At 37.9% G+C, this 72,089-nt stretch overlaps 1 protein-coding gene and 3 non-coding genes across 4 annotated transcripts; 2 read left to right on the top strand and 2 right to left on the bottom strand.

The window, feature by feature from the left end:
* The first annotated feature begins 4,703 nt into the window (after positions 1-4,703).
* Positions 4,704-4,811, top strand: LOC130959554 (small nucleolar RNA R71). Its single transcript, XR_009078627.1, has one exon. It is a non-coding gene; the product is annotated as a small nucleolar RNA R71 (small nucleolar RNA).
* Positions 4,812-13,114: 8,303 nt separating this feature from the next.
* On the top strand, positions 13,115-13,222 carry LOC130959555 (small nucleolar RNA R71). The gene has a single exon (XR_009078628.1). It is a non-coding gene; the product is annotated as a small nucleolar RNA R71 (small nucleolar RNA).
* A 20,709-nt stretch (positions 13,223-33,931) lies between these two features.
* On the bottom strand, positions 33,932-36,409 carry LOC130957893 (transcription factor ICE1-like). Its single transcript, XM_057884734.1, has 4 exons — positions 36,153-36,409; positions 35,876-36,001; positions 35,142-35,312; positions 33,932-34,260 (listed from the first exon to the last, which is right to left on the bottom strand). The coding sequence occupies exons 1-4, from the start codon at positions 36,231-36,233 to the stop codon at positions 34,135-34,137; spliced, it is 504 nt and encodes a 167-aa protein (XP_057740717.1). The 5' UTR covers positions 36,234-36,409; the 3' UTR covers positions 33,932-34,134.
* A 17,917-nt stretch (positions 36,410-54,326) lies between these two features.
* Positions 54,327-54,434, bottom strand: LOC130959462 (small nucleolar RNA R71). The gene has a single exon (XR_009078540.1). It is a non-coding gene; the product is annotated as a small nucleolar RNA R71 (small nucleolar RNA).
* Positions 54,435-72,089: the final 17,655 nt, after the last annotated feature.

The raw sequence follows: 72,089 nt of genomic DNA on the forward strand, positions 1-72,089 counted from the left end.
TTTAACTAAAAACTAATAAAAATATACTAAAAACTAACTAGATCATACTAAAAATATACTAAAAACAATGCCAAAAAGCGTACAAATTATCCGCTCATCACAACACCAAACTTAAATTGTTGCTTGTCCCCAAGCAACTGAAGATCAAATAAGATAAAAAGAAGAGAATATGCAATGAACTCCAAAAACATCTATGAAGATCAGTATTAATTAGATGAGCGGGGCTTTTAGCTTTTTGCATCTGAACAGTTTTGGCATCTCACTTTATCCTTTGGAACTCAGAATGATTGGCTTCTTTAGGAACTCAGAATCCAGATAGTGTTATTGATTCTCCTAGTTAAGTATGATGATTCTTGAACACAGCTACTTATTGAGTCTTGGCCGTGTCCCAAAGCACTCTGTCTTCCATTATTACCACCGGATACATACATGCCACAGACACATAATTGGGTGAACCTTTTCAGATTGTGACTCAGCTTTGCTAGAGTCCCCAATTAGAGGTGTCCAGGGTTCTTAAGCACACTCTTTTTGCCTTGGATCACAACTTTATTTCTTTCTTTTTCTTTCTTTTTCTCCCCTTTTTTTTCGTTTTTTTTTGTATTCACTGCTTTTTCTTGCTTCAAGAATCATTTTTATGATTTTTCAGATCCTCAGTAACATGTCTCCTTTTTCATCATTCTTTCAAGAGCCAACAATTTTAACATTCATGAACAACAAATTCAAAAGACATATGCACTGTTCAAGCATACATTCAGAAAACAAAAAGTATTGTCACCACATCAAACTAATTAAGCTAGTTTTAAAGATGAATTTGAAATCCTGTACTTCTTGTTCTTTTGTGATTAAAAACAGTTTTCATTTAAGAAAGGTGATGGATTCATAGGACATTCATAACTTTAAGGCATAGACACTAAGACACTAATGATCACAAGACACAAACATAGATAAACATAAGCATGAAAATTTCGAAAAACAGAAAAACAAAGAACAAGGAAATTAAAGAACGGGTCCACCTTAGTGATGGCGGCTTGTTCTTCCTCTTGAAGGTCTTATGGAGTGCTTGAGCTCCTCAATATCTCTTCCTTGTCTTTGTTGCTCCTCTCTCATGATTCTTTGATCTTCTCTAATTTCATGGAGGAGAATGGAGTGTTCTTGGTGCTCCACCCTTAGTTGTCCCATGTTGGAACTCAATTGTCCTAGGGAGGTGTTAATTTGCTCCCAATAGTCTTGTGGAGGAAAGTGCATCCCTTGAGGTATCTCAGGGATCTCATGATGAGAGGGGTCTCTTGTTTGCTCTATCCTTTTCTTGGTGATGGGCTTGTCCTCATCAATGGGGATGTCTCCCTCTATGTCAACTCCAACTGAATAACAGAGGTGACAAATGAGGTGAGGAAAGGCTAACCTTGCCAAGGTAGAGGACTTGTCCGCCACCCTATAGAGTTCTTGGGCTATAACCTCATGAACTTCCACTTCTTCTCCAATCATGATGCTATGGATCATGATGGCCCGGTCTAGAGTAACTTCGGACCGGTTGCTAGTGGGAATGATTGAGCGTTGGATAAACTCCAACCATCCTCTAGCCACGGGTTTGAGGTCATGCCTTCTCAATTGAACCGGCTTCCCTCTTGAATCTCTCTTCCATTGTGCGCCCTCTTCACATATGACTGTGAGGACTTGGTCCAACCTTTGATCAAAGTTGACCCTTCTAGTGTAAGGATGTTCATCCCCTTGCATCATGGGCAAATTGAACGCCAACCTTACACTTTCCGGACTAAAATCCAAGTATTTCCCCCGAACCATAGTAAGATAATTCTTTGGATCCGGGTTCACACTTTGATCATGGTTCTTGGTGATCCATGCGTTGGCATAGAACTCTTGAACCATCAAGATTCCGACTTGTTGAATGGGGTTGGTAAGCACTTCCCAACCTCTTCTTCGGATCTCATGGCGGATCTCCGGATATTCACCCTTTTTGAGTGAAAAGGGGACCTCGGGGATCACCTTCTTCAAGGCCACAACTTCATAGAAGTGGTCTTGATGCACCCTTGAGATGAATCTATCCATCTCCCATGACTCGGAGGTGGAAGCTTTTGCCTTCCCTTTCCTATTTCTAGAGGTTTCTCCGGCCTTGGATGCCATAAATGGTTATGGAAAAACAAAAAGCAATGCTTTTACCACACCAAACTTAAAAGGTTTGCTCGTCCTCGAGCAAAAGAAGAAAGAGGAGAGGAGAAGAAGAAGAAATGAGGAAGAAGAGAGTGGCTTATGTATTCGGCCAAGGAGGGGGAGAAGTGGTGTTTAGGTTGTGTGAAAATGAAGGGGTGAAGAAGGGTTTATAGGAGAGGGGGGCTCATGGTTCGGTCATGTATGGGTGGGTTTGGGAGGGAAAGTGGTTTGAATTTGAATGGTGAGGTAGGTGGGGTTTTATGAAGGATGGATGTGGGTGGTGAAGAGAAAGATGGGATTTGATAGGTGAAGGGTTTTGGGGGAAGAGGTGTTGAGGTGATTGGTGAGTGGGGGAAGAAGAAGAGAGAGTGTGGTGGGTTGGTGGGGATCCTGTGGGGTCCACAGATCCTGAGGTGTCAAGGAAAAGTCATTCCTGCACCAAATGGCCTCCAAAATCACGTTTTGAGCCATTTCTGGCGTTAAACGCCGGGCTGATGCCCATTCCTGGCGTTTAACGCCAGGTTCTTGCCCTTTTCTGGCGTTTAACGCCAGTCTGGTGCCCCTTTCTGGCGTTAAACGCCCAGAATGGTGCCAGACTGGGCGTTAAACGCCCAACTGCTAGCCTCACAGGCGTTTAAACGCCAGTGGGTTCTTCCTCCAGGGTGTGCTGTTTTTCTTCCTGTTTTTCATTCTGTTTTTGCTTTTTCAATTGATTTTGTGACTTCTTATGATCATCAACCTACAAAAAATATAAAATAACAAAAGAAAATATATAAAATATAATCATTGGGTTGCCTCCCAATAAGCGCTTCTTTAATGTCAGTAGCTTGACAGAGGGCTCTCATGGAGCCTCACAGATACTCAGAGCAATGTTGGAACCTCCCAACACCAAACTTAGAGTTTGAATGTGGGGGTTCAACACCAAACTTAGAGTTTGGTTGTGGCCTCCCAACACCAAACTTAGAGTTTGACTGTGGGGGCTCTGTTTGACTCTGAATTGAGAGAAGCTCTTCATGCTTCCTCTCCATGGTGACAGAGGGATATCCTTGAGCCTTAAACACAAAGGATTCTTCATTCACTTGAATGATCAGTTCACCTCCATCAACATCAATCACAGCCTTTGCTGTGGCTAGGAAGGGTCTGCCAAGGATGATGGATTCATCCATGCACTTCCCAGTCTCTAGGACTATGAAATCAGTAGGGATGTAATGGTCTTCAACTTTTACCAAAACATTCTCTACAAGTCCATGAGCTTGTTTTCTTGAGTTGTCTGCCATCTCTAGTGAGATTCTTGCAGCTTGTACCTCAAAGACCCCTAGCTTCTCCATTACAGAGAGAGGCATGAGGTTTACACTTGACCCTAAGTCACACAGAGCCTTCTTGAAGGTCATGGTGCCTATGGTGCAAGGTATGGAAAACTTCCCAGGATCTTGTCTCTTTTGAGGTAATTTCTGCCTAGACAAGTCATCCAGTTCTTTGGTGAGCAAAGGAGGTTCATCCCCACAAATCTCATTTCCAAATAACTTGTCATTTAGCTTCATGATTGCTCCAAGGTATTTAGCAACTTGCTCTTCAGTGATATACTCATCCTCTTCAGAGGAAGAATACTCATCAGAGCTCATGAATGGGAGAAGTAAATCCAATGGAATCTCTATGGTCTCATTTTGAGCCTCAGATTCCCATGGTTCCTCATTAGGGAATTCATTGGAGGTTGGTACACGCCCATTGAGGTCTTCCTCAGTGGCGTTCACTTCCTCTCCCTCCTCTCCAGATTCGGCCATGGTTATGGCTTTGCACTCTCCTTTTGGATTTTCTTCTGTATTGCTTGGAAGAGTACTTGGAGGGAGTTCAGTAATTTTCTTGCTCAGCTGTCCCACTTGTGCCTCCAAATTCCTAATGGAGGATCTTGTTTCAGTCATGAAACTTTGAGTGGTTTTTATTAGATCAGAGACCATGGTTGCTAAGTCAGAGGGGTTCTGCTTAGAATTCTCTGTCTGTTGCTGAGAAGATGATGGAAAAGGCTTGCCATTGCTAAACCTGTTTCTTCCACCATTATTGTTGAAACCTTGTTGAGGTCTCTCTTGATTCTTCCATGAGAAATTTGGGTGATTTCTCCATGAAGAATTATAGGTGTTTCCATAGGGTTCTCCTAGGTAATTCACCTCTTCCATTGAAGGGTTCTCAGGATCATAAGCTTCTTCTTCAGTTGAAGCATCCTTAGTACTGCTTGGTGCATTTTGCATTCCAGACAGACTTTGAGAAATCAAATTGACTTGTTGAGTCAATATCTTGTTCTGAGCCAGAATGGCATTCAGAGCATCAATCTCAAGAACTCCTTTCTTCTGACTTGTCCCATTGTTCACAGGATTCCTTTCAGAAGTGTACATGAATTGGTTATTTGCAACCATTTCAATTAGTTCTTGAGCTTCTGTAGGCGTCTTCTTCAGATGAAGAGATCCTCCAGCAGAGCTATCCAAAGACATCTTGGATAGTTCAGAGAGACCATCATAGAAAATACCTATGATGCTCCATTCAGAAAGCATGTCAGAAGGACATTTTCTGATCAATTGTTTGTATCTTTCCCAAGCTTCATAGAGGGATTCTCCATCCTTCTGTCTGAAGGTTTGGACTTCCACTCTAAGCTTACTCAATTTTTGAGGTGGAAAGAACTTTGCCAAGAAGGCATTGACTAGCTTTTCCCAAGAGTCCAGGCTTTCTTTAGGTTGAGAGTCCAACCATGTCCTAGCTCTGTCTCTTACAGCAAAAGGGAATAGCATCAGTCTGTAGACCTCAGGGTCAACCCCATTAGTCTTGACAGTGTCACAGATTTGTAAGAATTCAGCTAAGAACTGATGAGGATCTTCCAATGGAAGTCCATGGGACTTGCAATTCTGTTGCATTAGAGAAACTAATTGAGGCTTAAGCTCAAAGTTGTTTGCTCCAATGGCAGGGATAGAGATGCTTCTCCCATAGAAGTCGGGAGTAGGTGCAGTAAAGTCACCCAGCACCTTCCTTGCATTGTTGGCATTGTTGTTGTTTTTGGCTGCCATGTCTTCTTCTTCTTTGAAGATTTCTGTTAGGTCCTTTACAGAGAGTTGTGCCTTAGCTTCTCTTAGCTTTCGCTTCAAGGTCCTTTCAGGTTCAGGGTCAGCTTCAACAAGAATGCCTTTGTCTTTGTTCCTGCTCATATGAAAGAGAAGAGAACAAGAAAATGTGGAATCCTCTATGTCACAGTATAGAGATTCCTTGAGGTGTCAGAGGAACAGAAAAATAGAAAGAAGAGGTAGAAGAATTCGAACTTAATTAGATAGAGTTCGAATTGTGCATTAAGAAGGAGTGGTACTCCATAAATAGAAGGATGTGGGAAGGGAGGAAGAAATTTTCGAAAATCAAGTGAAATATTTTGAAAACATTTTTGAAAAAAAATAATTAATTCTCGAAAATCAAGAGTGAGAAAGAGATCAAGAAATTTTTGAAAAAGATTTTGAAATTAGAAATCAAAAAGATATGATTTGAAAACTATTTTGAAAAAGATGTGATTAAAAAGATATGATTGAAAAGTTATGGTTTTTAAAAAGATATGATTGAAAAGATATGATTTTGAAAACAATTTTAACAAGATTTGATTTTAAAAATTAATGACTTGCCTAACAAGAAAAGATATGATTCAAACATTAAACCTTTCTCAACAGAAAAGGCAACATACTTGAGATGTTCAATCAAATCATTAATTGTTAGTAAGTATCTTAGAAAAAGGAAAGAAATTGATTTTGAAAACATTTGATTGAAAAGATTTGATTTGAAAAAGATTTGATTTTGAAAAACTTTGAAAACCTTGAAAAAAATTGATTTTGAAAACAAAATCCTCCCCCTTGTGCCATCCTGGCATTAAACGCCCAGAATGGTATCCATTCTGGCGTTTAACGCCCAAAATGCTACCTTTTTGGGCGTTAAACGCCCAACCAGGTACCCTGGCTGGCGTTTAAACGCCAGTCTGTCCTTCTTCACTGGGCGTTTTGAATGCCCAGCTTTTTCTGTGTAATTCCTCTGCTGCATGTTTTGAATCTTCAGTTCCCTGTACTATTGACTTGAAAATAGAACCAAGATCAAATAAACAAGGTATGCAAGACACCAAACTTAAAATTAGACACTAGACTCAAACAAGAAACATAAAATATTTTTGGTTTTTTATGATTTTTATTATTTTTTTGTGCTTTTTCGAAAATCATATGAAAATAGAAAATAAAGGTTTTAGAATTCTTAATTTGGATTCCAGGAATCATTGCAATGTTAGTCCAAGACTCCGGTCCAGGAATTAGACATGGCTTCACAGCCAGCCAAGCTTTCAAAGAAAGCTTCGGTCCAAAACACTAGACATGGCCAATGGCCAGCCAAGCCTTAGCAGATCATTGCTCCAATAGCAAGATTGATAGAAATCAACAAGCTCTTGTGATGATCAGTTGAAACCTCGGTCCAATAAGATTAGACATGGCTTCTCAGCCAGCCAGATTTCAGCAGATCATCATGAAACTCTAGAATTCATTCTTAATAACTCTGAAGAAAAATACCTAATCTAAGCAACAAGATGAACCGTCAGTTGTCCATACACAAGAACAATCCCCGGCAACGGCGCCAAAAACTTGGTGCACGAAATTGTGATCACTACTTTTACACAAAACAATCCCCGATAATGGCTCCAAAGACTTGGTGCTCAATACCATGGCATAAACACAACTTCGCACAACTAACCAGCAAGTGCACTGGGTCGTCCAAGTAATAAACCTTACGCGAGTAAGGGTCGATCCCACGGAGATTGTTGGTATGAAGCAAGCTATGGTCACCTTGTAAATCTCAGTCAGGCAGACTCAAATGGGTATAGATGATGAACGAATAAAGCATAAAGATAAAGATAAAGATACTTATGTATATCATTGGTGAGAGCTTCAGATAAGCGTATGAAGATGCCTTCCCTTCCGTCTCTCTGCTTTCCTACAGTCTTCATCCAATCCTTCTTACTCCTTTCCATGGCAAGCTCATGTAGGGTTTCACCGTTGTCAGTGGCTACCTCCCATCCTCTCAGTGAAAACATCGCCTATGCTCTGTCACAGCATGGGTAATCAGCTGTCGGTTCTCGGTCAGGCCGGAATAAAATTCATCGATTCTTTTGCGTCTGTCACTAACGCCCCGCCTGCTAGGAGTTTGAAGCACGTCACAGTCATTCAATCATTGAATCCTACTCAGAATACCACAGACAAGGTTAGACCTTCCGGATTCTCTTGAATGCCGCCATCAGTTCTCGCCTATACCACGAAGACTCTGATCTCACGGAATGGCTGGCTCGTTTGTCAGGCGAGCACTCGGTTGTCAGGCGATCAACCATGCATCGTGTATCAGGAATCCAAGAGATATTCACTAAGCCTCGTATGCTTGTAGAACAAGAGTGGTTGTCAGTCACTTTGTTCATAAGTGAGAATGGTGATGAGTGTCACGGATCATCACATTCATCAAGTTGAAGAACAAGTGATATCTTGGACAAAGAACAAGCGGAATTAAATAGAAGAACAATAGTAATTGCATTAATACTCGAGGTACAGCAGAGCTCCACACCTTAATCTATGGTGTGTAGAAACTCCACCATTGAAAATACATAAGAACAAGGTCTAGGCGTGGCCGTGAGGCCAGCCTCCCAGTGATCGAAAGATTCAAAGATCTCCAGATGAAAATACAATAGTAAAAGGTCCTACTTATAGAAAACTAGTAGCCTAAGGTGTACAAAAATAAGTAAATGACATAAAAATCCACTTCTGGGCCCACTTGGTGTGTGCTTGGGCTGAGCAATGAAGCATTTTCGTGTAGAGACTCTCCTTGGAGTTAAACGCCAGCTTTGGTGCCAGTTTGGGCGTTTAACTCCCATTTAGGTGCCAGTTCCGGCGTTTAACGCTGGAATTTCTGTAGGTGACTTTGAACGCCGGTTTGGGCCATCAAATCTTGGGCAAAGTATGAACTATCATATATTTCTGGAAAGCCCAGGATGTCTACTTTCCAACGCCGTTGAGAGCGCGCCAATTGGGCTTCTGTAGCTCCAGAAAATCCACTTCGAATGCAGGGAGGTCAGAATCCAACAGCATCTGCAGTCCTTTTCAGTCTCTGAATCAGATTTTTGCTCAGATCCCTCGATTTCAGCCAGAAAATACCTGAAATCACAGAAAAACACACAAACTCATAGTAAAGTCCAGAAAAGTGAATTTTAACTAAAAACTAATAAAAATATACTAAAAACTAACTAGATCATACTAAAAATATACTAAAAACAATGCCAAAAAGCGTACAAATTATCCGCTCATCACAACACCAAACTTAAATTGTTGCTTGTCCCCAAGCAACTGAAGATCAAATAAGATAAAAAGAAGTGAATATGCAATGAACTCCAAAAACATCTATGAAGATCAGTATTAATTAGATGAGCGGGGCTTTTAGCTTTTTGCCTCTGAACAGTTTTGGCATCTCACTTTATCCTTTGGAACTCAGAATGATTGGCTTCTTTAGGAACTCAGAATCCAGATAGTGTTATTGATTCTCCTAGTTAAGTATGATGATTCTTGAACACAGCTACTTATTGAGTCTTGGCCGTGGCCCAAAGCACTCTGTCTTCCATTATTACCACCGGATACATACATGCCACAGACACATAATTGGGTGAACCTTTTCAGATTGTGACTCAGCTTTGCTAGAGTCCCCAATTAGAGGTGTCTAGGGTTCTTAAGCACACTCTTTTTGCCTTGGATCACAACTTTATTTCTTTCTTTTTCTTTCTTTTTCTCCCCTTTTTTTTCGTTTTTTTTTGTATTCACTGCTTTTTCTTGCTTCAAGAATCATTTTTATGATTTTTCAGATCCTCAGTAACATGTCTCCTTTTTCATCATTCTTTCAAGAGCCAACAATTTTAACATTCATGAACAACAAATTCAAAAGACATATGCACTGTTCAAGCATACATTCAGAAAACAAAAAGTATTGTCACCACATCAAACTAATTAAGCTAGTTTTAAAGATGAATTTGAAATCCTGTACTTCTTGTTCTTTTGTGATTAAAAACAGTTTTCATTTAAGAAAGGTGATGGATTCATAGGACATTCATAACTTTAAGGCATAGACACTAAGACACTAATGATCACAAGACACAAACATAGATAAACATAAGCATGAAAATTTCGAAAAACAGAAAAACAAAGAACAAGGAAATTAAAGAACGGGTCCACCTTAGTGATGGCGGCTTGTTCTTCCTCTTGAAGGTCTTATGGAGTGCTTGAGCTCCTCAATATCTCTTCCTTGTCTTTGTTGCTCCTCTCTCATGATTCTTTGATCTTCTCTAATTTCATGGAGGAGAATGGAGTGTTCTTGGTGCTCCACCCTTAGTTGTCCCATGTTGGAACTCAATTGTCCTAGGGAGGTGTTAATTTGCTCCCAATAGTCTTGTGGAGGAAAGTGCATCCCTTGAGGTATCTCAGGGATCTCATGATGAGAGGGGTCTCTTGTTTGCTCCATCCTTTTCTTGGTGATGGGCTTGTCCTCATCAATGGGGATGTCTCCCTCTATGTCAACTCCAACTGAATAACAGAGGTGACAAATGAGGTGAGGAAAGGCTAACCTTGCCAAGGTAGAGGACTTGTCCGCCACCCTATAGAGTTCTTGGGCTATAACCTCATGAACTTCCACTTCTTCTCCAATCATGATGCTATGGATCATGATGGCCCGGTCTAGAGTAACTTCGGACCGGTTGCTAGTGGGAATGATTGAGCGTTGGATAAACTCCAACCATCCTCTAGCCACGGGTTTGAGGTCATGCCTTCTCAATTGAACCGGCTTCCCTCTTGAATCTCTCTTCCATTGTGCGCCCTCTTCACATATGACTGTGAGGACTTGGTCCAACCTTTTATCAAAGTTGACCCTTCCAGTGTAAGGATGTTCATCCCCTTGCATCATGGGCAAATTGAACGCCAACCTTACACTTTCCGGACTAAAATTCAAGTATTTCCCCTGAACCATAGTAAGATAATTCTTTGGATCCGGGTTCACACTTTGATCATGGTTCTTGGTGATCCATGCGTTGGCATAGAACTCTTGAACCATCAAGATTCCGACTTGTTGAATGGGGTTGGTAAGCACTTCCCAACCTCTTCTTCGGATCTCATGGCGGATCTCCGGATATTCACCCTTTTTGAGTGAAAAGGGGACCTCGGGGATCACCTTCTTCAAGGCCACAACTTCATAGAAGTGGTCTTGATGCACCCTTGAGATGAATCTATCCATCTCCCATGACTCGGAGGTGGAAGCTTTTGCCTTCCCTTTCCTCTTTCTAGAGGTTTCTCCGGCCTTGGATGCCATAAATGGTTATGGAAAAACAAAAAGCAATGCTTTTACCACACCAAACTTAAAAGGTTTGCTCGTCCTCGAGCAAAAGAAGAAAGAGGAGAGGAGAAGAAGAAGAAATGAGGAAGAAGAGAGTGGCTTATGTATTCGGCCAAGGAGGGGGAGAAGTGGTGTTTAGGTTGTGTGAAAATGAAGGGGTGAAGAAGGGTTTATATAGGAGAGGGGGGCTCATGGTTCGGTCATGTATGGGTGGGTTTGGGAGGGAAAGTGGTTTGAATTTGAATGGTGAGGTAGGTGGGGTTTTATGAAGGATGGATGTGGGTGGTGAAGAGAAAGATGGGATTTGATAGGTGAAGGGTTTTTGGGGAAGAGGTGTTGAGGTGATTGGTGAGTGGGGGAAGAAGAAGAGAGAGTGTGGTGGGTTGGTGGGGATCCTGTGGGGTCCACAGATCCTGAGGTGTCAAGGAAAAGTCATCCCTGCACCAAATGGCCTCCAAAATCACGTTTTGAGCCATTTCTGGCGTTAAACGCCGGGCTGATGCCCATTCCTGGCGTTTAACGCCAGGTTCTTGCCCTTTTCTGGCGTTTAACGCCAGTCTGGTGCCCCTTTCTGGCGTTAAACGCCCAGAATGGTGCCAGACTGGGCGTTAAACGCCCAACTGCTAGCCTCACTTGCGTTTAAACGCCAGTGGGTTCTTCCTCCAGGGTGTGCTGTTTTTCTTCCTGTTTTTCATTCTGTTTTTGCTTTTTCAATTGATTTTGTGACTTCTTATGATCATCAACCTACAAAAAACATAAAATAACAAAAGAAAATATAAAATATAATCATTAGGTTGCCTCCCAACAAGCGCTTCTTTAATGTCAGTAGCTTGACAGAGGGCTCTCATGGAGCCTCACAGATACTCAGAGCAATGTTGGAACCTCCCAACACCAAACTTAGAGTTTGAATGTGGGGGTTCAACACCAAACTTAGAGTTTGGTTGTGGCCTCCCAACACCAAACTTAGAGTTTGACTGTGGGGGCTCTGTTTGACTCTGAATTGAGAGAAGCTCTTCATGCTTCCTCTCCATGGTGACAGAGGGATATCCTTGAGCCTTAAACACAAAGGATTCTTCATTCACTTGAATGATCAGTTCACCTCCATCAACATCAATCACAGCCTTTGCTGTGGCTAGGAAGGGTCTGCCAAGGATGATGGATTCATCCATGCACTTCCCAGTCTCTAGGACTATGAAATCAGTAGGGATGTAATGGTCTTCAACTTTTACCAAAACATTCTCTACAAGTCCATGAGCTTGTTTTCTTGAGTTGTCTGCCATCTCTAGTAAGATTCTTGCAGCTTGTACCTCAAAGACCCCTAGCTTCTCCATTACAGAGAGAGGCATGAGGTTTACACTTGACCCTAAGTCACACAGAGCCTTCTTGAAGGTCATGGTGCCTATGGTGCAAGGTATGGAAAACTTCCCAGGATCTTGTCTCTTTTGAGGTAATTTCTGCCTAGACAAGTCATCCAGTTCTTTGGTGAGCAAAGGAGGTTCATCCCCACAAATCTCATTTCCAAATAACTTGTCATTTAGCTTCATGATTGCTCCAAGGTATTTAGCAACTTGCTCTTCAGTGATATACTCATCCTCTTCAGAGGAAGAATACTCATCAGAGCTCATGAATGGCAGAAGTAAATCCAATGGAATCTCTATGGTCTCATTTTGAGCCTCAGATTCCCATGGTTCCTCATTAGGGAACTCATTGGAGGTTGGTACACGCCCATTGAGGTCTTCCTCAGTGGCGTTCACTTCCTCTCCCTCCTCTCCAGATTCGGCCATGGTTATGGCTTTGCACTCTCCTTTTGGATTTTCTTCTGTATTGCTTGGAAGAGTACTTGGAGGGAGTTCAGTAATTTTCTTGCTCAGCTGTCCCACTTGTGCCTCCAAATTCCTAATGGAGGATCTTGTTTCAGTCATGAAACTTTGAGTGGTTTTGATTAGATCAGAGACCATGGTTGCTAAGTCAGAGGGGTTCTGCTTAGAATTCTCTGTCTGTTGCTGAGAAGATGATGGAAAAGGCTTGCCATTGCTAAACCTGTTTCTTCCACCATTATTGTTGAAACCTTGTTGAGGTCTCTCTTGATTCTTCCATGAGAAATTTGGGTGATTTCTCCATGAAGAATATAGGTGTTTCCATAGGGTTCTCCTAGGTAATTCACCTCTTCCATTGAAGGGTTCTCAGGATCATAAGCTTCTTCTTCAGTTGAAGCATCCTTAGTACTGCTTGGTGCATTTTGCATTCCAGACAGACTTTAAGAAATCAAATTGACTTGTTGAGTCAATATCTTGTTCTGAGCCAGAATGGCATTCAGAGCATCAATCTCAAGAACTCCTTTCTTCTGACTTGTCCCATTGTTCACAGGATTCCTTTCAGAAGTGTACATGAATTGGTTATTTGCAACCATTTCAATTAGTTCTTGAGCTTCTGTAGGCGTCTTCTTCAGATGAAGAGATCCTCCAGCAGAGCTATCCAAAGACATCTTGGATAGTTCAGAGAGACCATCATAGAAAATACCTATGATGCTCCATTCAGAAAGCATGTCAGAAGGACATTTTCTGATCAATTGTTTGTATCTTTCCCAAGCTTCATAGAGGGATTCTCCATCCTTCTGTCTGAAGGTTTGGACTTCCACTCTAAGCTTACTCAATTTTTGAGGTGGAAAGAACTTTGCCAAGAAGGCATTGACTAGCTTTTCCCAAGAGTCCAGGCTTTCTTTAGGTTGAGAGTCCAACCATGTCCTAGCTCTGTCTCTTACAGCAAAAGGGAATAGCATCAGTCTGTAGACCTCAGGGTCAACCCCATTAGTCTTAACAGTGTCACAGATTTGCAAGAATTCAGCTAAGAACTGATGAGGATCTTCCAATGGAAGTCCATGGGACTTGCAATTCTGTTGCATTAGAGAAACTAATTGAGGCTTAAGCTCAAAGTTGTTTGCTCCAATGTCAGGGATAGAGATGCTTCTCCCATAGAAGTCGGGAGTAGGTGCAGTAAAGTCACCCAGCACCTTCCTTGCATTGTTGGCATTGTTGTTGTTTTCGGCTGCCATGTCTTCTTCTTCTTTGAAGATTTCTGTTAGGTCCTTTACAGAGAGTTGTGCCTTAGCTTCTCTTAGCTTTCGCTTCAAGGTCCTTTCAGGTTCAGGGTCAGCTTCAACAAGAATGCCTTTGTCTTTGTTCCTGCTCATATGAAAGAGAAGAGAACAAGAAAATGTGGAATCCTCTATGTCACAGTATAGAGATTCCTTGAGGTGTCAGAGGAACAGAAAAATAGAAAGAAGAGGTAGAAGAATTCGAACTTAATTAGATAGAGTTCGAATTGTGCATTAAGAAGGAGTGGTACTCCATAAATAGAAGGATGTGGGAAGGGAGGAAGAAATTTTCGAAAATCAAGTGAAATATTTTGAAAACATTTTTGAAAAAAATTAATTAATTCTCGAAAATCAAGAGTGAGAAAGAGATCAAGAAATTTTTGAAAAAGATTTTGAAATTAGAAATCAAAAAGATATGATTTGAAAACTATTTTGAAAAAGATGTGATTAAAAAGATATGATTGAAAAGTTATGGTTTTTAAAAAGATATGATTGAAAAGATATGATTTTGAAAACAATTTTAACAAGATTTGATTTTAAAAATTAATGACTTGCCTAACAAGAAAAGATATGATTCAAACATTAAACCTTTCTCAACAGAAAAGGCAACATACTTGAGATGTTCAATCAAATCATTAATTGTTAGTAAGTATCTTAGAAAAAGGAAAGAAATTGATTTTGAAAACATTTGATTGAAAAGATTTGATTTGAAAAAGATTTGATTTTGAAAAACTTTGAAAACCTTGAAAAAAATTGATTTTGAAAACAAAATCCTCCCCCTTGTGCCATCCTGGCGTTAAACGCCCAGAATGGTATCCATTCTGGCGTTTAACGCCCAAAATGCTACCTTTTTGGGCGTTAAACGCCCAACCAGGTACCCTGGCTGGCGTTTAAATGCCAGTCTGTCCTTCTTCACTGGGCGTTTTGAACGCCCAGCTTTTTCTGTGTAATTTCTCTGCTGCATGTTTTGAATCTTCAGTTCCCTGTACTATTGACTTGAAAATAGAACCAAGATCAAATAAACAAGGCATGCAAGACACCAAACTTAAAATTAGACACTAGACTCAAACAAGAAACATAAAATATTTTTGGTTTTTTATGATTTTTATTATTTTTTTGTGCTTTTTCGAAAATCATATGAAAATAGAAAATAAAGGTTTTAGAATTCTTAATTTGGATTCCAGGAATCATTGCAATGTTAGTCCAAGACTCCGGTCCAGGAATTAGACATGGCTTCACAGCCAGCCAAGCTTTCAAAGAAAGCTTCGGTCCAAAACACTAGACATGGCCAATGGCCAACCAAGCCTTAGCAGATCATTGCTCCAATAGCAAGATTGATAGAAATCAACAAGCTCTTGTGATGATCAGTTGAAACCTCGGTCCAATAAGATTAGACATGGCTTCTCAGCCAGCCAGATTTCAGCAGATCATCATGAAACTCTAGAATTCATTCTTAAGAACTCTGAAGAAAAATACCTAATCTAAGCAACAAGATGAACCGTCAGTTGTCCATACACAAGAACAATCCCCGGCAACGGCGCCAAAAACTTGGTGCACGAAATTGTGATCACTACTTTTACACAAAACAATCCCCGATAATGGCTCCAAAGACTTGGTGCTCAATACCATGGCATAAACACAACTTCGCACAACTAACCAGCAAGTGCACTGGGTCGTCCAAGTAATAAACCTTACGCGAGTAAGGGTCGATCCCACGGAGATTGTTGGTATGAAGCAAGCTATGGTCACCTTGTAAATCTCAGTCAGGCAGACTCAAATGGGTATAGATGATGAACGAATAAAGCATAAAGATAAAGATAAAGATACTTATGTATATCATTGGTGAGAGCTTCAGATAAGCGTATGAAGATGCCTTCCCTTCCGTCTCTCTGCTTTCCTACAGTCTTCATCCAATCCTTCTTACTCCTTTCCATGGCAAGCTCATGTAGGGTTTCACCGTTGTCAGTGGCTACCTCCCATCCTCTCAGTGAAAACGTCGCCTATGCTCTGTCACAGCATGGGTAATCAGCTGTCGGTTCTCGGTCAGGCCGGAATAAAATCCATCGATTCTTTTGCGTCTGTCACTAACGCCCCGCCTGCTAGGAGTTTGAAGCACGTCACAGTCATTCAATCATTGAATCCTACTCAGAATACCACAGACAAGGTTAGACCTTCCGGATTCTCTTGAATGCCGCCATCAGTTCTCGCCTATACCACGAAGACTCTGATCTCACGGAATGGCTGGCTCGTTTGTCAGGCGAGCACTCGGTTGTCAGGCGATCAACCATGCATCGTGTATCAGGAATCCAAGAGATATTCACTAAGCCTCGTATGCTTGTAGAACAAGAGTGGTTGTCAGTCACTTTGTTCATAAGTGAGAATGGTGATGAGTGTCACGGATCATCACATTCATCAAGTTGAAGAACAAGTGATATCTTGGACAAAGAACAAGCGGAATTAAATAGAAGAACAATAGTAATTGCATTAATACTCGAGGTACAGCAGAGCTCCACACCTTAATCTATGGTGTGTAGAAACTCCACCGTTGAAAATACATAAGAACAAGGTCTAGGCATGGCCGTGAGGCCAGCCTCCCAGTGATCGAAAGATTCAAAGATCTCTAGATGAAAATACAATAGTAAAAGGTCCTACTTATAGAAAACTAGTAGCCTAAGGTGTACAAAGATGAGTAAATGACATAAAAATCCACTTCCGGGCCCACTTGGTGTGTGCTTGGGCTGAGCAATGAAGCATTTTCGTGTAGAGACTCTCCTTGGAGTTAAACGCCAGCTTTGGTGCCAGTTTGGGCATTTAACTCCCATTTAGGTGCCAGTTCCGGCGTTTAACGCTGGAATTTCTGTAGGTGACTTTGAACGCCGGTTTGGGCCATCAAATCTTGGGCAAAGTATGAACTATCATATATTGCTGGAAAGCCCAGGATGTCTACTTTCCAACGCCGTTGAGAGCGCGCCAATTGGGCTTCTGTAGCTCCAGAAAATCCACTTCGAATGCAGGGAGGTCAGAATCCAACAGCATCTGCAGTCCTTTTCAGTCTCTGAATCAGATTTTTGCTCAGATCCCTCGATTTCAGCCAGAAAATACCTGAAATCACAGAAAAACACACAAACTCATAGTAAAGTCCAGAAAAGTGAATTTTAACTAAAAACTAATAAAAATATACTAAAAACTAACTAGATCATACTAAAAATATACTAAAAACAATGCCAAAAAGCGTACAAATTATCCGCTCATCATGGTCCCAAAAGAATTTCGGATCAGACACTTTAGTCCTTAACTAAAATTAATTACTCGATTGGTCCCTAACAATTAACTTCATCAGTCACTTAGGTCCTTTACTCCGTCAACTCTAATGGAAGACAAAATGGTCCCTGACAACTCTAATGAGGGACAAAATAGTCCCTGACCCCTCTGTTCGAAAATGGCACTATTCTCTCCTAATTTTCATCATATCTCGCATAACTCTAATAGTCTAACACTGCAACTTCAAGCTATATAATGCACACTTTGCAACTTCAATGTTCATAAGACAAAAAAAAAATCTTCAACTTGTTCTCAACCAATTCATTACTCAGGAAACTAATGACTATATCTCTCAAATACTTGTTGTCTTTGATGGATCCCAGCCATGAATCTAGACAGCAAGTCCGATTTATAAAGACCCGTCGTCATCGTCGTCACTCCTCCTATTTTCTATCATCTCCATGGCCACATTGTCCACCACTTCGATTGCTTTCTTCGGCTTTTTCTCGGAACCAATGTTCACTAATCGCTTCAGTTTTCATATGAGCGGCAGCTACGACATTGCTCGTTGTACTGAAGGCTTGGATACAAGGTCAAAACTATCTGCTAGCTTGGACTCTGGGAGAGAAGGAATGAAGCACTCGAGATTTATTACAAATGAGAATTTGTATATGATGTCAAAGGAGAATCTTCTCATGATTTTCTAATGTCCAACAATCTATATTGCTTGCTGGAGAGTGGAGAAAGGCGTGCCCTTGGGTTAGTTGTGGAACTTGGTCTTAAGAATATAGTGGATGTTATTGAGGTTAGAGGGGATGCTCCTATCGAGGACGTGGAAGTGGATGCTTCTGGTGGGTAAAGTGCAGAGGAGGTGGATGTATCAGTCACAGAGATTTGGAAAGTGTGTGGCCCATAACATGTTGAGGTAGGTGCATCACGCGTGGTAGTTACACCATGACTTGATCTTGGAGATGAAGAGGAAGAAGGAGAAGAAGATTGTGAAGAAGGAGAGTATGAATGTGAGGGTTATGCAAGATATGATGGAAATTAGGGGAGAATGACATCATTTCTGAACAGAGGGGCAGGGACCATTTTGTCTTCTTTTAGAGTTGTCAGAGACTATTTTGTTCCCCGTCATAGTTGACGGAGCAAAGGACCCAAATAACTGACGGAGTTAATTGTTAAAGATCCATCGAGTAACTAATTTTAGTTGGGGGATTAAAGTGTCTGGTCCAAAATTCTTTGGAAACCAAAATAGGTAAATACTCTTTATTTTTTTATATAACTCTCCATGACTCTATGTTTATATCTTCTAATTTTATTATTTCTCTTTTTTATATTTTCAATTGTAAATTTTAATTCAATCAATTATAGTTTAAGTATTAATCTAATTTTTTATTCTCTTCATGATTTTATATATTTTATTTTATTCTCAATTTATTAATCTTTATTTTTTTTATCTTTCGTTCTATTATAGGTTATTATGTTGCATATAAATTTTTAAAATAAATTGATCATCAATTTACTAATTTAGAATGTATTTTTTATTTTTATAAATAGTAATAGAAAAATACCGAGTTATAGAGGTAAATACCTTCTTTATATAACTTGTTTGAATCTAAGTGACTCATTTTTTGCATCTGATAAGAAGTTGATTTGTTTAGCTAAATTTTATTCACATGAATTCTCTCCTACCTAATTTTTGGCACTTAATAGTCAACTTGAGAATTTTATATTGGATATACGTTTTGATGATCAATTCTCAAATATAAATGGAATTAGTGGACTATCTCAAAAATTAGTTGAGACAAAAAAGTATATTGTTTATCCATTGGTGTTTCTCTTGTTAAAATTAACTTTGATTCTACTTGTGGCAACGGTATCAGTTGAAAGAACATTTTCTACTATGAATATCATAAAGAGTCGATTTTGTAATCGACTCGGAGACGAATGTTATAATTGAATAATTGCTTAGTTACATATATAAAAAGAAAAACATTTAATTAAATTAATAATAAAACAATTGTTCGACATTTTTAAAATATGAAAACAAAAAGAGAAGTGTCTTCAAGATTTTAAAAAAAGAAAGTTAATGATTAATACAATATTTTTTTATATTCAAATAACTAATGTGTATTTTTATTTTTTTAATTTTGGATCAAAATATTTTTTAATAGTAATGTGTATTATTTTTATATTGAACTAAACTGGTCAATTCAACTAAAAAATCAAATTCTTATTCGGTTTAATTTGATGTCATGACCATTTAATGAAAAAAATTGGTCAAACTCACTTAAATCGATCAAAATTTGTGCAAATTACAGTTAAATCGGACCAATCAACCCACAGGTTAACTGCACCTCAACAATGCCTAAACATGACTCCACCACTGGGCCAATTAACTTCTTTTATTTAGTGTGTTTATAATTTTATATGTTAAATGCCTAGTGCAATTTAAAGAAAAAAAATTTTGTTATACATATTTATTCATATAATATTGTTCATACCCTGACCCAACGCTAAGGTCCAGGTCCATATGACAAGATCCAACCCACTAATTGGACTCCTCAATACACCGACCTCCTCTCAAAGAAGTCGGTGCTCTCTACGACTTGCTCTAAGGAAGTCGGGAGCAAAGATTAGCTGGCAGATAATAACTGTCCCTAAAATCTCTCAACCCACCTCTAGGAGCCATATCGTAACCTCCCTAAGATAAAGGGACGGTTATCCACCTTAAAAGGTAGAACTACTCTAACGGTGGTTATTGATTCACCACTATAAATACACTGACACCCCTCAGGTATCTCTAAGTCCCAATACTCTCTAGACCTGCTCACACTCTCGCTAACTTAGGTATCGGAGTGTCTTTGCAGGTACCACCCCCCATTCTCTCACACTCACAAGTCGGAAGGAGTCTCTAAAGGCACAAACCCGCTCAAAGGCTTCCTCCCTCATACGATTGGGCCAACCTAACGATTCCAGCCCATTAACCTCCGGTTACCCAACGTAACATTGGCGCCGTTGCCGGGGACCCGAGGGATCAACCCATAATGGCGGACAACTCACCAAAAGATGGTCATACAGCGTCTGATTCCGAGCAAGAAAATCTAAATATCGAAAATAATGACGCAGACCTGACCCTTCATCAAGGAACCAGCGATCAGCATAGAGAAGGCACCTCTAGGCTCAAAAAGCCAAAAGTAAACTCCTTGGAAGGACGAGAATCCGAAAAGGAAGGGCCACCCCATGCGACCGAACTAATGGGGCTGGTCCACGGCCACCAAGGTCGTCTGGAGCAACTGGAATAGGAACTAGAACGACAGCGAGAGGCAGAATGAAACCTCCGGGAGGAAATAGAATGACGAAAAGAGTTGGAAGAAAAACTCTTAAAACTTGAATCCTCCCTCAAAAGCCGGAACTCCCGTGGCGACCGAGAAGAGTCGCCCCTGGGAGGAGAGGACCCGTTCAGTGAGGACATAATGAGGGCAAAAGTTCCAAGAAACTTCAAAAGCCCTGATATGAACCTCTATGACGGAACCACAGACCAGAAGCATCACTTAAGCAATTTCAAAAGTCGGATGTATCTGGCCGATGCTTCTGATGCAACTCGCTGCAAGGCTTTTCCGACCACCCTGTCGAAAGCGGCGATGAAGTGGTTTGATAGCCTCCCTCCAAGGTCAGTTACCAGCTTTGAGGACCTCTCAAGAAAATTTCTAATGCGATTCTCCATCCAGAAGGATAAAGTAAAACACGCGCCGAGCCTCCTGGGAGTTAAACAGGAGGTCGGGGAACCCCTGCGTGATTACATGGAAAGGTTCAACAAAGCGTGTTTGGAAATTCAAGATCTACCCACAGAGGCAGTTATCATGGGATTAGTAAATGGACTTAGAGAAGGCCCCTTCTCTCAGTCCATATCAAAAAGGCACCCGACCTCTTTGAGCGATGTACAGGAGAGAACAGAAAAGTACATCAACATGGAGGAAAATGCCAAACTACGGGAGCCCAGCTGGCGATTGGGGCCCCCTCACTCAGCAAAAGAAAAAGAAAGGGAGCCTAAGAAAAAAGAGGAGGTTGGCCCCGACAGGCCTAGGAAATATCACTCCTACACTCCTCTAAAAGTCTCCCTACTAGACGTATACAGAGAAATCTGCAACACTGAAAGATTGCCGCCTCCCAGACCCATAAAAAATAAAAAGGGGGTGGAGTCGCAGCGACTACTGCGAATACCATAAGATATATGGCCACTCAACAAATGATTGCTACGACCTCAAAAATGTGATAGAAAGGTTGGCCAGGGAAGGCCGACTTGATAGATATCTCACGGATAGGTCGGACAATCATGGAAAAAGAAAGCAAGATGATGAAGACAGAAGAGACCCGCTGCCACAAACCCCCGAGAGACACATACATACAATCTCGGGAGGATTCGCAGTAGGGGGCTCACTAAATCATCTCGCAAAAGACACCTGAAGTGAGTTTATCAAGTTGGAAACGAAAATCCCGATCTCCCAACCATCTCGTTCACCAAAGAGGACGGACAGGGGATCGTCCCCGGGCATGACGATCCGGTGGTAATAACCATGATCTTGGCAAATGCCAACCTCCACAGGACCTTGGTGGATCAAGGGAGTTCGGCAGATATACTTTTTAAATCCGCATTCAATAAGTTAGGGTTGAATGAAAGGGAGCTAAAAGCTTACCCGGACACCCTATATGGATTAGGAGACATGCCAATTAAGCCACTGGGATACATCCCCCTTCACACGACCTTTGAAAAGGGGGAAAATTCCAAACTCTGAGCATTGACTTCATCATCATTGATGTCGGATCAGCGTATAACGCCTTAATCGGCAGGACTACGTTAAATCGGCTCGGAGCGGTGGTGTCAACCTCTCACCTTTGCATGAAATTCCCAACACTTAAGGGAATAGCGACGGTACGAGAAGACCAAAAATTGGCAAGAAAATGCTACAATGAAAGCTTAAACCTCCGAGGAAAGAACAAGGAAATCCACACCATAGAACTCGAGGGAATAAAAGCAAGGGAAGAGCTGCGACCACAACCGGGTGGAAGAACCGAAGAGGTTCAAATCGGAAAAGAGGAAGGAAAAAGAACCAACATAGGGGCCAGCCTAGGCGAAGATCTGAAACAAAGGCTAATAAAGCTCCTACAACAAAATTCTGACCTTTTCGCTTGGAAAGCTTCCGACATGCCGGGGATAGACTCTCGGCTCATGTCCCACAAGCTTTCAGTACACCCCGGATCACGACCCAGACAGCAGCGCAGGCGTAAGCTCGACGCAGAATGAGCTCAGGTGGTAGAAGAGCAAGTGCAAGCCCTCTTGGAAGCCAACTTCATCCGAGAAGTCAAATACCCGACATGGCTAGCAAATGTAGTGCTAGTTAAAAAGCAAAACGGCAAGTGGAGGATGTGCGTCGACTATACCGACCTGAATAAAGCATGTCCCAAAGACCCGTATCCACTTCCCAGTATTGACACCCTAGTAGATGCAAGCTCAGGGTATCAATACTTGTCGTTTATGGATGCTTACTCGGGATACAACCAAATCCCGATGTACAAGCCGGATGAAGAAAAAACTTCATTCATCACACCTAGAGCGAATTACTGCTATGTGGTGATGCCATTTGGGTTAAAAAATACCGGGGCCACATATCAAAGGTTGATGAATAAAGTGTTCACCTCCCACCTTGGGAACTTAATGGAGGTCTATGTAGATGACATGTTGGTAAAAACTAAGGAGGAAACCGACCTCTTGACAGACCTCTCGCAAGTTTTAGACACCGTAAGGTCGCATAGGATGAGACTAAATCCCACAAAATGCACCTTCGCAGTGGAGGCGGGAAAGTTTCTAGGGTTTATGCTTACACAAAGGGGAATCGAAGCGAACCCCGATAAGTGTAAAGCTATCTTGGAAATGAAAAGCCCGACTTGCCTGAAGGAGGTCCAACAATTAAATGGAAGACTTGCCGCCCTTTCCAGGTTCCTGGCGGGATCGGCACTAAGATCCCTTCCACTATTTTCCCTATTAAGAAAAGGATGCCAGTTCGAATGGACTCCAGACTGCGAAGAAGCTTTCCGGGAGTTCAAAAAGTTCTTAAGCCAGCCTCCAATCCTGACCCGACCCCTAGTACGGGAAGATGAAGTCGGGCAGCATCCTGTATACTTCACTAGCAGAGTTCTACAGGGCCCAGAACTAAAGTATCAAAAACTTGAAAAGTTTGCATACTCCCTAGTAGTGGCCTCACGCCGATTACGGCCGTATTTCCAAGCACACACGATAAAAGTCCGAACGAACCAGCCCATAAAATAGGTCCTTCAGAAGACGGACATTGCGGGAAGAATGGTTCAATGGGAAATAGAACTCTCCGAGTTCGACTTGAAATACGAAGCCCGAACGGCAATAAAAGCTCAATGCCTCGCCGACTTCCTAGCGGAATACGCGGGAGATCAAGAGAAAAAATCCACTGCATGGGAGTTATATGTTGATGGGTCCTCTAATAAAGCTGGAAGCAGGGTAGGCATAATATTGGTCAGCGAAAGGGGAACGCAAATTGAAGTTTCCCTCAAGTTTGAGTTCCCAGCTTCCAACAACCAGGCAGAATATGAAGCCTTGATTGCAGGGTTAAAGCTGGTAGAAGAAGTCGGTGCGACCAAAGTAATAATATTCAACGACTCGCAGGTGGTGACCTCCCAAATAAATGGAGAGTATCAGGCCAAAGATCCCAACATGAAAAAATACTTGGACAAAATCTTGGAGCACCTTAGGCACTTTGAAGAGACCGAGGTAAAGCATATAACTCGGGACCTCAACAGCAGGGCAGATGCCCTCTCTAAGCTAGCAAGTACCAAACCAGGAGGGAACAACAGAAGCCTGATCCAGGAAACTCTCCCTGAACCCTCCGTGGAGAAAACGAAGGTTGCTCAAGATGTCTTTGAAATCACTGGTTTAGACCTCGGATGGATGAAGCCCTTTGTCGAATACCTGAAATTCGACATCCTCCCCAAAGAGGAAAAAGAGGCCAAGAAAATCCGGAGGGAAGCACAAAACTACACGATGGTAAAAAATATCCTCTATAAAAGGGGGATATCAACACCACTACTAAAGTGCGTCCCGACCTCAAAAACAACCGAGGTGCTAGAAGAGGTGCACAATGGAATCTGCGAGAACCATCTTGGAGCAAGGTCGTTAGCTAGAAAAGTAATCCGAGCTGGATTCTACTGGCCGACTTTACAAAAAGACTCCACGGAATTTGTGAAAAGGTGCCAGCCATGCCAAATGCATGCAAACTTCCATGTAGCCCCTCCCGAGGAACTCATTAGTATAACTTCCCCATGGCCTTTCGCAAAATGGGGATTGGACTTGCTAGGACCGTTTCCACAAGCGTCGGGACAAGTAAAATATCTAATAGTGGGAGTGAATTACTTCACAAAGTGGATAGAAGCAGAACCATTGGCCACCATCACCGCTCAGAGAACATTATCACCAGGTATGGGGTACCCCACTCCATCACCACTGATAATGGCACTCAATTCACCGACTCAACCTTCAAAAACCTGGTAGCTAGTATAAAAATCAAACATCAATTCATATCGGTGGAACATCCACAAGCAAATGGACAAGTCGAGGCTGCAAACAAAGTCATATTGGCAGGGTTGAAGAAAAGATTGCAGGACGCAAAAGGAGCATGGGCCGAGGAACTCCCCTAAGTACTTTGGGCTTATCGGACCACACCTCAGTTTGCCACAGGAGAAACACCCTTCCGACTTGCTTACGACATAGAAGCCATGATACCGGTTGAAATCAACGAGCAAAGCCCAAGGGTGAACTTCTACGACGAGGTTGGAAACATAAAGGGGCACAAAGAAGAACTTGAACTTCTCCCTGAAGTCCGCGAACGAGCCCATATTAGAGAAGCAGCATTGAAGCAAAGGATGACGAACAGATACAACCAGAAAGTCATTCGAAGGAGCTTCGCCTCAGACGACTTGGTCTTAATTAGAAATGACATAGGAGTCAACAAGTCTGGGGAAGGAAAGCTCGCCGCTAATTGGAAAGGACCATACAAGATTAGTGAGGTCCTAGGAAAAGGTTATTACAAGGTGACCGACTTAAACGGCACCGAGTTACCCAGGTCGTGGCATGCTTGTAATATGAAAAGGTACTACAGTTAAAAGCGAACTCTACTCCCTGATGTACTCTTTTCCCAACTTCATGATTTTTTCCCAAAGTAAAAGGGTTTTTTCTGAAGAAGGATTTTTAACGAGGCATCACAGTAGAGTCTAAGAGGTCATAGATACCCCGAAACCCTTAGTAGCGATAAAGTATCTTTGCAAATAAATAAAGATCTTTTTCAAATATCTCTTATAAATTCCTTCTCACTTTCTATGAAACGCGCTGACTTAAGCTCGACAAAACGTGAAAATCCCATGAACCGACCTAGATGGTCGTCAGGATAAAACGACGAGGTACAAGTCGGTGTAAAGAGGTTATAAAAGTCGATCGTGAATAAACTCAGAAATTAACCGATTAACAAATTGGAAATTCCGAGAAACAAAGAAATGCATCGCAAAAATAACCTAAGTTATGAAAACTCAATATATCAAAAATTGAGCACAAGGAATACCGAAAAGAGGTCAGAAAACTCATGGAAAGCAATAAAGATTGTCTCAAACCTTCAAAAATCCAAAAAGCTTAAAAGAGACAGCCGGCCAAGAAAAGATTTTCAAAACAAAAGATCAAAAAAGGGTTTTTTTCTTCAAAACCTAAAGAAGAAAAAAGCATGCACACAACCAACGAAAAATAACCTAAACCCTTGTCCAAAAAAGGGTATTTTTATTTTTTTGTTTACGGCCATAAAAGGCCAAGAAAATATCAACCGCCTACCACAACAACATAAAGATAAATAGTTTAAAAAAGTGGGGACCCACAGGCTAGGTCTCCATATAGCCAAAGATAATTTTTCAAAGAGCATCACCATCACCACCTAGAAGAGTAGTCAGAGCACCACCAGAGTCAGGGAGAGAGACATCCATAGGGGTTGGAGGGGAAGTTTCAGGAGCCTTGGAGGAACTCGGGGCATCATCTGGTCGGAGAGGAGACTCTATAATTCTCTGGCCCTGAGTCTTTAGCTCGGATTCAGAAACAGGTCGGGGAGGAGACACGATCACCCCATCAATTATGACCTTATCCGGATCCAAGGGTGAGAGATCCAGGTCGGGAGCAAGAACCCCGACCTGTTCCTTAAAAACCCTCCATGCCTCCTCGGATCCCTCAGCAATAGAGTCCTCCAGCTCTGCATAAGCGTCTCGAATCCTCACTAGATCTTTTTTGACCTCCACAAGGTCCTAGAACAAACTCGAGTAGCTCTGCTCCGCCTTCTCCCGTAGGCCCTCCGCCATAGAGCATCGGCCCATCAACTTCTCCCCCTCCTTCCAGAGATTATCCCTCTCTTTCCTCAGTTTGGTGACCTCCTCCCTCAGGCTCCTCTCAGACTCTTGATACAAAAGAATCCTCCCCTCTAGCTCCTCAACCCTCTGGGATGAGCCCAAAGAGCTAAGGGGAGTCTTCTCAAAGATGTCAAAAAACTTGGTGCACACCTTCGCCGCCCTGATACTCTCCTGAGCCAGAATAGTAAGGTGGTTTCGAAGAGAAGCATCATCCATACTTATACGTGTATAAGGATAGATATGCTCCCGGACGAATTAATGCGCATCCACCTTGGCCTCACCTTCAAAAGGAGAGCCAGACTCTAGAGCCTTGCGTTTTTTCTTTTCTGGCTCAGGAGAAAGTCGGGAAGAAGGGGGCGGCAGAGAAGAAGCCGAGGAAGAAATAACGATAGGTCGGGCAGGGGTCCCCAAGCTGTGAGAAAAAGGGGGAGGAGAAGGACCGGCCGCCCTGGCACCACCAACCCTGGCACGGGATCTAGCCTTGGCCTCCTGAACCCTCTGGTAAGACTCCCTCAAATTCTTCTTCGCCATCTCTGCAAAAACCATTAGGTAAAAAGTCAATAAAGCATATCGAAAAAAAAAAAACAACTCGGAAAATCGGAAAACCCAACAAACCAATACGACACTACCTAATTGGGCCTGCACAAAGGTCGGGAAACCTTGGAGGAACTTCTTGGTATCCAAATAAGGGGCTCTCCCCCAAATTTCTCGGAGGAACCCAACGATGGCGGCCTCCACCTCGTCCAAATCATCTAAACTATATTTCTCGCAAGGAGAGGCCTCTAACTAGTACAGAAGAAAGCGAGGAGAAGAATTTTCATCCAGGAAAAAAGGGTGGTGACCCTCTACAGCTTGCACTTTGAAAAAGAAGTTTTTAAAGTCATGAAAGGATTCATCAAAAAGGGTAAAGACTTTCCGGCCTTGTATAGCCCGGAAAGAAATCCATTGTTGTTTGTTATTTTACCCACTGAAAGGCTTAGTCATGTGAAAAAGAAAAAAAAATCCTCAAGGAAGTCGGGAAATCTAGGGCATGGCTAATGAATTGATAAATTTTCAAAAAACCCCAAGAGTTGGGGTGGAGCTGTGTAGGAGCAACACGGCAGTGGCCTAAAACATCCATCTCAAAGTCAGAAAAAGGGAGAAAAACGCCCAGGCGGGTAATCATACTCTCATACATATAGAAAAAATGAGGGGCTGCCTCAGAGGCCCTCCCAAAGCAAACCCGGTCTTCGGGACCCGGGACAACCAGTTCATATTTCGGCTCGTCCTCATCAGAGGTACAAAGCCTATGATGAGTGCGGAGGTTGGTGATGAAGTCCGTATCAACAAGGGGTTCTTCTCCCAAAACCATGACATCCACCCATTGAGCAAGAATTTCAACAGAAGATATTTTTTATTTTTCTAGAAAAAACCTACAAAGAAAAAGAAAAAGGGATCAAAAATAGGGTCTCTAAGGAGGCCTGAAGTCAGATCCCTGACAAAACAAAGTCCACGACCGACTCTCCTCTTAACTAAAAAATATGCAACTCTACAAAGAAAGGATAAGAAGCTGACCTTTTTTTCTTGCAAGAAAATGGAAGCAACAGCACTCGAAAAGGAAGGAGCTTTCTTCTTTCAATCAAAGGGTGCATATGGAAAAGTTTTTAGAAACGAAACAAGCAAGAAGAAGGAAAAGTATTTATACACACGTTGGGGGCATAAAGGTAAAACGACGCAGACCATTCAAAAGTTGCACCGTTACCAATGTAACCGCCCCCGCATATAAATGCTCAAACCCCTAAGAGACGCGACGTTTGATTTGACGCGACTGTTGAAAACTTTTAAAACACGTCGGTTCCGAAAAATCACGTCGGATCCTTATCAAGTCGGCTACGGTCCCGAGTTATAATACTCGACCCAACCCTTAAAAATAATTGGGCTCAAGTAAGGGCACTGTTCATACCCTGACCCAACGCTAAGGCCCAGGTCCATATGACAAGATCCAACCCACTAATTAGGCTCCTCAATACACCGACCTCCTCTCAAAGAAGTCGGTGCTCCCTACGACTTGCTCTAAGGAAGTCGGGAGCAAAGATTAGTTGGCAGATAATAACTGTCCCTAAAATCTCTCAACCCACCTCCAGGAGTCATATCGTAACCTCCCTAAGATAAAGGGACGGTTATCCACCTTAAAAGGTGAAACTACTCCAACGGTGGTTATTGGTTCACCACTATAAATACACTGACACCCCTCAGGTATCTCTAAGTCCCAATACTCTCTAGACCTGCTCACACTCTCGCTAACTTAGGCATCGGAGTGTCTTTGCAGGTACCACCCCCATTCTCTCACACTCACAAGTCGGAAGGAGTCTCTAAAGGCGCAAACCCGCTCAAAGGCTTCCTCCCTCATACGATTGGGCCAACCTAACGAGTCCAGCCCATTAACCTCCGGTTACCCAATGTAACAAATATATATATTATATAAAAATTTATATTATATTATAATTTATATATAATTTAATTAATTTAAATTGAAGTTATATCAAATATTAATTTTATTTTTCAATAATTATATTATATTTTTTATTTTTATTATTATATTTTTTTAAATATAATTTTATATATTTATTTTATTAGAATTTATATTATTATTAAAATATATATTAAAATATTAATAAATATATATTTTAAATTTAATTTTAAATTTTTTATTATTTTATAATTTTTATTCTATATTTATGTGAGAGTGGTTCTATTAATTTAACAAATAATTTATCAATTAAACTAATAAATTAATAAATGAATAACTTAATCGATTATGGATTCGCTTGAACAATATCTCATAATAAATACCGTTTTTCACGAAAATAGATTCTTTCAATTGTTAAAAAAAAATTAAAAATGTAAAATATGATCTCTAATCTTTTTTGAGACATGGACACGGTGACACATGTCTGCTGTTTGGTTTGATAAGACACAAATTTTGGAAGGACATGGGAGGACACAGATGGACACGGAGACATTAAATTTGTGTACCTCCAATTTGATGAGACGCTGAGACACAACTTATAAGACACCAAATTTTTACTCTTTTACCCTTATTCAATTTTTAAATTTTCAAAATTTGTTTTCTTATCTCTCCAAACTTTTTTTGAATGAAGGATAATTTAGTTTTTTCTAAATATTTGTGTCTTGTTTATTATTTTTGCCAAATATAATACATATACATAAATATTTTATGTCTATATCAATGTTCTGAAAACCAGACCGGACCGGCCGGTTCGACCGGTTCAACCGCGAACCGGAGACATAAACGGTTTGGTTTGATGCCTAAAACCGGAAATTGTAAAACCGGATATAAACCGTTAAACCGGACAAAAACCGGCCGGTCAAATCGGAACCGGAACTGCCCGGTTTGAATAAAACGGCGCCGTTTCGCGCTTAAGGGGAGAAACAAAACGCCCTTCACCATCTCCTTCCTTATTCCTTCGAGCAGAAGTGCAGAACACGCTTGGCCTCAACCAGGGAAAAATCCTAGCCGCCACCACCGCCACCACCGCCGCAGGGAGGAGCCGTGTTTGCCGCCGTCCGTCGCAGTCAGGGGCTTGTCTCCTCGAGTCTTCGTGCGTCACAGTCAGGGGAGTTCTCCAAGTCTTCGATCTGTTCGCAGTAACCAGTCGCAGGCGCACTGCTTCTTCCTTGAGCTCGGCTGCCGTCGTGTTGTCGCCGTTGTTTGTCGCTGTTGTTTGTCGCCATCTGTAGCAGTCAGGGGTTTGTCACCAAGGAGTCTCTCTTCGTCTGTTGGCATTATCCAAGTCAAACCCCCTGTTCGCTGTCTTTTTCCTCGCTCGGCGCCCATCCTCCATCGGATTCGTCCTGTTTGCCGTCGTCTTGTCGCCGTCGCCCTCTCGAAGGTCAGTGGCTTTGGTGTGCCCTTGTTCTTCGTTTTTCGTTTTATTATGTGACTCTCTGTTCTGAAATCAACAAATCATTCAATGATGATAGGCTTTTGTGTTTTTGTTGAAAGCATTGATTTTTTCTGGCTTTGGCTTTCTGCTGTGGCTTCTGGCTTCTAGTGTGTTGTTGTGTGTTTTGTGGCTCCACTGTGCTACTGCTGCTGCATTGTGTTTTTGTTGAAATCATAAACAATTAATAGCAAAATTTTCAATATACAATAGAAACCATAAACAATTTTCTATTATGTTTTTGTTGCTGTAACTTGAATTTGTTGCTGAATTTGTTGCTTCCCAGTCACATAATCAGAACAGAATGCTCATTCAGTGCTTGGTTGATTGGCTTTGCTTTCTGATTGTATTTGATGATAAATTTTAAATTGATAGCTTTTAAATTTTAAATTTGCACTGCCTATGTTACTGATTCACTGTTCCTTCAATGCTTTTTATTGTTGTTAATGATTGTGATGAGCTTTGTTAAAATTGGGTTGAAAACTGTTAAATCTTTCTCCATTTTTCATTGTTCTTAGCTTCTGTGAATAATAACATGCTTGTCGATCCTCCTATTTTTATTGTGATTACTGATTTACTGATTTGAGGTTAGTGGAAAGTTGAGTCTGTGTTACTCTGTTTTCAGGGATTTCAGGTTGAACTTCCGAGGTTGGTGGAAATGGAAGCTCTAACATTTTTGTCAAGCTGAATATGCAATCCTCTGCACCAAATTGTGGGAGACATTAATGGGCAAGTGGGGCTGCACCAATTAGATTCAATACATCTAATGTGATCAAGTGGAAGGAAGCAAAACTGCAAAACAAAACCAGGGGTTGCAAAATACAAAAATAAATTGAAGGTAGCTGGTATACATTTAGTTTGATCAATGCTGATTTACTGATTTACTGATTACTGATTTGAGGTTAGTGGAAAGTTGAGTCTGTGTTACTCTTTTAGGGATTTGAGGTTGAATTTGTGATTTGTGATTTCTTGGGTCTTTTGTAATGCTGCTGATTTGAGTTTGAAATTTGTGATTATTGATTGTGGCTTGTTAAGCTGCTGTTGTTAACTTGTTATGCACTTATACTGCTGTTTTGTTATGGAATTATGGCACTGAGTGTTTTGAATTTTGAATTTTGAATTTGTGATTTGTGATTTGTGATTTTGTTATGCTGCTGTTTTGAATTAATTTAGGGGTGATTATTTGTTATGCTACTGTTTTGAATTAATTTAGGAGTGATTAATGATTATTTCTAGTTGTATTGTTGCTGTTTGCACCATTGCGCTTTTCACTATTTAACTTTGTATTTTGATAACATCATATGGATTTGGTTGACATTTCATATAATGTTTTAAATTTGGTAGATATTTAAGATTTATATTAGACTATAATTATATTTTATAATGTTTATATATAATTTATTTATTATTTTATTCTAAAACGGTTTTTTCGGTTGAACCATCGATTGAACCGATTGGACCAATGAACCAGTAAACCAATAACTAGAGCGGTTTGATGACCGGTCCGGTTTTTCGAACCTTTATATCTTTAATATCTATATCTTTATATCTATATCTTATCCTATACATCAACCAAACCAACCAACGGTAAGAAATCACAATTTCCCATCTTAATTGTGACTTTCAGCCACACCGTATCAATGACTTCCAATCTTTTTATATTATTAACCCACTACCCCTTTTTCTGTTCGCTCAACACAATATAATACACACTAACACAAATTTCATCAAAGCTCAATTTTCGCAGACATTCTTCTTTCTCCTCTTAAATTAAAACATAATCAACTTTCTCATAAAAAAAAAACATAATCAACTTTGAAAATCCTTATCTATTTATTTTTTAAAATATGGAAAGCTTTGTAACACCATTTTAACGCTAATAATAAGTTGGTATTATCATATATGTTAGACTACAGAAGCATTTAATTTCACCGTATTCTTACATGAATAGCTAGATGTCAGAATTGAAGGACATAATCAATCTACAATGAATTATGGATTTTTCTCAGGAACTTTAAATCGTTAGTAAGAATAATATTTTACCATTTGGTAACGAACAAATAAAATCCACTGAGGTGGACCTCCCATACCATATTTCTGTACACCAAAATGCCGTATATATTGCTTTGAATGACACTCTCTATACACTGCAACATTTGCATGTGATCTGGCTCGCCCATCCTCTCTTTGCGGATAGTGGAATGTTGCAAAAGCAAAGAAATGGTTAATGTTGGTTTAAATATAAGATAAAAAAATTGTTAGTCATTTTAACCTTTTGATTTATTTTATTCTATATTTTCTAATTTTTAATATTTTTTATTATAAAAATTCTAATTCTATGCCATAAATTATATATTTTAGAACTTAAATTATTAAATAAAGATTAAAACACATATAATAAATAATTTTATATTTAATAATTTCAAACTATTTAAACATTATTGCCTATATGTTATCACAAAATGTTTTCTACTAAATTCATTTTAGGGTATAGATTTAAGTAGTTAATAACTACAACTCATATTTAAGGTGTCTTATAATTTATTACTTATTAACTGAATTTTCACTGATATTAGAAAATAAATGATACTATATATTTTAACACTAAAACTGATCTCCTTAAAGAACACCTTTTGTTTTAAAATTAAAATGTGTTTAATGAGTTACTTTTTTTATAAATTATTAAGTTTTATGATTATTCCTATTAATTTTTATTTAAAAAATTAACATCAGAATAGACATAAATAATGTAAAATTTTATGTCAGGGATTTATTAATGTCCTAATTAGGAATTAATTTCAGGCCATATAGGAACTTTTAATTGAAAATAACCTTTAAATATTAAAATCACTTTTATTATACTCTTAAGACCGAATCTTTGAGAAAATATTCTCTTTGGTCCTTAAAATTAGGCTCAAATTTTAATTTAGTCTTTAAAATTTTAATTGCTTCAATTTAGTTTATAAATTTTTTAATTGATTCTGTAACGGAAATCACTGCAAAGACTATCATGATTAAAATTTAAAAAGTTTAGGAACTAAACTAAAGCAATTGAAACTTCAATAACTAGATTGAGGCTCGAATGTAACTTTAGACACTAAACTGACTATTTTCTCAATTTGTTAAATGTAGAGGATGATGGCTAGATACATCCATGGTCATGAATGTTAGTAACTTTGGAGTGTGAATTATTTGCATTATATTGGTGTTTCCTCAGCTGGTCACACAGATGGATATTAGATTCTTGAGTATAGTACTAGTACTAAAGTACTACTCCAATTTATCCCTCAAAAGTGGGGACATCATTCTCCCTCATTGTTTATCTGTACGGTACCATTTCAATTTCATGCATCTATCTCATGGCCTTATTATTAGCTACCTACATTCATGCTCGTGAACCATTTCAAACAAATAAAAAAGATAACTAATTAATAAGTAGCTAGCTACACATTATTATTCACATACACGCACAACATATATAATAAATTAAAATTTAGCCAGCAATAATAATAATCATCGATTGTTTTCTTCTCTTTTCTTTTCCCTTGCTCAAGCGCTGGAACATTTTTTTTATATATTAGAAGGTGCTGATAATTAAGATGTGATAACTAACTCTGATTATTGTAGAAGCTTATTTATTTGATTCCTTTATCAATAAAACAGCCACTACATACTTAGGCTTGAAACAGGAGAGATAAATATAAATAAAATACTACTATATACTACTATATAGTAATAATAGTTATTAGTGACTAATTATAGTAGAAGTGGTGGGCATAGTCAGTTACTGATTCACTGTTGATCATCATCATTATCATCATCATCATCAGTACTTTGTTGGCTCCAATTCTTGATTGCTTGCCCCACTGCTAGTTTCACAGCTTGTGCATCAATAATACTCTCACCATCCTCTTCATTCTACAAAATTTACAACTTAATCATTCTTAGCCACTATACTTATTTTGAATTATTGCAGAACTTATCTATGTAACATAGTTAGGGCTATATATATATATGCACATTGCGTATATGTACACATCCATATTCACATCAACCCCCTCTCTATGCATTCTCAAATCAAAAATAGTATTTACACATCAGAATCAGTTATTATATATTTGTATATAAATATATATATAATTTAATTATAATTTAATTTATATTTAATGTGTATTTTATATTTTAATATGTATTTTATATTAGTGACTAATTTTAATGTATAACTGATATGATTGTTTTAAAAATATAAGTATATACCTACTATTTTTAATTAAAAAATATTTTTTAAAAAATATAATAATTAATTTTAAATTTTTATATAATGAAATTTTCTTTTAAATATTTTGAATGAAAATAAAAAATTATGGATATTTTTTAAGTATATATTAAATATATTTTAAAATGATGTGAATATCATTTGCATATACGGACATGCGCATGTGACTTCCAAAAAAATGGAATAATATAAGAAGTGAAAAAGAAAGTCACAAAATGATATGAACATATTGAATATCCTATTTGACATAAATTAAAGAATATCAAGAATAAAAAATAATATTAACAATAAAAAATATTCAAAAATCATCAAAATTTATCATTATTGTTATTTTTAGTTATTAATTAATTTTTCAATCTAATAATCCAACAACATAACATATTTTTAACCAATATTTTTAAATATTAATAGCTAGACTAAAAACAATAAACACCGCTAGCACTCTAGCGTTTCTCTTAATAATATTCATATCCGATTCATAAGCTTATTATTATGTGATATTATTTCCATAATATTTACTTACTTCTCCTCCAACAGCTTGAAAGCGAAAAGTGTCTGTGCAAGAAACCCTAGCTTCCATAACAGTGAGACCCATCTCTTCAAACACCTCCAATATGGAAACAAGAAGACCTGGACAACTCTTTGCTGACACCACGTTTACAAGAAACCCCTTCTCTAGGGTTTCTACTTTTACCTGAATATTATTCATTCACAACAATACAATGCAACTTCATTATTAAAATGTATTTAACTTTAATCAACTAAACCTTGTGGAAATAAAGTTTGATTAAAAAAAAAAAATTAGTGCCTAATAATTTTCATTGTGGCTCTCTGCCTAGTATTGAAAACTTCGTGAAACCACTTTTATTTTAGGCTTTACGTAAATTTTTACATGAGTTATATTTTTTCTTATTTATCTTATACAATTTTTTTTTTGCTTTTAAAGTTAAACAAGAATCAAACTCTAAATTTTTCGGTCATAGAAATTTTGATATTGTATTATAAAATTGTTTTTGCTAAAAATTTAAGGTGATAAGAAAATACACATAAATTATTATATCTTTATCAAATATACATATTGATAATATAAAATATTTTGTACCACCTTTCAAGTAGTTAGTAAAAGGTAAACTATGTACAGTAGCGGTGAATTTTTTAGTTAATAAATGTATAAAGTTATTATAAGCTAAGATTTGTAACTACAGAGGTAGAGGTGTTAAACTCTTTTTTCCTTAGAAAATATATATATACATATACCATAGGCAAAGGATTTTGGTGAGTGGATGTTTGTGCAGCCGCCATGTCTTGATTGAGTCTTTCTACTTTTTGCTTTAGATCTCTGATGTACTTTGATGCATCGATTATAATCGACGTCTTGTTAAGCTGCCACATATAACAATTATCAATCAATAATTTTCAATATTTAATTATTAATTAATTAAATTTTGAATAATTCTTCTATATCCAGATATCTATGGCAGAAAATAAAGACATGTAAATTGAATGAAATTAGAAAGAAGAAAAAATGAATTACAGCATGAGAGTTAGTAATGGAACGAAGAAGTTGCAGCTTCTCGTGCAATAGTGCTGCTCTCTTTTGCTCTCTAGAAACCATGAGAGAAGAGTGAGTTGTTTTCTGTTTCTTCTGTTTTGCTATATATATCAACTTTTGCAGATCTCTATCTGAAGCTGTTTATATATAATTAGAGAGCTACGAACTTCCTATAACGGAGACCTCTCATCAAACAACACTAGCTACTTCTATTTATTTATTTTCTTTTTCTTTCTTGTTTCTCACATGACTGCCTAAGTTTCTTCACAATGAAAATACTCTATAGCCTCTATCTCTCCCTCCACTATTTTACTAAAATACCCTCTTTTATTTCTAATAGTAAAAAATTTGAGTCCTCATAATTCTAATAATAAAATTTATTAATTAAATTTTATATCCATAAAAAATTGAATTAGTTTAATACATTTGTCTAATATTTTGAATAATTTTGTCAAACTAAACAATTTATTTTTTATGAATATTGAATTAGCTATTTACATAGTTTATGCTTAGATGCTCTCACGAGCTATATTTTTGTAAGGGTTTTACTAGTTAGATAATGATTTTTATAAATAATGTAAATAATAGGTTTTAGAATTGATTCAATAAAGTAAAAAAAAAAATATTTTACTTTTAAATTATTTTCCAAATCTTAACATTAAAATAACTATCTGCACACCTAGTAAATTAAACATCCAACCATTATTAACTGTGCATGAATAAATCGAATCAAATATATATATATATATATATATATATATATATAGACAATAAGAATATATATTTTGTAATATTAGAAGCAAGATGAGCATTTAGGAAGTGACCATATCATTCAACTTCAGGATACGATTGGTATTAAATATATATGTATATAATAATACTATATATGATTAATATAAATAATTAATTATTGCATATCTAGAAGCCAGTGGAATATTATAATGAGTTTAATCACTATATGTTTTTCAGTAATATTTTATAATATTAAATTAAACGTGCTATTTGAAAAGTAATAAGAGGTTGGGTTTTTCATAACAATAATAATGATAATTATTGAAAAGAAGAATAACTTTAAATAATGTTCCATTTTTTAAAGGTAAGAACTTAAGATTCATTCAACTTTTCCAATCAATATTCTCTTATTTTCTCTTCCACTCTCTTTTTTTCTTTTTTTTTTCATTGTTAATTTAAATAATATAAAAAATATTATGTGCACAAAAACATTAACCACTAAATATTTATGTATAAATAATATATGTTATTTAATTAATTTTTAATATGTATTTTATATTTTAACATTTATTATTTATAGGTAACTAATTTTTATATTTTTGTAATATAATTAAAAAATTGTGTTTAAAATTTTTGTTGACTAATTATTGTTTAAAAAAAAGTTAATTATTTCTAGTTCGTTTGGTCATGTTTAAAATGATTATATCAATATCACCGACTTATTACTATTATAATTTACTTTAATTTTAGTGAGTGTATACTAATACATAAATTTAAATTATATATAAGTTAGAATTAGAAAACACGCACAAGCGTAATTATATTTTTATGAATCCAACTGTTAAATGACTATAGTTCATAATATAATGATTCTTGGGGTTAATAAAAAAAATAATGAAGATCATTTGTATTAAATTTGACCAAAATCTAACATCATTAAGTGTATGTAATTGAACAATTCTTACTTATATAAATTCTAAGCAAATATATTATAATTAATTTAATTTTAATGTATTATAAATTTAATAATTTTATAAGTACATTTAATAATGTTACAGCGCTTAATAAAAATGATAATTTTCATATTAATTATATAAATAATTATAAAAAAATAAATATAATTAAATAATTATTTAAATAATGCATCGAAATTAAATTGTTAAAAATATAATAATATTATTTGGTCATAATGAATTGTGTGGGAAGGGGGTGGGAATGATGAGCTCGTGATATATAATGAAAGAATTGGTCATCGAAAGAAGTGAAGGAGAAGTAAGCAACAAAAGGATGTTTAGTTGTGATTTGGGAATGCCTCCAAACTCACACACTCACGGGGCCTTTTTATTTTGTTTTAGTCTCTCTCTCTCTCTCTCCACACGTGCCATCCTACCCTTCTCACACTTTATGGATTGGACAATGGAGACACCCAAAACTCAGTTTCATTTTCATTCTTTTCGTTCTTTTCCCTCTTAGCTTGAAACTTGAAAGTGAGCATTTTAAATTTTTATCATTATTTACATGCATTGCTAGCTGGCCATATATATAAACCATGCATGCATAGTTCCAATAAACAGATCAGCTTCCATTACATAGAAACAATATTCGTTATTAATTAATATATAATCATTATTATTAATCAAGTGAGGTAATAGTCTAATTTGGTCATTGTTATTGATTATTTATTGTTGATCACGAAAATATAATATAATGGCTTTTTCTCTTTCTCTTGTTAATTATATTTTCTTACTGAGAGTTGTGTCCTTTGATGCCAGCTTAGAATTCAACTACAGATTTATATACTCCAATTATTTAATTTTAATGTTTAAGGTGTGTAAAAAAACGTGAATTATGGGAGAAGAAATATATTTGAATTCAAGTAGCTAGCTAGCTAGAGCAATATGCAACCGAAATATACTAAAATACCGAGATATTTTAATATTGAAAATAGGTTTAATTATGCTATTGATTTTTATAATTTTATCAAATTTATAATTAAGATTTATATATTTTTTTTAATTAAATTTTTACACTGTTTTAACTTTGTGTGATTAAATTCTTTCCATATAAAAAATATTAAAATTAATAAAATATCTCTAAAAAATATATGGTCAAATATTTAATTAGAATTTTAATTACAGGTATTTTTAATTTATAAAAAATATTTTATTAACTCTAATATTTATTACATTGGCAATGACCTAATTACAAATGAAAAATAGTAGTGTAAGAACTCAGTTGAAAGAAAAAAAGTATAAAAATTTAATTATAAATTTAATAAAACTATAAGAATTAATAGAATAATACAAATTTAAAAATATAAATAAAGTGGCAATTAGATTTTTGAGTATTTTAATTTTTAACTAATTAGCTTATGAAAAAAAAATATCAATTAAGTCGTCAATGATACAAACATAAAATGATATGTCCATTCATGTGTTTAATAAAGATGCAAAACTCCTAGCTTTATATTATCGACATATTGATTGTCAATTTTATTAAATTTTAAAAAAATCGACTCGTTTAAAAGTGAGAGTTTTGCTATCAATTTTATCCTCAATTTTAAATGTTATTGACAGCAAATTAAAACTATCGATTTGGCCGTTAATTTTATTGATGTTTTTTTAGTGATTATTACTATATGAATATGTGAATGATATCATTTTAGACGATAAAATATTTATTATTTTTTAAGTTTTTATAAAAATTTCCTCAATTATTATTTATTATAAATCTTAATGAAGCACGTAAAGTTGTTATGCTTCTATACACAAATACGACCCTACAGATAATAGTATATATAAAAAACATCATTAATGAAAGGATATAAACCTGATTACTGTTTGTTATTGTAGAGGATTTAATTAATATTTTTTTTCAAGAGCTAATTAGTATGAGATCAAAAGTCTTAGAGACCTAGTTATCATTTTACCATAAAAGTATTAGCTAGGTATTTTCTTTAGTATAGTAACAAATTAATATATATACCAATATGATAAAATTGTAGAAGAATGATTAAGAAAGCGACATATGAATTATGTCGATATTAGTATTTTTTAGTTGTGTTAAAAATATATATATATACATATAATATATAATTTTTTATACTAAAATTTTCTTGTACCTAATTATAAAATGAATGAAATAGAATTTTGATTAATTTTATAAAAGGACTCCCATTGTATTTTTTTATTTTCTCAAAGAAAATCCTTTTTAATTTATTTTGCAAATTTAAAAAATATTTTTATTTAATCTTTAAAGTACTAAAAAAGCATTTTAAGCTTAAATTTGGTAATTATATTACAAATAATAAATTTGATTTTAAAACAACTAAAAAACTCTTTAGTTAATTCTAAGTCTAAAATACAATTTTAAAAAGAGTAAATTACTATAATAAACCAAATTTTCTTCAAAATTATTCAGATCTCCCAAAATTAAAAAGGCTACCTGAATGTCCCAAGTTATATTTTTATATAAATCGAATTGATTAAATTCGATTTATGTAAAATGGTACTAAATTGAATTCATTATATTCGAATTGCATGCAAACACAAATTGTCTGTAAATCAAAGTTAGTGACTTCAAAATCTATATAAGCACTAAATCGAAACAATGAGATTCGATTTTTATTTGCATGTAAATCGAACCAATTCAGTTCGATTTAGACACGTGAATTCTATATAAGCACTATATCATGGACTGCTGTTTACGTGTCTAAATCGAACTAAATTGGTTCGATTTATATGCAAATAAAAATCGAATCTTATTGTTTCGATTTAGTGCTTATATAGAATTTGAAGCCATTAACTTTGATTTATTGACAATTTGTGTTTGTATGCAATTCGAATATAATGAATTCGATTTAGTACCATTTTGCATAAATCGAATTTAATCGATTCAATTTATATAAAAATGCAAGTTGGGACATTCAGATAGCTTTTTTTTGTTTTGAAAGATCTGGGTAATTTTGGGAGCCATTTAATTTATTATAGTAATTTATCCTTTTAAAAAATAGTTTTAGAAAGGATTAAAATATCTCTTTGATGATTAGTTTTAAAAAGACTAAAATAATATTTTAGAATCAATTTTTACTTGTATTATAAATAAAATTTGAATTTACTTTTAAAAAGATTAATGTAATATTTTTGTTAATTTTAAAAGATTAAAATACCCATTTTAGTGTTAAAGTTTGTTAATTGTGTTAGTAATAAGATATTAAACTTTGAATTAAAATAACGTTTTTGTTCATTTTAAAAAGATAAAAAATAGCTTTATATGATTATTTATAACAAAATCTAAAATATACTTTAAAATTAAAGTTATTTACTTGGTATTAGAAATTTGAACATAATTTTGAAAAGAATAAAATACCCTTTGATTTAATTTTAAAAAGACAAAAATGCTCTTTTGTTATTTAGTTATATGTATTAAAGATTAGAAGTTGGGATTCGGTTTTAAAATGACTAAATTACTAGTTTGGTTAATTTTAAGAATACCAAAATGACTAAATTATATGTTTGGTTAATTCAATATTGATTTTAAAAAGACTAAAATATCTTTTCATAACCATATTTAAATATATTAAAAAGCAAAAATTTGAATTTAATTTTAAAAAGATTAAACTATCTCTTTATTATATCAGTCTTATTATATATTTAAGTTTTTTTTATAATCAAATCTAATTAAATTGGTTTAAATTTAATAAAAATTAATTTCATTAGTGAGAACGTGAATATATGTTCCAACTCCTCAGCAACTAACGTAAACGTAAACGATTATATCTCCCTCCTCTTTTTCTTCCTCCTCCTCTTCCTCCTTTTTCGCGAATTTTTTCCTATCGTCGTTCTTTTATTGCTGCTGTTGTTATTGCGCTTTTTTTCTTTTTCTTCTTTTTTTTCTAGTAATTTTGCAGCAATTATTTTTTCTTTTCTTTCTTTTGGTTTTATTCCTTTTAAAATAGTGAAACAAACAGAATTATGAAAAAATAAAATAAAAAAAAGATGAAGAAGAAAAATAATCAACAGAAGATGAAGAGAAGAAAGAGAAAGAATTTTAAATTATGCAAAACTTATCAGAAATGTAAGATTCCAGATTTTTAGAAATTAGATTATGCTAATTATTTATGTTTTTTAATTTATTTGATTCTCTCTAATTTAAAATTAGAGTATTTATTTGAAAATAATTTGCAAGATAATAAATAAATATTAAAATTATCTTTAAAGAAAATACTATTTATTCATCAACTAAAAATTATTTTCAAATAAATACTCTGATTTTAAATTAAAGGTAATCAAATAAATTTTCTTTAAAAAAATCATAAATAACTATCATAATCTAATTTCTAAAAATCGGGAGTCTTACATCCTACCCCATTTATAAACATTTTCATCCTCAAAATTTAATACAAGCAAAAGAGATTTATATTACTTCACTTTTAAACACATTAAAAAAATGATCATATCCTAATTTCTAAAAATCTGGATCTTACAAGAACAAATAATACTGAAATTTTTAACAATAACACATAATTTTTTTTTGTTTTTACACTAAAATTTTGTTACAAAAACATAAAAATGTCTTCTTTAATGTTATATTTTCTTCTTTTTCTTCTTCTTTCTTTTTTTTGTTGCTCTTATTTCTTTTTTTAGGAGCATTGATTCTCATATTATACTTGAATGAACATGTTTATAATGTATTGCAATCTTATTTAGTTGAATGAATGTAGGTTCATCCTACTTTTTCTAGTAATTTTGTAGTATTATGTATTTTTTATTTTTCTTTGTTTAATTTTTTCTTGTTTTATTCTTATTAAGAGAGTAAAATAAAAAAATATGAGAAGGTAAAACAAAAGGAAAAAGAGGAATAAGAAAAAAAAAGAAGATATTGATGATGAAGAAGAAGAAAAAGAAAAAGAAGCAGAAGATGAAGAGAAGAAAGTGGAAGAGTTTCGAATTATGCAGAACTTATCAGAACAAATAACATCGAAATTTCTTAACAATAGCCCATAAATTTTTTCGTTTTTACATCGAAATTTTGCTACAAAAGCATAAAAATATTTTTTTTAATGCCGTATTTTTTTCTTTTTTTCTTTTTTTTTTCTTTCTTTTCTTAAGAGAGTAAAACAAAAAGAAATATGAGAAGGTAAAATAAAATAAAATATGAATAAAAAAAAATGATGATGATAAAAAAAATAAAAAAGAAGAAGAAGCAATAGAAGTTGAAGAGGAGGAAGAGGAAAAGTTCTGAATTATGCAGAATTAATCAGAATAAATAACAAAATTTTTTTTTAACAATAACGCATAAATTTTTTAAATCTTACACTAAGATTTTGCTACAAACACCAAAATGTCTTCTTTAATTTTGTATTTTTTTCTTTTTTTTTTCTGTTGCTCTTATTTCTTATTTTAGGAATATTACTTCTCATATTAGATTTGAATGAATATATTTGTAATGTATTGCAATCTTATATAGTTAAATGAATATAGATTCATCCTCTTTCTTGTAATTTTTACAATATTATGTATTTTTTCTTCTTCTTTGTTTGATTTTTTCTTATTTTTATTGTTTCTAAGAGAGTAAAGCATGAAGAAACATGAGAATGTAAAATAAGAAGAAAAAGATGAATATGAGAAAAAGATGTTGATGATGAAAAAGATGAAAAAGCAGAAGAAGTAGCAAAAGATGAGGAAGAAAAAGAGAAAGAGTTTTGAATTATGCAGAACTTATCAGAATAAATAACACTAAAATTTGTTAACAATAACACATAAATTTCTTAGTTTTTACATTAAAATTATTCAAGTAGAGAATCATAAACCACTAACGAACTACATTAACTAGATTCAAATCACACTTCGGCCACTTGATTCGATTTAAAACAATAATCCAATTCCCTCTGGTTCAATGGATAGTCTGAACTTAAACTGTTCATTGTTTTCAAAAATAAAATACCTGTTCAAAGCTGATTTCACTGCTTGATTTTAAAAAATTTGATCCAAATATTCAAATCAGATAATAGAGCATTAATCTTAAATGAAGAGAATGTAGAAGAGAACGAAGAGAACACAGAAAAAGAAGAGAACGTAGAAAAAAATTAGCTTAAAGCTACTTGATTGGACTTAATTGATTAAATAATTTAGATGTAGAGATTGATTGTTACTATATTAGTTTAAAAAAAATAAAAATACCTTTTTAGATTAGGTTGTTTATTTAAACTTGTTGGAGACAAAATTATTCATCTACTCCTCCTGTTAGTCCAAACTTTTGGAGAAAATAGTTTTATAAAATCATATTAGAACTTATATTATAAAAAAATTCTACAGTTCAATGCTTATTATTTTATGAAAAAAATTGCATAAAAAAATTATGCAAAAAATTCACTCAAATATATAAAAAAAAAGACTATTATATATTAGAATTTATAATAGATAAAACTATTATTCATATGTCTTTTTAATCTGTATAAATATTTAAAAGAAATGATTTAATTTCATAAAAGCTTAATTTTAGATTAAAATACCCTTTTAATTAAGTTCAAATTCAACTGTGAAAAACAAGTAATTTTTGTATATATATAGTACTCTCTTTTCTTTCAGAAAGATAAATACAGGCAAAATACATTATATTCTATTTGTGACCAGCAACATATAATAAGTTGCAATTTCTACAAAAAATGCATGTGGTTGTTGATAAACAAATTCTAAAAATTAATTTGGTAATAAATAATTTGTCAACAATTCAAAATTTAAAATAAAATTTAAATGTATGCTTTCACATATATTTAAATAAAATTAGTTTAAAAAGTATTTTACTCTTTTTAAAGGTATCTTGAAAATTATATTTTAGTTTTTTTATAATTAACAAACCTAGTGATTCATTCGTTTTAAAATCAAATTCAAAATTTTAATCTCTAATACAATTACACAAACAAAGAAAGATTTTGTCTTTTTAAATTAATCTAAAAGGATATTGTTTATTTTTTAAAATTAAATTCAAATGTGTAATTTATGATACAAATTAAAAATCCTAATTCTAAAGAGGTATTTTAGTATTTTTATAAATATTCTTAAAAGAGAATACTTTTGTCTTTTTAAAATTTAGAAAAAGATTATTTTAGTTCTTCTATAATCAGATTTTGATATCTAAATTAACAAAATGATTATTTTATTGTTTTTAAATCAAATTCTAATATCTAAGTTATATCACAATTAAAGAACCTTTATCTTAAAAAGGGTATTTTATTTTTTTAAAGTTTTACCTAATATTCTTGTTTGAAACAAAATTATTTTAAGTTAGGAACTCTCCAAACAGCATTTTAAACTTCAATCTTTTTTCTTCTTAATTAACTGTAATTAGTCATTTTTTAATTATAGCTCATATAAAAAAAAGTATATCAAATAAAGAGGCGGAAATCGTGAACACTGAATTTAAGTGTAATTGTGTAGGAAATTACTTTGTGTTAAAATATGAAATTAATCAAATTGACTCCAATTTAATTAATTGTTTTACATTTTGTTATTTTCTTAGCACATATTTCTTGTAATTGGAGGTACCAATTCTAACATTATATTATTATCATATATGTAGTCCAACATCCAAAATTCTACAATCCTATGTTTGATTTTGAGAACAAAATAAAATAGAATATTATTGAGAATAGAATATAGAAAACATTGATATAAAAATTAATATTTTTATATTTTGTTTAATAATAAACTAAATATAAAATAAAATAAATAACAAAATATCTAATTTATTTTTATTTTTTTCTTGCACAAAATTGGATTTTTTTTAAATAAATAAAATAAATCTTTTATTTACGAATATTTGTAATTTGTTTTTTACCGATTTGCACTCTATTAATTATCTCATTTACAGTATAAATGAAACAATATTTTGTATATCTTGTTTACACTGTATACGAGATAAGACATGAGATATCAAACGTAGTTATCTCGTTTACATTGTAAACAATATATACACAATGTTATTTTGTTTACACTGTAAACGAGATAAACAATAAGTTATGACGTTTACACTATAAACAAGATACGATACAACAAATTTTCAGTAGCTATAAAAGGATCTGTAACTATTTGCATTCTCCACAAACACTTCACTTCTTCTTCTCCTCTGATTTTTTTTCCAAAAATTAAGAGAAAATGTCTAGTGGATATGTGGTTGTAAGTGTGTAACCCAATTGTCATATGAGAAACAATGACACCGGGGTGGTATTTGAGTGTGATAATCCCATTTTGTTGCGCACTCGCAGAGTAAGTTTTTTGTCCGATCTAAAGAGTCTAATATTGAGGAGCATTAGTGCTAGCGGAGAAAAGAGGTTGGAAGAGTTGGGTATAGGTTGCTAGCACCAATGGAAAATGAAATTTTTCAGTTTCGTCTGTTTTGGTGATGTTGGTGGCGGTGGATCTGGCCACTCAAATTTTGTGCAGGATGACCCACCTCTTGCACCACTACCGCTACACTATGCTAGTCCAGTGGAAGACATGGATGTGGACAGTGAGGAGTCCGATGAGGAGTATGTTGCCGATAGCAACAATAGTGGTTCTTCTGAGGATGATGATGAGGAGGAGTTTGTACCAAAGACTCCAGTCGACGCATTAGTTCGGTATCTTCTGTCTGCCTTGCAACCAATTCCAATCTTATCAATTGTATCCAATCACTATCATACATTAGATCTGGACGCGATGTACGAAAAAACTCCTTTTTCCAATATGGGTGGATTAAAGTAGAGATGCAGTAATGAAAGGTATAAAGAATTACAACATTTGCAAAAGTGTTGAGTACCGAATTATAGAGTTGGATCAATTAAAGTACCATATGCATTGTCGGCAATTTGCAGCAGGATGTCCTTGGAGTCTCTGTGTTGTCCTTCGACAGAACCTTGGATATTGGTGAGCTCAAGTTTAATTGTGGTATATATTCTCGTTTATCATGATTATTTTGGTTATAAATGCCTACCATGTATATTTTATTTCGATAGGGAGGTGCACAGGTTTGGAGGTGAGCATACCTGTTTAACCCCCACCATGTCTCAAGACCATCAATAGTTGGACAACAACCACATTTGTAGTGTCATCCTATCCCTGATACAATCCAAACCATAAGTCAGTATCCCTATTCTACAGGGCGTGCAGTTAGTAAAATCTATAACTTCAAACCCTCATACAGAAAGGTCTAGATGGTGAAGCAAAAGGCAGTTGCACAGATATATGGTAATTGGGAGGAGTCATATAATAAGGTGCCGAGGTTACTCAAAGCATCGCAAAGTTGTTGTCATGCAAATTTGAGGCTTTCAAGCATTGCAAGTCCTTTGTCTACGTTGATGGCACGCATTTGTATGACAAATATGGTAGTGTGTTGCTCATTGGGGTGGCGCAAGATGGTAACAGTAATATTCTTTTTATAGCATTTGCAATTGTTGAGTTTGATATTACAGAGTCCTGGTCGTTCTTTCTTACTAACTTGAGACAACATATGACACCACAAGAAGGCCTGTTGGTTATATCTGATAGATCATAGGCAATCAAGGTTGCACTGAGAGCCGCAGATAGTGGTTGGAGCCCTCCTAGGGCGTTTTAGGCTTATTGTGTCAGGCACATAGCCGCGAACTTCATGTCTTATTTCAAATCTACCGAGGGTAAGAGATATCTCATAAATACTGCTTGTAGTCCAAGCAAGGCTGGGTACGAGTGGTACATGGATGCCTTGAAATGTTTGTCGCGTGAGATGGTAGACTAGGCCGGTAGATTCAACAAGAAAATATGATTACAACACTGTGACGGCGGTCGTAAGTTTTGGCACATGACAACGAACCTCTCAAAGTGCATGAATGCAGTACTTAAGGGTAAGTGTTATTTACCGATTTCAGCCATCATGCGATGCACTTACGAGAGGCTACAACAGTTGTTTGTCAGAAAAGGTAGGGAGGCATAGACACAGCTGGGCGCGGAAAATTAGTTTTCTCAATGGCTGATAGCTGTTGTTGAGAAAACAGGGAGGGAATATCGAAGATGCGTGTTATGCACTACGATAGAAGGGCCTCAGTGTTTGCAGTGGAGGAGTTAAAGCCTTTCAAGGGTTGATCTCAAGAGTCATTCCGTGTTCGGTTAAGTGCGGGCATATGTGACTGTGGCCTTTTCGAATCACTTCATTTTCCATGTCGTTATGCACATGCCGCTTATACTGCCGTAAGTGTCGAGTGGGGGACATATATTCATCTGGTATACATGCAAGAGGTTGTGTTCAAGGTATATAAGGTAGAGTTCCCGACGATACCAGATGAGAAGCTGTGGTCAGAGTGGTATGGGACACAGTTGTATCCTAATCTAGCCATGTGCAAGAAAGTAATCAGCAAACCAATTTTCACGAGGTTTCGTAATGAGATGGATGAGGAAGAGCACCAAGAGAAACGGTGTGGGTTATGCAAGCAAACCGAGTATACTCAGAGAGGATGTCCCAATCAACCCACAGAAGAAACTTAGTTGTGTCATATATGTTGCCGTATATCATATGCATTGTCATGTCCTACATTTGTTTGGTGTCATTTGCGATTGTTTAGTTCGTTTATATGTACTTGAATACAAAATCTAAATTACTATTTGAGTTACTTTGCTCATGTATTCTTGAAATGAGTTTATAAACTAATAAACTATAGGTGATAAATTTAAATTCCAACAACTTAAATAAATTCTAGAGATACAAACTAAATAACATAGATAACACAAGTTACATAAAACATGCATACAAAATAAATAAAGTACAAAATACAGACTGAATAATACAAAAAGTAAGATAAGAACATCATCGGTGCTGATCAGGCAGGTAATGCAAGCAATGTCCAGTGCCACAGGCAGATGCTATACCTATCGAGAGGGTCTGCTAGGTCGTGGAGCCAAAAGAGGCTGTGCGTACGGTGGGGGATCCTGTGAGTGTGGTGGAAGCGGTGGTGGTGGTGGATGATGCGGGACAAGGTGAGTACTATAGTACTGCACATGAGAATACAGTCATCAACTACCCATAGTCGACCGATGGGGGTGTTGCATATTGGGCACCGGGGCAGACATCTGTGCCGTATGAGGTGCTAAGCCCCGGTGACAAGTAAAGTATCCAAACTGAGGTAGATACGGGAGCAGACAAATGATGATGACCCTGTTTGAGACTATGCTCTCTTCCTGTATGGAACTGCTCTACGATACGCTGCATGGTCTGCTGGTCAATGGTATGAATCTGGAATGCCTTGTCGAACTGAATCTCTTCGACCATGGAGGCCTCGTGACGACTGCTCGATGCCACGAGATCCACCCAGCCAGGTCGGGTGCAAAAGGATCATCTTGAATTGGCTGTTACTGTGATTCCGGTGGTGGTGGTAATGGTGGTAGAGGCGGGCGTGGAGGTGATGAGTCCTCGTAGCGGCTGGTATGTCATAGTGCTCCTCCTGTCGGTGATACTCAACCTCCTCCTCAGACTCCACATCCAACCACTTCCTGTGAGGCCTAACCCTCTTCCTCTGGGATCCTGCAGCTCTTCTGCAGTCCCTGACACCTCTCTCTCTCTCTCTCTCTCTCTCTTGGTTGGGCTCTGAGTGTCTGCTCGAACCTCCCTAGCACGCTGACAACGATCAGGAATGTCTCGAGAAAGGTCACGCATGTGCCTAGGATGGCTGGCAGTAGGCTAGACGTCATTCGGTAGGGGCAAGATCTGGGATCATCAAGCACTTCTAGGCCATACAGATGTTTAATAAAACATGCCTGTCAGAACCAGGCTCAATACTCCTGCGTAGAGCGGTAGTCTGTGAATGGATGAATAGAGATCCAATAGCCTTCTCGAATTCGATCCCTCCATCCATCATGCCATTTCTGATGATGAGTAGGATACCACATATTCTCGCCCCGTCCTATGGTGGTCAGAAACATGTCGAAATTGATCGAGGTCCCAAGTACTAGCTGCTCGCCATTGAACTGACGTTTCACCCAATCAACATGGTAAAACTCAACAATATTAAAACAGACGAGGGAAATAATAGTCATCCATGTCCCTCGCTCTTCCACCTCTTTGAACTAGTTTGGGTAAAGGGCCTACAGTACTAGGTTGTCATACGACGTCCACATGAACTATAATATAAAGTGTAATATAATCATCAGTAATACTTAATTACGTCGAAGATCTAATTTATCTAGTGGTAAATAAATAAAAGGAGTTTGCTTACCTCATTTAACTATAACCGGTCCAATGATAGACGCCACCGAAGGGCTCTTTGATTGTACTGGTCCCTATTCTGCTGGGTCATAGCTATCAATCTATGGACATATGCAACAATAACAGTGTCTTAATTTATGCAAGAGGATGTTCAACTACATAAATAAAAAAAGAAAAAATACCATAAATTGTAATAGTTACCTCACGGCCATGGGATATGTCAGAACCTGTCTCTCGGGTGGACACCACTGAGAAAATCTATGGTATATCCAAGAGACTAAGCGGAGTGCATCCAGCAATGTCTATGGTATCTCGATGTGCTGTAGAGCATTGATGAGCGGATAATTTGTATGCTTTTTGGCATTGTTTTTAGTATATTTTTAGTATGATCTAGTTAGTTTTTAGTATATTTTTTATTAGTTTTTAATTAAAATTCACTTTTCTGGACTTTACTATGAGTTTGTGTGTTTTTCTGTGATTTCAGGTATTTTCTGGCTGAAATTGAGGGTTCTGAGCAAAAATCTGATCCAGAGACTGAAAAGGACTGCAGATGCTGTTGGATTCTGACCTCCCTGCACTCGAAGTGGATTTTCCGGAGCTACAGAAGCCCAATTGGCGCGCTCTCAACGGCGTTGAAAAGTAGACATCCTGGGCTTTCCAGCAATATATGATAGTCCATACTTTGCCCAAGATTTGATGGCCCAAACCGGCGTTCAAAGTCACCTACAGAAATTCCAGCGTTAAACGCCGGAACTGGCACCTAATTGGGAGTTAAACGCCCAAACTAGCATAAAAGCTGGCGTTTAACTCCAAGAAGAGTCTCTACACGAAAATGCTTCATTGCTCAGCCCAAACACACACCAAGTGGGCCCGGAAGTGGATTTTTATGTCATTTGCTCATCTTTGTACACCTTAGGCTACTAGTTTTCTATAAGTAGGACATTTTACTATTGTAATAGAGAGAGTCTTTTGATCATGTTTTGATGATTGAACTCACTTTGGGAGGCTGGCCATTCGGCCATGCCTAGACCTTGTTCTTATGTATTTTCAACGGTGGAGTTTCTACACACCATAGATTAAGGTGTGGAGCTCTGCTGTACCTCGAGTATTAATGCAATTACTATTGTTCTTCTATTCAATTCCGCTTGTTCTTTGTCTAAGATATCACTTGTTCTTCAACATGATGAAGGTGATGATTGACACTCATCATCATTCTCACCTATGAACAAGGTGACTGACAACCACTCTTGTTCTACAAGCATCTGAGGCTTAGTGAATATCTCTTGGATTTCTGATTGCATGATGCATGGTTGATCGCCTGACAACCGGGTGCTCGCCTGACAAACGAGCCAGCCATTCCGTGAGATCAGAGTCTTCGTGGTATAGGCAAGAACTGATGGCGGCATTCAAGAGAATCCGGAAGGTCTAACCTTGTCTGTGGTATTCTGAGTAAGATTCAATGATTGAATGACTGTGACGTGCTTCAAACTCCGAAAGGCGGGGCGTTAGTGACAGACGCAAAAGAATCACTGGATTCTATTCCGGCCGGACCGAGAACCGACAGATGATTAGCCTATGCTGTGACAGAGCATCAGGGACGTATTTTCACTGAGAGGATGGGAGGTAGCCACTGACAATGGTGAAACCCTACACAAGCTTGCCATGGAAAGGAGTAAGAAGGATTGGATGAAGACAGTAAGAAAGCAGAGAGACGGAAGGGAAGGCATCTTCATACGCTTGTCTGAAGCTCTTACACCAATGATATACATAAGTATCCCTATCTTTATCTTTTATGTTATTTTCGTTCATCACCATACCCATTTGAGTCTGCCTGACTGAGATTTACAAGGTGACCATAGCTTGCTTCATACCACCAATCTCCGTGGGATCGACCCTTACTCGCGTAAGGTTTATTACTTGGACGACCCAGTGCACTTGCTGGTTAGTTGTGCGAAGTTGTGTTTATGCCATGGTATTGAGCACCAAGTCTTTGGAGCCATTACTAGGGATTGTTTATGTTTTGAAAAGTATTGATCACAATTTCGTGCACCAAGTTTTTGGCGCCGTTGCCGGGGATTGTTCTTGTGTATGGACAACTGACGGTTCATCTTGTTGCTTAGATTAGGCATTTATTTTTTTTCGAAACTCTTGAAGATGAATTCTAGAGTTTCATGATGATTTGTTGAAATCTGGCTGGCTGAGAAGCCATGTCTAATCTCATTGGACCGAGGTTTCAACTTATCATCACAGAAGCTTGTTGATTTTTTATCAATCTTGCTTTTGGAGCAGTGATCTGCTAAGGCTTGGCTGGCCTTTGGCCATGTCTAGTGTTTTGGACCGAAGCTTTCTTTGAAAGCTTGGCTGGCTGTGAAGCCATGTCTAATTCCTGGACCGGAGTCTTAGACTAGCATTGCACTGATTCCTAGAATTCTCATTAAGAATTTTGATGTTTTCACTTAATTTTCGAAAAACACAAAAAAATTAGAAAATCATAAAAACCAAAAATATTTCTTGCTTGAGTCTAGTGTCTCATTTTAAGTTTGGTGTCAATTGCATACATGCATTCATGTGTCTTAAGGATCTTCAAGTAATTCTTGATGATTTCTTACTCTGATCTTTGAATTCTTTTGACTTGAGTGTTTATGTGTCTCATATAGTGTCAGTAGTATACAAACTGCTAAGTTTGGTGTCTTGCATGCATTGTTATTTGATTCTTGTTGCATTTTGATTATTAAAAATCCAAAAATATTTTTTATTTTGTGTCTTTTCAAGTCAATAATACAGAGAATTGAAGCTTCAGAACATACTGCAGAGGAATTATACAGAAAAAGCTGGGCATTCAAAATGCCCAGTGAAGAAGGCAGACTGGCGTTTAAACGCCAGCCAGGGTACCTGGTTGGGCGTTTAACGCCCAAAAAGGGTGCATTTTGGGCGTTAAACGCCAGAATGGATACCATTCTGGGCGTTTAACGCCAGGATGGTGCTAGGGGGAAGATTTTGTTTTCAAATCAATTTTTTTTCAAAGTTTTTCAAAATCAAATCTTTTTCAAATCATATCTTTTCAATCAAATGTTTTCAAAATCAATTTCTTTCCTTTTTCAAAGATACTTACTAACAATTAATGATTTGATTGAACATCTCATATTTGTTGCCTTTTCTGTTAAGAAAGGTTTAATGTTTGAATCATATCTTTTCTTGTTAGGCAAGTCATTAATCTTTCAAAATCAAATCTTTTAAAATTGTTTTCAAATCATATCTTTTTAAAATTGTTTTCAAATCATATCTTTTCAATCACATCTTTTTAAAACCAATCATATCTTCTTACCACATCTTTTTCAAAATAGTTTTCAATCAAATCTTTTTGATTTCTAATTTAAAAATCTTTTTCAAAAATCACTTGATTTCTTTTCCACTTTTATTTTCGAAAATCAATTAAGGTTTTTCAAAAATGTTTTCAAAATATTTTAATTAATTTTCGAAAAATTACTTCCCTCCTTCTCACATCCTTCTATTTATGGAGTACCACTCCTTCTCAATGCACAATTCGAACCTTATCTAAGTAAAGTTCAAATTCTTCTTCTCCTTCTTCTTTCTATTTCTCTTTTCCTCTGACACCTCAAGGAATCTCTATACTGTGACATAGAGGATTCCACATTTTCTTGTTCTCTTCTCTTTCATATGAGCAGGAGCAGAGACAAAGGCATTCTCGTTGAAGCTGAACCCGAAAGGACCTTGAAGAGAAAGCTAAGAGAAGCCAAAGCACAACTCTCTTTAGAGGACCTGACCGAATTCTTCAAAGAAGAAGAAGACATGGCAGCCGAAAACAACAATAATGCAAACAATGCAAGGAAGGTGCTGGGTGACTTTACTGCACCTACTCCTGATTTTTATGGGAGAAGCATCTCTATCCCTGCCATTGGAGCAAACAACTTTGAGCTTAAGCCTCAATTAGTTTCTCTAATGCAACAGAATTGCAAGTTCCATGGACTTCCAATGGAAGATCCTCATCAGTTTTTAGCTGAGTTCTTGCAAATCTGTGACACAGTCAAGACTAATGGGGTTGACCCTGAGGTCTACAGACTGATGCTATTCTCTTTTGCTGTAAGAGACAGAGCTAGAATATGGTTGGACTATCAACCTAAAGAAAGCCTGGACTCTTGGGAAAAGCTAGTCAATGCCTTCTTGGCAAAGTTCTTTCCACCACAAAGATGGAGTAAGCTTAGAGTGGAAGTCCAAACCTTCAGACAGAAGGATGGAGAATCCCTCTATGAAGCTTGGGAAAGATACAAACAATTAATCAGAAAATGTCCTTCTGACATGCTTTCTAAATGGAGCATCATAGGTATTTTCTATGATGGTCTCTCTGAACTATCTAAGATGTCCTTGGATAGCTCTGCTGGAGGATCTCTTCATCTGAAGAAGACGCCTACAGAGGCTCAAGAGCTAATTGAAATGGTTGCAAATAACCAATTCATGTACACTTCTGAAAGGAATCCTGTGAACAATGGGACTAGTCAGAAGAAAGGAGTTCTTGAGATTGACACTCTGAACGCCATTTTGGCTCAGAATAAAATATTGACTCAACAAGTCAATTTGATTTCTCAAAGTCTGTCTGGAATGCAAAATGCACCAAGCAGTACTAAGGAGGCTTCATCTGAGGAAGAAGCTTATGATCCTGAGAACCCTTCAATGGAAGAGGTGAATTACCTAGGAGAACCCTATGGTAACACCTATAATTCTTCATGGAGAAATCACCCAAATCTCTCATGGAAGAATCAAGAGAGACCTCAACAAGGTTTCAATAATAATGGTGGAAGAAACAGGTTTAACAATGGCAAACCTTTTCCATCATCTTCTCAGCAACAGACAGAGAATCCTAAGCAGAACCCCTCTGACTTAGCAACCATGGTCTCTGATCTAATTAAAACCACTCAAAGTTTCATGAATGAAACAAGGTCCTCCATTAGAAATTTGGAAGGACAAGTGGGACAGCTGAGCAAGAAAGTTACTGAACTCCCTCCAAGTACTCTCCCAAGCAACACAGAAGAAAATCCAAAAGGAGAGTGCAAAGCCATCAATATGGCCGAATTTAGGGAGGATAGAGAGGAAGTGAACGCCACTGAGGAAGACCTCAATGGGCGTGCACTAGCCTCCAATGAGTTCCCCAATGAGGAACCATGGGAATCTGGGACTCAAAATGAGACCATAGAGATTCCATTGGACTTACTTCTGCCTTTCATGAGCTCTGATGAGTATTCTTCCTCTGAAGAGGATGAGTATGTCACTGAAGAGCAAGTTGCTAAGTACCTTGGAGCAATCATGAAGCTAAATGACAAGTTATTTGGAAATGAGACTTGGGAGAATAAACCTCCTTTGCTCACCAAAGAGCTGGATGACTTGTCTAGGCAGAAATTACCTCAAAAGAGACAAGATCCTGGGAAGTTTTCCATACCTTGTACCATAGGCACCATGACCTTCAAGAAGGCTCTGTGTGACTTAGGGTCAAGTGTAAACCTCATGCCTCTCTCAGTAATGGAGAAGCTAGGGATCTTTGAGGTACAAGCTGCAAGAATCTCATTAGAGATGGCAGACAACTCAAGAAAACAAGCTCATGGACTTGTAGAGAATGTTTTGGTAAAGGTTGAAGACCATTACATCCCTACTGATTTCATAGTCCTAGAGACTGGGAAGTGCATGGATGAAACCATCATCCTTGGCAGACCCTTCCTAGCCACAGCAAAGGCTGTGATTGATGTTGATGGAGGTGAACTGATCATTCAAGTGAATGGAGAATCTCTTGTGTTTAAGGCTCAAGGATATCCCTCTGTCACCATAGAGATGAAGCATGAAGAGCTTCTCTCAAATCAGAGTCAAGAAGAGCCCCCACAGTCAAACTCTAAGTTTGGTGTTGGGAGGCCACAACCAAACTCTAAGTTTGGTGTTGAACCCCCACATTCAAACTCTAAGTTTGGTGTTGGGAGGATCCAACATTGCTCTGAGTATCTGTGAGGCTCCATGAGAGCCCTCTGTCAAGCTACTGACATTAAAGAAGCGCTTGTTGGGAGGCAACCCAATGATTATAATTTATATAGTTTCTTTTGTTATTTTATGTTTTTTGTAGGTTGATGATCATAAGAAGTCACAAAATCCATTGAAAAAGCAAAAACAAAATGAAAAACAGGAAGAAAAACAGCACACCCTGGAGGAAGAAGCTGCTGGCGTTCAAACGCCAGTAAACCTAGCAGTTGGGCGTTTAACGCCCAGTCTGGCACCATTCTGGGCGTTTAACGCCAGAAAGGGGCACCAGACTGGCGTTAAACGCCAGAAAAGGGCAAGAACCTGGCGTTAAACGCCAGGAATGGGCACCAGCCCGGCGTTTAACGCCAGAAATGGCTCAAAACGTGATTTTGAGCAACATTTGGTGCAGGGATGACTTTTCCTTGACACTACAGGATCTGTGGACCCCACAGGATCCCCACCAACCCCACCACCACTCTCTCTCTTCTTCCCCCATTCACCAATCACCTCAATACCTCTTCCCCAAAACCCCTTCACCTATCAAATCCCATCTTTCTCTTCACCACTCACATCCATCCTTCATAAAACCCCACCAACCTCACCCTTCAAATTCAAACCACTTTCCCTCCCAAACCCACCCAATATGGCCGAACCCCATCTCCCCTCTCTCCTATAAATACCCTTCTTCACTCCTTCATTTTCACACAACCAAAACACCACTTCTCCCCCTCCTTGGCCGAATACACCACCATCTCACTCTTCCTCATTTCTTCTTCATCTACTCTCTTCTTTCTTCTTTTGCTCGAGGACGAGCAAACATTTTAAGTTTGGTGTGGTAAAAGCGTTGCTTTTTCGTTTTTCCATAACCATTATGGCATCCAAGGCCGGAGAAACCTCTAGAAAGAGGAAAGGGAAGGCAAAAGCTTCCACCTCCGAGTCATGGGAGATGGATAGGTTCATCTCAAGGGTGCATCAAGACCACTTCTATGAAGTGTGGCCTTGAAGAAGGTGATCCCCGAGGTCCCCTTTTCACTCAAAAAGGGTGAATATCCGGAGATCCGCCATGAGATCCAAAGAAGAGGTTGGGAAGTACTTACCAACCCCATTCAACAAGTTGGAATCTTGATGGTTCAAGAGTTCTATGCCAATGCATGGATCACCAAGAACCATGATCAAAGTGTGAACCCGGATCCAAAGAATTATCTTACTATGGTTCGGGGGAAATACTTGGATTTTAGTCCGGAAAGTGTGAGGGTGGCGTTCAACTTGCCTATGATGCAAGGAGATGAACATCCTTACACAAGAAGGGTCAACTTTGATCAAAGGTTGGACCAAGTCCTCACAATCATATGTGAAGAGGGCGCACAATGGAAGAGAGATTCAAGAGGCAAGCCGGTTCAATTGAGAAGGCATGACCTCAAACCCGTGGCTAGAGGATGGTTGGAGTTTATCCAACGCTCAATCATTCCCACTAGCAACCGGTCCGAAGTTACTTTAGACCGGGCCATCATGATCCATAGCATCATGATTGGAGAAGAAGTGGAAGTTCATGAGGTCATAGCCCAAGAACTCTACAAGGTGGCGGATAAGTCCTCTACCTTAGCAAGGTTAGCCTTTCCTCACCTCATTTGTCACCTCTGTTATTCAGTTGGAGTTGACATAGAGGGAGACATCACCATTGATGAGGATAAGCCCATTACCAAGAAAAGGATGGAGCACACAAGAGACCCCTCTCATCATGAGATCCCTGAGATGCCTCAAGGGATGCACTTTCCTCCACAAAACTATTGGGAGCAACTAAACACCTCCCTAGGAGAATTGAGTTCCAACATGGGACAACTAAGGGTGGAGCACCAAGAACACTCCATTCTCCTCCATAAAATAAGAGAAGATCAAAGAATCATGAGAGAGGAGCAACAAAGGCAAGGAAGAGACATTGAGGAGCTTAAGCACTCCATAGGACCTTCAAGAGGAAGGAAGAGCCGCCATCACTAAGGTGGACCCGTTCCTTGATTTCCTTGTTCTTTATTCTTCTGTTTTTCGAATTTTTATGCTTATGTTTATCCATGTTTGTGTCTTATGATCATTAGTGTCTTAGTGTCTATGCCTTAAAGTTATGAATGTCCTATGAATCCATCACCTTTCTTAAATAAAAACGTGCTTAATTGAAAAGGAAAAGAATTGCATGAATTTTGAATTTTATAACAGTTTAATTATTTTGATGTGGTGGCAACACTTTTGTTCTCTGAATGTATGCTTGAACAGTGCATATGTCTTTTGAATTTGTGGTTCATGAATATTGGCTCTTGAAAGAATGATGAAAAAGGAGACATGTTACTGAGGATCTGAAAAATCATAAAAATGATTCTTGAAGCAAGAAAAAGCAGTGAATACAAAAAAAAAGAAAAAAAAAAGCAAACGAAAAAAAAAGGGGAGAAAGAGAAAAAGAAAGAAAAAGAAAGAAATAAAGTTGTGATCCAAGGCAAGAAGAGTGTGCTTAAGAACCCTGGACACCTCTAGTTGGGGACTTTAGCAAAGCTGAGTCACAATCTGAAAAGGTTCACCCAATTATGTGTCTGTGGCATGTATGTATCCGGTGGTAATACTGGAAGACAGAGTGCTTTGGGCCACAGCCAAGACTCAATAAAGTAGCTGTGTTCAAGAATCATCATACTTAACTAGGAGAATCAATAACACTATCTGGATTCTGAGTTCCTAAAGAAGCCAATCATTCTGAATTTCAAAGGATGGAGTGAGATGCCAAAACTGTTCAGAGGCAAAAAGCTAAAAGCCCCGCTCATCTAATTAATACTGATCTTCATAGATGTTTTTGGAGTTCATTGCATATTCTCTTCTTTTTATCTTATTTGATCTTCAGTTGCTTGGGGACAAGCAACAATTTAAGTTTGGTGTTGTGATGAGCGGATAATTTGTATGCTTTTTGGCATTGTTTTTAGTATGTTTTTAGTATGATCTAGTTAGTTTTTAGTATATTTTTTATTAGTTTTTAATTAAAATTCACTTTTCTGGACTTTACTATGAGTTTGTGTGTTTTTCTGTGATTTCAGGTATTTTCTGGCTGAAATTGAGGGTTCTGAGCAAAAATCTGATCCAGAGACTGAAAAGGACTGCAGATGCTGTTGGATTCTGACCTCCCTGCACTCGAAGTGGATTTTCTGGAGCTACAGAAGCCCAATTGGCGCGCTCTCAACGGAGTTGGAAAGTAGACATCCTGGGCTTTCCAGCAATATATGATAGTCCATACTTTGCCCAAGATTTGATGGCCCAAACCGGCGTTCAAAGTCACCTACAGAAATTCCAGCGTTAAACGCCGGAACTGGCACCTAATTGGGAGTTAAACGCCCAAACTGGCATAAAAGCTGGCGTTTAACTCCAAGAAGAGTCTCTACACGAAAATGCTTCATTGCTCAGCCCAAACACACACCAAGTGGGCCCGGAAGTGGATTTTTATGTCATTTGCTCATCTTTGTACACCTTAGGCTACTAGTTTTCTATAAGTAGGACCTTTTACTATTGTAATAGAGAGAGTCTTTTGATCATGTTTTGATGATTGAACTCACTTTGGGAGGCTGGCCATTCGGCCATGCCTAGACCTTGTTCTTATGTATTTTCAACGGTGGAGTTTCTACACACCATAGATTAAGGTGTGGAGCTCTGCTGTACCTCGAGTATTAATGCAATTACTATTGTTCTTCTATTCAATTCCGCTTGTTCTTTGTCTAAGATATCACTTGTTCTTCAACATGATGAAGGTGATGATTGACACTCATCATCATTCTCACCTATGAACAAGGTGACTGACAACCACTCTTGTTCTACAAGCATCTGAGGCTTAGTGAATATCTCTTGGATTTCTGATTGCATGATGCATGGTTGATCGCCTGACAAACGAGCCAGCCATTCCGTGAGATCAGAGTCTTCGTGGTATAGGCAAGAACTGATGGCGGCATTCAAGAGAATCCGGAAGGTCTAACCTTGTCTGTGGTATTCTGAGTAAGATTCAATGATTGAATGACTGTGACGTGCTTCAAACTCCGAAAGGCGGGGCGTTAGTGACAGACGCAAAAGAATCACTGGATTCTATTCCGGCCGGACCGAGAACCGACAGATGATTAGCCTATGCTGTGACAGAGCATCAGGGACGTATTTTCACTGAGAGGATGGGAGGTAGCCACTGACAATGGTGAAACCCTACACAAGCTTGCCATGGAAAGGAGTAAGAAGGATTGGATGAAGACAGTAAGAAAGCAGAGAGACGGAAGGGAAGGCATCTTCATACGCTTGTCTGAAGCTCTTACACCAATGATATACATAAGTATCCCTATCTTTATCTTTTATGTTATTTTCGTTCATCACCATACCCATTTGAGTCTACCTGACTGAGATTTACAAGGTGACCATAGCTTGCTTCATACCACCAATCTCCGTGGGATCGACCCTTACTCGCGTAAGGTTTATTACTTGGACGACCCAGTGCACTTGCTGGTTAGTTGTGCGAAGTTGTGTTTATGCCATGGTATTGAGCACCAAGTCTTTGGAGCCATTACTAGGGATTGTTTATGTTTTGAAAAGTATTGATCACAATTTTGTGCACCAAGCATAGAGAGTGGTACATCTATACAAGCACAGTGGATCTCCAAGACATACCGTGACATCTCTGGAAGTCATTCAATAGTGGCAGCCACCTGAGATGGACCTGGTTATTTGACTTGTTGGTCATCAGGTAACCCCCGATCAGTAATAATATGTAACACCTTGTATATTATCGAAGGGTGGCTACATCAGTGGTATCGAGCATATGCCGTACTTTGTCCCGAAGCCATGTCAACTTGATGGAGAAGGACTCCTTTCATTGCGCACCCTACTGCTGAGTATGAGGAGGCATGGCACTGAGGAGCTCCTCTACCCACTGTTGGGTCGAGTGCCCCTGTCTGAAAATCACGCAAGCATCTACCCACTGGCTCCCTGTGCGTGTGTAACCCAAGGTAGTACACAACGTCCTACAGGATGATGGTGCACTCACCCCCATGGTAGGTGAAAAGTGTAGGTTTCTGGATGCCAGCATTCTACGAATGCAGTTATCAGGGAGTTGTCAAACACAAAGTCCCTGAGCTGCACTATATCACCAAATCCAGTATCCCTCAAGTAAAGGAGAATGACGTCCGGTGGTGCAAGAGTGTGGCTCACTCACCTAGGAAAAAGTAGGCGAGGCCTCTTATAAAAAATAAAAATATTAAATAAGAAATCTATTTCAAAAGTAAACATTTAAATATCAAAATGAAAAGATAAAAAATATACTAAATAAGCATTACACATTTCATAACTTAGTTGGAAACAAAAATATTAGTTTTTAAAAATCAAACGTCGAAAAAACATATTGAACAAACGTAAGCCCACTAAAACATTGAATAATAGTTAAAAAAAGTTATCGACCATTATCAAAATTAAAATTAAAAATATAGAATTCAAATTAAAAAATAACAAATCGCAATAAAGATTTACTTAATACATTAATTTAAGGGTTAAGTACGATTTTGGTCCCTAACGTAGAGGTCAAAAATTTATTTTTTCCCTAACATTTTTTGCTACAAAATGGTCCCGAATGTTTCAGTTTGTTTTAAAATCGTCTTTTTTACCAAATTTTTTATTTTTATTACTAAATTATCCCTAACTAAAAAAATTATAAAATAAAATAAAATAAAATAAAAAGAAAAAAAAGAAAGAAAGGGACGGGGGGAGAAAGAGAATTGGAGGGGTGTTGTTTCCAGGGAAGAGGGGGGAGGGGAAAGGTTGTTGCTCCACGCTGCCGCCGCTGCTCCTTTCTTCCTCAGCACATACACTAACGGCACGAGAGGAGATAGCAGAGGGAGAGAGAAAGAAAAGAGAGGAACGAAGCCCTCCACAGCGCCGCCGACCACCACAGTGCGCTCCTTGTGGCGATTTATAGCCCACCAATACCGCATCACCGTTCATCGCCGAACCCTTCCTTCCCCACCATCGCCACAACCCTTCCCATCTATTTCAATTTTTTATTCTTTTTTCTTTAATTTTTCATATTTAAAGGATTCCATTGTTGTTGTTGTTGTTGATGCTTCTGGTTGCTTCTGTTTATTCCTTTTATTCCGTTATTATTGTTGATGCTTTGGTTGCTTCTGCTTCTGCCCACTTCTGATTTTGCTTCTGCTTTCTGTTCTGTTTTTGTTGTCGCTCTGATTTCATTATCCATTGTTATTGTTGTTGTTGTTCTGCTGATTGTTGTTGTTTGATTGTTGTTATTCTACTTTTGGTTTCTACTTTTACCTGCTTCTGTTTCTGCATTTGCGCTTTTGCTTCTGCTTCTGGTTAATGTTGAGGAAGAAGATTGAGGAAGAAGAGGGGAGGGAGCGGTATTTTCACCCGAAAGATGATTATAAAATTAAGTTAAACCTTTGGGACTATTTTGTAGCGAAAAAATGGTCGGAAACTGATGAGCGGATAATTTATACGCTTTTTGGCATTATTTTTAGTTAGTTTTTAGTATGATCTAGTTACTTTTAGGGATGTTTTCATTAGTTTTTATGCTAAATTCACATTTCTGGACTTTACTATAAGTTTGTGTATTTTTCTGTGATTTCAGGTATTTTCTGGCTGAAATTGAGGGACTTGAGCAAAACTCTGATAGGAGGCTGACAAAGGACTGCTGATGCTGTTAGAATCTGACCTCCCTGCACTCGAAATGGATTTTCTAGAGCTACAGAACTCTAAATGGTTCACTCTTAACGAAGTTGGAAAGTAGACATCCAGAACTTTCCAGCAATATATAATAGTTTATACTTTATTCGTAATTAGATGACGTAAACTGGCGCTCAACGCCAGTTCCATGCTGCATTCTGGAGTCAAACGCCAGAAACACGTCACGAACCAGAGTTGAACGCCCAAAACATGTTACAACTTGGCGTTCAACTCCAAGAGAAGCCTCAGCTCGTGGATAGATCAAGATCAGCCCAAGCACACACCAAGTAGGCCCCGGAAGTAGATTTATGCATCAATTACTTACTCCTGTAAACCCTAGTAGCTAGTTTAGTATAAATAGAACTTTTTACTATTGTTTTAGATGTCTTTGATCATTCGGTCTTGCGACCACTCGGGGGCTGGCCATTCGGCCATGCCTGAACCTCTTTCACTTATGTATTTTCAATGGTGGAGTTTCTACACACCATAGATTAAGGGTGTGGAGCTCTGCTGTACCTCAAGTTTCAATGCAATTACTATTATTTTCTATCCAATTCGATTTATTCCTGTTCTAAGATATTCGTTGCACTTCAACTTGATGAATGTGATGATCCGTGACACTCATCATCATTCTCACCTACGAACGCGCGTGACTGACAACCACTTCCGTTCTACCTTAGACCGGGCGCATATCTCTTGGATTCCTTAATCAGAATCTTCGTGGTATAAGCTAGAATTGATGGCGGCATTCATGGGAATCCGGAAAGTCTAACCTTTTCTGTGGTATTCCGAGTAGGATTCCGGGATTGAATGACTGTGATGAGCTTCAAACTCCTGAAGGCTGGGCGTTAGTGACAGATGCAAAAGAATCACGGGATTCTATTCCAACCTGATTGAGAACCGACAGATGATTAGTCGTGCTGTGACAGAGCATTTGGACCTTTTTCACTGAGAGGATGGGATGTAGCCATTGACAACAGTGATGCCCTACATACAGCTTGCCATGGAAAGGAGTAAGAAGGATTGGATGAAAGCAGTAGGAAAGCAAAGATTCAACAGGGACAAGCATCTCCATACGCTTATCTGAAATTCTCACCATTAATTTACATAAGTATTTCTATCCTTTATTATTTAAGCAAGTATCTCTTTATATTTCCCATAACCAATTATTATCCGCCTGACTGAGATTTACAAGATGACCATAGCTTGCTTCATACCAGCAATCTCCGTGGGATCGACCCTTACTCACGTAAGGTATTACTTGGACGACCCAGTGCACTTGCTGGTTAGTTGTGCAGAGTTGTGACTAAGTGTAATTCATGTGTGAGAGCTACCAAACTATTGGAACCATTGTTGATGATCACAAATCCGTGCACCAGGAATAAAATAAATTTTTAACTTCTACGTTAAGGACCAAAATCGTACTTAACCCTTAATTTAATTAATAAGTTAAATCATACTTATCAATTAACACTTACTAACAATACATTATACCACCTAACAGATATTACAGCTATAAAAGTACCCTAACTATGACTATAACTATATGCTTATTTAACTTAAACATGAAAATAACAGCACTAAATTGAAAGTCGATTGCCCCAGGAATATATGGTGCACGAATTTGCAATCCGTACAACTAACCAGCAAGTGCACTGGGTCGTCCAAGTAATACCTTACGTGAGTAAGGGTCGATCCCACGGAGATTATTGGTTTGAAGCAAGCTATGTTTATTTTATTAATCTTAATCAGGATACCAATAGAGTTCTTTAGCCTCGTATAAAGTAAAAAGGGCATAAAATAAATAGTTGTTACTTGTTGTGCAGTAATGGGGAATATGTTGGAGTTTTGGAGATGCTTTGTCCTTTGAACTTCAACTCTTCCTTGAAATCCTTCAACACACGCAAGGCTCCTTCCATGGCAAGCTCTATGTAGGGTGTCACCGTTGTCAATGGCTACTTCCCATCCTCTCAGTGAAAACGTTCCTATGCTCTATCACAGCACGGCTAATCATCTGTCGGTTCTCAATCAGGTTGGAATAGAATCCATTGATTCTTTTGCGTCTGTCACTAACGCCCAGCCTTCAGGAGTTTGAAGCTCGTCACAGTCATTCAATCCCAGAATCCTACTCGGAATACCACAGACAAGGTTTAGACTTTCCGGATTCTCATGAATGTCGCCATCAATCCGGCTTATACCATGAAGATTCTGCGTACTGAATCTAAGAGATACTCATTCAGTCTGATGTAGAACGGAGGTGGTTGTCAAGCACACGTTCATGGTTTGGGGAAGGTGATGAGTGTCACGGATCATCACCTTCTCCATAATTAAGCGCGAATGAACATCTTAGATAAGAACAAGCGTGTTTGAATGGAAAAACAAAGGAATTGTATTAATTCATCGAGACGCTGCAGAGCTCCTCACCCCCAACAATGGAGTTTAGAGACTCATGCCGTCAAAAAGTATGTAATTCAGATCTGAAAATGTCATGAGGTACAGAATAATTCTCTAAAAGTTGTTTAAATAGTAAACTAGTATCCTAGGTTTACAGAATATGAGTAAACTAAGATAATTGGTGCAGAAATCCACTTCTGGGGCCCACTTGGTGTGTGCTGGGGCTGAGACTAAAGCTATCCACGAGTAGAGGCTTTTCTTGGAGTTAAACTCCAAGTTATGACGTGTTTTGGGCGTTCAACTCCGGATCATGACGTTTTTCTGGCGTTTAACTCCAGACAGCAGCATGTACTTGGCGTTCAACACCAGGTTACGTCGTCTATCTTCGCGCAAAGTATGGACTATTATATATTGCTGGAAAGCCCTGGATGTCTACTTTCCAACGCCGTTGGGAGCGCGCCAATTGGACTCCTGTAGCTCCAGAAAATCCATTTTGAGTGCAGGGAGGTCAGGATCCAACAGCATTAGCAGTCCTTTTTCAGCCTAAGTCAGATTTTTGCTCAGTGACAAACCCCAATTTGACGGTTTGTTTTGTATTGAATTTAGAGCATCTTGATAGCCTTTTGTCACATTTAGCCTAGGAATTAGCATGATTTCGTAATCTCTCCCGTATTTGTGCTTAAGCGTAAAAACATGCTTTTTAAGTCTTATTTTGATGAATTCTATTTCCTCTTTGATTCCATAAAAAGTCAAAGAAGCAAAGTCAGCCAAGCACGCGCACGCGCACAAGGCGCTCACGCGCACATTGCGAGACAGGCCAAGGACGCGCACGCGTACCATGCGCGCACGCGCCGATGATGGCACATGACCTCATTAAGGCAACACGTGCCTGGCGATTTTGGGAAGGTTTCAGCAACCAACTTTGGCGCCAAAATGCATATAAGAGCCAAGGATTGAAGGGGATTGACATGAAATTAACACATTCACATCCATAGACTAATTTTTAGATCATTAGATAGATAGTTTTAGCTAGAGTTAGTTTCTAGAGAGAGAAGCTCTCACTTCTCTCTAGAATTAGGAATAGGATTAGGTTTAGTTCTTAGATTTAGATTTAGATTCATCTTCTTCTACTCCTACATCTCAATTCCTTGTAGATTCATTCTTCTTCCATTCTTTTATTGCAATTTCCTTTATGTTGCTCTTATATTTCGTTGTAGATCTAGTATTTTCCCTTCTACTTTCTTCCAATTCAATAAAAGGTAATTCATAATAAATGTGTTTCTTTTGATTGTTGTTGTTAATTCTTTGTATTCAATTGTTGTTAGAATTCTTTCTTGTTGTGATTTACTACACTTTCCTTTTGTGCCTTCCAAGTGTTTGATGAAATGCTTGGAAGAATGTTAGACTAGAATTTTATGTTCTTGGCTTGAGAAGGTAACTTAGAATTTCTTGAGTCACTAGTGTCCAATTGATTGCTAGTTGATAGCCATTAACTCTAGCCTTCATTAATCCAATTAGTGGAAAGTTAGGACTTATGGACTAGGATTGATATAACTCACTTGACTTTCCTTTGTTAATTGATTTAAGGATGACTAAGTGGGATTAATCCTTGCAACTACCATACTTGTGGCTAGTGATAATGATGAAGACCCTTGACAACCAAATCTTGCCAAGACCATTTTGTTAATAAAGTTTCCTTACCATTTACTATTCATGTTTCTCATCTAAAACCCCAAAATAACTCACAACCAATAACAAGACACTTTATTGTAAATCCTAGGGAGAACGACCCGAGGTCCAATACTTCGGTTTATAAATTTAGGGGTTTGTTACTTGTGACAAACAACTTTTTGTACGAAAGGATTGTTGTTTGGTTTAGAAACTATACTTTACAACGAGATTTTATTTGTGAATTTCTAAACCGTCAAAAATCCGATCGTCAAAATGGCGCCGTTGCCGGGGACTTGCAATAGTATTGTGTTATTGGTTGTTGTACATATGTGAATATTGTGAATAGGTTTGTCTTTTGTTTGTTTCTTAATTTTTGTTAGTTTTATTTTGTTCTTTCACTATGAATTCTCAGTTTGGCTATGAGTTTGGTTCTAATTATGTTGTAGGTGAGGGGAACTTCAATGATAACATGTACCATGGATGGAACCATCAAAGATGGGATGAGCCTCAAGGAATTGATCACTCCTATTGGCAACAACCTCCGGATACCTATAGGTATAATTTCCATCCTAATGCATGTCAATTTAACGGCTATGATGACTCCTTTTGTGACACTCAACAATCACCATCATATGCCTATGAATCTCATCCTCAACATAACCCTCAACCATACTCACAAGCCTTTCCATACCAAGCACCTTTTCATGACCAATACTTATCATACAACCAACCATCCATACCATATCTTCATGACCATTATGAGCAAGAACCTTTAGACCCACCACAACCCTACCAAGATTACTACAAAGAACCACCTCAATACACACAATCTCCACAAACTTACCAAGAAAAACCACCTTCCTATTGTGAACCCTCTCTCCAAAACGATGAACCTTCCTACCCACCACAAGCCCCAATAGACGATTCTCTCACTTTGTTACTTCAAGGACAAGAGGCCATGAAGCGGGATACACTTGAGTTCGTGACCAACTTGACCAAGGTGGTGTCCACCTTAGCCTACCAATGTTTGAATACTCAAGGTACTTCCGCGACCCCATGTGGAACGTCAAGAGAAGAACAAAGCATGAAGGAGAAATTGGAAAGTTCGGTGGAAAAAGAGGAGTCAAATTTTGTGTTAGAACAATTGGAGAAGCCTATGATCATTGAAGAAAGGGAAGAAGTGGTTGAAGATTTAGGAGATGTTGAAAGTCCATGGACATGTAGCATCATGGAGCACTCTTCCAAGAAGCTTGATATTGATGTTGAGGAGGGTGCGCAACCTCCAAGGCATACCATCATTGAAGACTTAGAAGAGGCTTATCAAGAGATGGATTCAATCATGGATGAATTTCTCTCTACAATGGAATCCTCACCCGTTAGACGTGGAGTTGAAATTATAAAAGAGTGTGCACAACCTCCCAAGGAAGTCGGAAATGGCATGGTGTATATTGAAATTGAAGAATATGAAGAGGTTGATCAAGAGATGAACTCATTCATCAATGAATTTTTATCCAAAATTGAATCGCCTCTCATTAGACAAGATGAAGTTCTTGAAGATAACACCAAGCCACGTAACAAAGAGGGAAAGGTTGAAATTGAAGAAGCTTGTGAAGAGGTGGACATATACAAAGAAGAGTACAAGGAAGTGGACCTTGCATTGTCTAAGTGTAGGGGAGCCCCCCTTCCCAAATTGCCATCCAATACAACATTTAAGTGGGTAAAATCTCTATCCCTAAGCTTTAATTTCTCACTTGAATATGGTTTGCTTGAAAATGATGGTCAACTTAGAACTCTTTGTGGAATTAAAAGTAAGAATGAGTTGTGTAGTGGTTGGAAAGTAGGTGTTAAGCTTATCAAGGTCAAGACCTCAAGGTATAGGGATGATGTTGGGACAAGGATCACTTTGTATGGATCTAGAAGGAAGCATTGGTGGAATAAAGAGAATTCTAGGTGTCAATCACCTTTATGCCATCCACCCATCCGACAAAATCATGAAACTCAACTAACGGATGGATGTGAAGACAAGATTTGGGATCCCGGTTCGCTATGTGAAGACCAAATATGGGGACTCATATCTTGGGTAGAACTTTGTCCAAGCCTAATAAAGATGGTTGGAAATTCTGTCAACCAATTGAGGAGCAAAGATCCTTGGAAATTCAAGGATGAGTACAAGCATAAGCCACCATGACAACAAGCTTCTCAAAATGTCCAACTTAAGGACTTAAACTAAAAGTGCTAGGTGGGAGACACCCCACCATGGTAAACTCTTTCCACTCTTCTAAATTTACTTAATAAGTGATTTGAGTTACCATTTTAGGTAGATGTTTCATACAAATTTGTTTGTACAACTTAATTGTTAGCTTAGTCGCATGCATGTTGTGTTTAGTGGTAGATGAATAATATCAAAAATTGTATTTTTGTGAATTGTATGATGGTTGAGTGAATAAGAGTTGTGAACACTAAGGGGAGCACCCAGAAAATTCGATTTCTGAAAAAAAAAAAACAAAAGAAAAGGGGGTTGGACGCGCGCGCACCATGCACGCGCACGCGTCCCTGTGTGGACGCACCATGAGCCACACACCCGAGAGTTGGGCCTCCCTTGGGCAAACGTTATGCCTTGAGCCCAAGACGATCCACGCGGACGCGCACAACGTGCGTGCGCGCCGTTTTTAAGAACATGGACGTTCACGCGAACGCGCACATGACGCGTCCGCGCCGATTCGCTGCTGCAACTGATTGAGCCAAACCTCAGAGAGTTGAGCCATTTCGGGGCTAGCTTTAGGCCCCAGGCCCAACTCGATCTGCGCGGCGCACCCACCATGCTAACGCGCCACTTCACAATTCGACATGTACGCGGACGCGCACTTGCCGCGCACGCGTCCCTTGCGTGCTGCCACCAATCTAGGCCACGGACCCGAGAGTTGGGCGTGCCTCAAGCCCACTCTAAGCCTCAGGCCCAATCTATTGTACGCGTGCGCGCGCTGTACGCGCACGCGCCCATACCTATTCTGCCACCCACGCTAGAGCGCACTGCACGCTCACGCGTGGACCTCCAATTTTCTCAAGGCGCGCGGACGCGTACATGCCGCGTGCGCGCCGACCTGATTGCGCGACTTCCAGGCCATTCTCCAGAGAGTTAGGCCTGAGTTGGGCCAACTCTAAGCCCCTAGCCCAACTCCATGCACGCGTGCGCGCACTGTACGCGCACGCGTCCCTTCCCATTTTGCTCACATACGCTTAAGCGCGTTGTACGCGCACGCGTAGGTCCCAAGTTTCATCAAGGGACGCGGACGCGCAAGTGGCGCGCGCGCGTCGATTCAAAATATGGGATAACCCTAAGACGCGAAGAGCGTTGCACCGCAGCGCACTTCTTCCCCCTCACCCCATTTCACCTTCTTCTTCCTCCTCTCAACCCCCATAACCACCACCTCAACCTTTCCGGCCACCACCTCCGGCCAACGCACACACTCTCTCAACCATCACCACGTCCCTCTCCTTCGCTCCTCCACTCACTCCCTTTCTCTCTCCACTCCGGCTCTCTCCACTCCACTCACTCCCTTTGTCCGCGGCCACCGCCGCCGCCGTCCACCGCAGCCGCCACTGCTCGCTGCCTCGCCCTCCCTCTCCTTCATTCACTTCGTCTTCTCCCATACACTCCCTCTCTTCTCTCTCTTTTGGCCGAACCTCCACCACCGCCACTCCTTTCCGGCCACTCCCAGCCACCGTCCACGGCGGCGCAGTTTCGAACCCCATTCTCCCTTCCATTCTTAATACCCCTGCTCCCAGGTTCCTGCTCCGATTCTGTATCTTTTCTGCTTTTCCTTTTATTGTTCATTTCTGTTAAGTAGTCTAATTACATGTTAGTTAGTTTGAATTCAAATTTTGTATGTTAAGTTAGATAGATATACTTGCTGTTAGGTAGCTAGGGCTGGATAGAGGATTCTAGGCCTGATAAGTGCTCCGTTCATGCATAATTGCTGTCTGCTTCTTTGGATGTTGTACGCTGATTTTGGACTGTTTTTATGCATTTCTTGCTGCCTGAATACTATACCATTGTTGCTGTACTTACTTGATGTTGTTTTCTATGCTTCTTGTGCTAATTTGCCATCCGGGAACGTCCAATTTTAAGCCGGAATGCTGCCCGATTTTCAAGGAAATTGGTTCATTTTGGTCTTTAATTCAATTTTCAGCAACATTCCGTTTCTTTTTCACTTCCCGGATTTGCACAATCTTTGTGAACATGAACCACAACTTTCCTTTTCATTGCGCATAAATATCATCATATCACTAATCTACTTTCCTAACCCACTAATTTCTTTAACCATCTAACTTCCACTCACCTTTAACCCCCTTTTAACAATTCTTTCAATCATATGATGGTACTATTGCCTTTTGAAGATGAGTTGTTGACCTTAATGAAGTTTGCAATTTCTTTTGGTTTACTTGTTCACTTTTGCATATTCATTGCAACATCATGATTATTCTTTGATAATTGTATCCTGAACATGCCTTCTTTGCTACATGCTAAATGTTTTATATATTCTATCATATTTTTTTCAGGATGTCGGATAAAGGCAAAGCCATAGCCACTACCTCCAAGAAGAGAAAACACTCTACCCCCTCCATTCCTTCCATCTACAAGCATTATGCTAAGAACCCATTAAATGATGAGGAAAAAGAAAACCAGTTATTGCCTTCCACCAACCCGGACAAATTCCCTAACCTATACTGTGAGCTCCGGTTTTCTAGATATCGAACCACAAAGCTAAACATTGAGAAGAAGTTACTTCTACCTAATGATGTGAGACGGTCCATTACCGGTCGGATCCTTGATTTGGGCATTGACTTTGTTGACCGGGAATTGGGTGATATCAATATATCTTGGGTGAAGGAATTCTACTGCAACTTCTTCCGCCCAACTTTGGATTCGGTTCAGGTGAGGGGTAGGGAGATTATGATTACTGAGACTGCGATTGAGGAGGCGCTACAGTGCCGGCATGTCCCGGATGAGCTGTGTGCCCATCAGCAGGCTGAGTTAGCCATACACAGCATGACTTTTGATTATGAGGCACTCAGGACTGTTATTGGGATACCAGATGCCACATGGGTTATGGATGCGAACAATACCAAGCCGAAAGGGATGCTCTTTACTCATCTGACTCG

This window comes from Arachis stenosperma, chromosome 10 (assembly GCF_014773155.1).
Source record: "Arachis stenosperma cultivar V10309 chromosome 10, arast.V10309.gnm1.PFL2, whole genome shotgun sequence".
NCBI lineage: Eukaryota > Viridiplantae > Streptophyta > Magnoliopsida > Fabales > Fabaceae > Arachis > Arachis stenosperma.

What these genes read in the sequence shown, in the direction of transcription:
- LOC130957893 (XM_057884734.1), bottom strand. Translation starts at nt 36,233, where the DNA reads ATGGTTTCTAGAGAGCAAAAGAGAGCAGCACTATTGCACGAGAAGCTG. An exon ending in CCATTACTAACTCTCATGCT is followed by an intron (nt 36,002 to 36,152) that starts GTAATTCATTTT and finishes TATATGTGGCAG; the next exon opens with CTTAACAAGACGTCGATTAT. An exon ending in ACCAAAATCCTTTGCCTATG is followed by an intron (nt 35,313 to 35,875) that starts GTATATGTATAT and finishes AATAATATTCAG; the next exon opens with GTAAAAGTAGAAACCCTAGA.